The sequence below is a fragment of the Anoplopoma fimbria genome, chromosome 21, assembly GCF_027596085.1.
Source record: "Anoplopoma fimbria isolate UVic2021 breed Golden Eagle Sablefish chromosome 21, Afim_UVic_2022, whole genome shotgun sequence".
NCBI classification, from domain to species: domain Eukaryota; kingdom Metazoa; phylum Chordata; class Actinopteri; order Perciformes; family Anoplopomatidae; genus Anoplopoma; species Anoplopoma fimbria.
The window spans coordinates 9,727,050-9,799,138 of record NC_072469.1 but is presented as its reverse complement, the minus strand read 5'-3'; the positions used below and the strand labels follow the sequence as shown (position 1 = coordinate 9,799,138).

The 72,089-nt window shown below is 41.0% G+C and overlaps 4 protein-coding genes across 6 annotated transcripts in view; 2 read left to right on the top strand and 2 right to left on the bottom strand.

Annotated features, from left to right (window-relative positions):
• Positions 1-11,747: 11,747 nt before the first annotated feature.
• Positions 11,748-22,374, bottom strand: chchd7 (coiled-coil-helix-coiled-coil-helix domain containing 7). Of its 3 annotated transcripts, XR_008532294.1 has the most exons (5): positions 20,788-21,103; positions 17,674-17,733; positions 17,470-17,568; positions 13,748-13,997; positions 11,748-12,124 (listed from the first exon to the last, which is right to left on the bottom strand). XR_008532294.1 is itself a non-coding variant. In XM_054623039.1 (4 exons), the coding sequence occupies exons 2-4, from the start codon at positions 17,725-17,727 to the stop codon at positions 13,893-13,895; spliced, it is 258 nt and encodes an 85-aa protein (XP_054479014.1). In that variant the 5' UTR covers positions 17,728-17,733; positions 22,356-22,374; the 3' UTR covers positions 11,748-13,892. The 3 variants fall into 3 exon arrangements, 2 of the variants coding, with proteins under 2 accessions (XP_054479014.1, XP_054479013.1); XM_054623039.1 differs by lacking the exon at positions 20,788-21,103 and adding an exon at positions 22,356-22,374 and having other exon boundaries at positions 11,748-13,997; XM_054623038.1 differs by having other exon boundaries at positions 11,748-13,997.
• Positions 21,494-37,069, top strand: LOC129110815 (zinc finger protein PLAG1-like). Its single transcript, XM_054623037.1, is given in 4 exon segments — positions 21,494-21,565; positions 34,899-35,255; positions 35,459-36,091; positions 36,093-37,069. Coding segments are annotated over 3 exon segments (1,422 nt in total). The 5' UTR covers positions 21,494-21,565; positions 34,899-35,007; the 3' UTR covers positions 36,634-37,069.
• Positions 37,070-55,326: 18,257 nt separating this feature from the next.
• Positions 55,327-56,952, top strand: mos (v-mos Moloney murine sarcoma viral oncogene homolog). The gene has a single exon (XM_054623227.1). It carries the CDS (start codon positions 55,449-55,451, stop codon positions 56,463-56,465), a length of 1,017 nt encoding a protein of 338 aa, XP_054479202.1. The 5' UTR covers positions 55,327-55,448; the 3' UTR covers positions 56,466-56,952.
• Positions 56,953-61,094: 4,142 nt separating this feature from the next.
• Positions 61,095-72,089, bottom strand: part of steap2 (STEAP family member 2, metalloreductase) — a 13,650-nt gene continuing 2,655 nt past the window's right edge. Inside the window, exons 2-6 of the mRNA XM_054623183.1 lie at positions 71,894-72,089; positions 69,637-69,803; positions 63,188-63,715; positions 61,820-61,984; positions 61,095-61,388 (exon numbers count right to left, since the gene is read on the bottom strand). The exon at positions 71,894-72,089 is cut by the window's right edge and continues 241 nt beyond it. Of these exons, the coding sequence (XP_054479158.1) occupies positions 61,095-61,388; positions 61,820-61,984; positions 63,188-63,715; positions 69,637-69,803; positions 71,894-72,089 (1,350 nt within the window). The remainder of the gene's footprint in view (positions 61,389-61,819; positions 61,985-63,187; positions 63,716-69,636; positions 69,804-71,893) is intronic.

The following is a 72,089-nucleotide window of genomic DNA, read 5'->3' as shown; positions in this document are numbered from 1 at the left end:
ATCGTGATGTATCGTGGGTGAAATTTCTTGCAATATATCGATAATCGCAGAATCGCTGTATCGTGATATTATCGTTATCGTGGGTAAAATATCGTGATAGTATCGTATCGTGGGGTACCTAGTGATACCCAGCCCTAGAAAATACCCTACACAAAATGTTTAGATCCTATAAAAGCCTGCACTGTGGATGGCAGCCACTCTACTCTACTCTAATGAAAGGTTTGGCATCAGTCATATAGTGACTATAATATATATATACATATATATACATATATATATATACACACATATATATGACCATGTAACACCACATATCCATTTTATCAGCAGATTTCATATTCCATAGTCTAAATACTAATTGTTCTCCTACTTGTGATTAATATCAATCTAAAAATAAGTATCCATGTAGCTGTATAGACTGTCATATCCACCAATTTCAAGTATATAAAGCAACCCGTTATCTATATCTTTATATTAGTCGAATGTTTATGTTTAACCTTGTCCTTGTTTTGTTTTGTACAAGGTGTCTCTCTGTTTGTACATGGAGAGAAACAAATAAAAAGAAAAAAGTTAAATTCCTTGTATGTGTACACATTTGGCCATTAAATCTGATTGTGATTGCTGTTGTCATATTTGTCATAAATTCAGTAATTCAGGAGATAACTGATTTTGTGGTTTAGCATATGCTCCACATAAGTGGCCTTCTTCATCCTTATCCTTAGCAGTTCCATCTCGGGAAATTCAAAATGAGACAATGAAAAGAAAAAAGAGAGAAAAAGATCTAATTATAACTTTGCAATGATCAATTTTAGGTATGCAAAATTACAAGATCCTGCTCAATCAGTTAATCTTAATACCATCACCTGGACAAGGTTATATTCATTAAGTCATGATTAAGTCACATGCATTCGCTTGCATGTTTGACCGTAAAGTCTAGGTACTCCCCAAACATACGCAAAGCTAGCAATAGTTAGCTAACATAAATAAGGGCAAAGCTAACCTACATAGCAAAGCTTAGCTTTACCCCTAACATGACCACAACAACACGTCAAGTAGCCTACAGCACAGAAAACATATATAATCAATACTTACACTTTATTCTTGTAGAGATTCAGTTCTGTTTAGAGCCAAGTAAAAGCTACGTTTGTGGCCCTGAACTCAGCTGTCACTCAAAAACAAATAGAGAAGCTTCCCTGAGAGAAAACCCGCCCACGCCAGAAAGGAGTGACCCCCCTAACTCTACAGGTACACAAATTACTTTTACTCCTAATTTCACTGAGCTATGTGGTGCAAAAGTGAGAGCTTGCGAAACTTGGCATTTGTGAGCAAGAAAGCAGCATTTGAGGCCATGTCCACATTTCAAATGAAAACGGGGTTTTAAAACTAAAACGATCTCCGTCCACACATGCATTTCAGCATCGTTTTCGAAATGATTTCCGTCTTCCTCTAAAATCTTCCTCCATAAACTCAAACAGACACATTTCGTGGAAGTTTATAGAAGTTTTATTTTTCAAGCTTAGTTACAACGCTGCAGGTCTAACTCTATCTCTCCCACACAGACAGCAAACTTACTTTAAAATAAACAGTTATTAAACGAAGTTTACTAGTTTATGGCGCTCGCTAATCGCTCCAATAACAGCTGATTCCAGCTGAAGCCAAATAAATGCGAATCACCTCTGGGTTGCCATGCATCACCTATGTTCCCCTGGGTCCTAAGTCCCTATATGCAAAGCTTCTTGTTGTCAATCAAGCATACAAACAATTGTAACAAATACCACATTATCCAACTGGTAGTCGATCGGTATCAAGGCTGTTGTTGTTCTCTTCCGGAAAAGGGTCACGTGGTAAGGGGGTGACGAATCAGGGAATGAAACGTCGTAGCTGCTAAGAACCAATCAAGTAGCGAACGCCGGTGCCTACGTCATCAATTTCGGACTGCTCCGTTTTCCGTCGGACCAGGAGGGACAGCATTAAAGGTGAATGGAAAATTTACAGCTACTCTCAGTAAGATCTAACAAACACACAAGAGGCAAGTTTATGTTGTTGATGGGCTTACACCACCCTGGGTGGACTTGCCTCCCAAATGCAGACACACTTGTCTCAGCAGATTCATCTTCATACGCTGGAAGCCGGTGGCATATGCTTAAGCCTGGATACAAACAGACGGTCCACACTATCAGGAAAACGCGGCGTTTTCAAACTTATCCGTCCTTGGTAGCGTTTTCGAACTCCTTTGTTTTCGGTGCCCTAAAACGCCGTATAGTGTGGACGCTCTGTGCAAACTCAGCAAAAGATATTCGGATTAATTTGAAAACAGGTTAGTGTGGATGTGGCCTGAGACTCGTAGCTGGCAATTCAAGCACCTGTTGTTATTGACTTGTGTTTGTGGTTGAAAAATATCCAAGAAAATTAGTTTCTTTAGTCCTCAACTTCAAAAAAATTGTATACAGGTGTTTGAATGTGTTTTGCAACATATGCAGTAATTATAGCAAATGTGAGTGTGTGAATTTCTTCATTTGGGATTTGAAGAAAACCTGGCTGTGTCATGAAGAATATGTTAGCCTAAATGAATCAACTCCTCCAAGTTATATTAATACTCATATACCTCGAGGCACAGGCCGAGGAGGTGGAGTAGCAGCCATCTTTGACTCAAGCAATATGTGTTGCAAGGCCATAAACCCTAAACCTAAATTAAATGATAACTCATTTGAAAGCCTTGTTCTTAGTCTTTCAAACCCGACCTGGAAACCATTAAAGTCAACTCTATTTGTTATAGTGTACCGTGCACCATGGTGCGTATTCTGAATTCCTATCTGAATTTTCAGAGTTCTTATCAAGTGTAGTCCTCAAAAGAGAAAAAGTTATTAATGTAGGGGATTTTCATATTCATGTGGATGTCGATAATGATAGCCTTAGAACTGCGTTTATTTCATTATGAGTTTCGATTGGCTTCTGTCAGTGTGTACATAAACCGACTCACTGTTTTAACCATACCCTCGACCTTGTTCTGGTATATGGTATTGAAATAGAAAATGTAATTGTCTCTCAACAGAACTCTTTTTTATCAGACCATTATCTAATAACTTTTGAATTTTTACTACCAGAGTGTATGCCATTAGGCAAAAGTTTCTACACTAGATGTCTATCTGATAGTGCTGTAGCTAAATTTAAAGAAGCGATTTCGTCAGGGTTTAATTCATTACCACTGCTCAATATAACAGAGGACTTCTATGCTAACTTTAGTCCGTCTCAGATTGACCATCTTTTCGATAGTGCTGCAGGCTCACTGCGAATGACACTAGACTCTATAGCTCCTCTAAAAAAGAAGCTAATAAAAGAAAGGAGGTTTGCTCCATGGCATAACCCTCAAACCCGCGAATTAAAGCAAACATCGCGAAAACTTGAAAGGATATGGCGTTCCACCAATGTGGAAGAAGCGCGGTTAGTCTGGCGGGACAGTCTTAAAATATATAAGAAGGCACTCCGTAATGCTAGAGCAGCCTATTATTCAGCATTAATAGAGAAAACAACTCCCCTAAAAAACCCTTTAACAGGGAGAAAAAAGGAAGAAACCTATGGGAGAGCGACAGAGGAGGGATCCTTCTCCCAGGATGGACAGAATGCAATTGATGTCATGTGTACAGAATGAACAGCATAACAGAGATGCAACACATTCAATGTATATGACATAAATGATTCATATAATCACAGTAGTAAGCAGAGTAATGAAAGAAACATTAAGGATACTGATAAAAGCAGCAATGACTATAGCAGAATTAAAATAATGATATAGGGAATAGTATTAGTAATGTGACTAATAATAATAATCGAAACCTGCGAGGCAAGAGAGCAAAAGGGCTTCAGGGTGGAAGCAACGCTAATATGCGTAATGGTACAGATAATAGTAATAGTAATGTGACTAATAATATTAGTAGCAGTTGGTGTCAGCAGGGCCATAGCAGGAGGCACGACCACAGTCCAGGTACAGCCACAATTTATAGAAGCCTGCGAAGCGAGAAAGCACAAAGACTCCAGGGTAGAAGCAAAGTCAATAACCGTAATAGTACAGGGAATAATAATAGTAATGTGACTAATAATGATAGTGGTAGTAGCAGTGGGTGTCAGCAAGGCCTCAGCAGGTGGCACGATGACAGTCCAAATATAACCCCGATTCCTGGGAACCTGCGAGGCGAGAAAGCACAAGGACTCCGGGGAAGAAGCAAAATCAGTAATGTTCATAAATAGGAGATTAATACATAAAGAAGGAGGGAGAGAAGAGGAGAGAGGAGCTCAGTGTATCCTAGGTAGTCCCCCGGCTGTCTAGGCATATATCAGCATATCTAGGGGCTGGACCAGGGCGAACCTGAGCCAGCCCTAACTATAAGCGCGATCAAAAAGTAAGCTCTTAACCCTACTCTTAAAAGTGGTGAGTTTGTCTGCCCCCCGGACTGAAACTGGAACTTGGTTCCACAGAAGAGGAGCCTGATAACTGAAGACTCTGGCTCCCATCCTACTTGTATATACTCTAGGAACCACAAGTAACCCTGCATTGATGGAGTGCAGCTCTCTAGTTGGGTTATATGGAACTATAAGTTCCTTAAGATAAGACGGTGCCTGGCCAGTTAGAACTTTGTAAGTGAGTAGAAGAATTTAAAATTCTATTCTTGATTTAACAGGGAGCCAGTGCAGAGAAGCTAATACTGGAGTAATATGGAGTGCAGGGAGCACTCCTGAAGACCTTCTTTGACTCTGTGGTGGCATCAGCCATTTTTTATGCAGTGGTCTGCTGGAGCAGCAGCATCTTGACAACCGACAGGAAGAGACTTAACAAACTTGTCAAGAAGGTCAGCAGTGTGCTGGGGTGTCCACTGGATACGGTGGAAGTGGTGGGAGACAGGAGGATGATGGCCAAGCTATCATCCCTGATGGACAACACCTCCCACCCCATGCAGGACACCCTGGCAGCTCTGTGCAGCTCCTTCAGCCACCGACTGTTTCACCCCCGGTGTGTGAAGGAGAGGTACCGCAGGTCCTTCCTTCCTGCTGCTGTCAGGTTGCACAACCAGCTCTGCTCCCAGTAGACCACATGACACTAAAAACCTCTGCGATACAAATACACTGTGCAATACAATAGTTATAATAGTTTCTGTCTGTATATATAATATTTCAGTTACTGTGGATTCTTAACTGTTTTTTTACTGTTTTTTATTGCTCATTTGCTTATTTATAATACTTATTTTTGATCTTGTTTTTTTACTATGTCTCTTTGCACTATCCTCTATGCTGCTGTAATCCTGTACATTTTCCCACTGCAGGACTAATAAAGGATTATCTTATTTTATCTTATCTTATCTTATATGATCTCTTTTCTTCGTTTTTGTTAGAACACGTGTTGCAGCATTTTGGATCAACTGTAGAGATGATGAGTGATGACTATATTATCTGAATGACAGCACAAATTCTCTTTTCCCAACACATGGTCATAACCTTTGTTGTAGGTGATACATATTTGCTCCTCAGGGATGGATTAAATGGAGAAGGGAATTTTGTGTATATATGTAACAACGTATGTATACAGTATATGATCAATAAAGCTGATATTCATTCTTCATTTTGTTATACTTGGATGAAGAAAGAGGCATTACCCCAACTTCCTGAAGCGCTTACAGCGGTGTTGACTTGACTGCCCCAGAACAAACTGTTCTGTCTGACCTTTTTAGAGATGTTCATGCATCTGATCCAAAAACAGTGAAACCATAATCTAGAAGTGATCTAGTTAAAGCACTATAAATAATAGCGAGTCCATCGGTTCTGCTAACAGTGTCCATCTAGCATCCCATGGTATTCAAGACATCTTCTATTTTGCAAATATGCATTCTCCTATGTGAGCAGCACATCAAAACTATATTCCTTAAACTGAAGGTTTCCATTTCCACAATAAAAAAAAAAGTTTCAAACAAATATCTTCACTGGCTTTAAAATTTTCATTTGATCATTTAAATCCCCACATCAGAGCCCCATTTTCAACTTCATTGATAGTTTCCTAGACTATCTTTCCCATTGTTAAATATGCCTTTATCAAATTATACATATATAAAACATACACTGCCTTAAGTAGTTCCATTTTCAACTAAATATTTATCTTAAAATGACTTTCCAACACAAACCCAAATAAACCAACAAAATAAGAAATCTTTATCCAATAATACACTTTACCGCCAACACCCATATTATTTAAATGCATTAAAGGTCCTTCCTTCCACATCACGCTTTAAATAAAAAACAGCTTCAACACCTTTTTATTTGCTCGGGCTTTCAGACTCCAGGCATCTAAATGGTACTCTGCTCCTGATCTTGCATATAACATCAAAGCTATAGGCCTATAAATACCTTGACTGGTATGAATGACATTAGATAGCATATACAATCTTTCCAGACAGTTAACATTTATCTAGGGACTTTCTCTTCTCATGAAAGGTGCATGCATTTTTTTCATGTACATTAGGATATTGATTTAAAGTTTGCTGCTTTCTGATTTTACCTTCTTCTGTTAAATTATATGAGCAGTTGACTTAAACTTACATTTCTGCCTTCCCCATATTCCCAAAAGCAAGTCTCCCCTTTTATGTTAGTCTGGAAGATTAATTTATCCCTTTAATAAAATCTCTGAACTATTTATCATAGTTCAGGGATTGTATTGTTATAGGAAGTGTTTATTCCTGGGTTCTGATGTTTTGAATGTTAGAAGTGTCAGTGGGAGGGATGGATACTCAAAGAGAGTCCAAGATGCAGCCTCACTTTATTAAAATGGTGTATTTGAATGTGAATGGTTTAAACAATTGAATTAGGGTAAGTCATAGCAACGCAAAAAGGAAAACAAGCAGGTTAATTATCTGCAGGAAGCCCCACTGTCAGAGCATGAAGATGAAAAGTTACCATTCTATAGCGCACATAAAGGGGGTAGTAGGAGGGGGCAGCAATTTCAATATCAAATACAACTCAGTTTGAGACCATAAAAGAAATGTGACAAAGAATGAAAATACATTATTGTAAAGGGGAAAATGGAAGATGAAATGGTCATGGGCTAACTTGTATGCATCCAAGAGTGGTGATCAAAAAAATACGTTGTATACAACTAGTACAAAGAAAAGTAGTAGATACATCAGCTCAATATGTAAATACTACATTCACAGAATTGGGACTTTATAGACCTCTGCAGGGAACTGCAGAGGTCACTTGAGAGGGATTCCACTCACTACTCAGCCCCATTCAGTAGGGACAAGATTACATTCTTTTTTAATGAACACTGGATAGATTCAGAGCTGGAGAATGCAAGACAGGAGTAATCAGACCATAGTGCCCTGCACCTGAAGTTAAACTCCACTAGCAGGAAAAAAATACAACTTGGCAAATGAATAATAGTTTCTTAAGTGATCCAGGATTTGTAGAGGAGAACAAACAGGAAATAAACATATAGAGAGAAGAGAATGATAAAAGGGAAGTAGACTCCATTATTCTCTGTGAAGCTATAAGGCAGTTATGCTTGGAAAATGAATACCTCAAATGGAATATCTTTTTTTTAATTGGTCAGAATTTGTTAAATCAGAACTCAAAATGTTAAAACAGCAAAATATGACCCAGGTTTACTTCATCAAGTCAAAGAAGTGAAGAAAATGAATGAGGTACCAGCCAATAAAGTAAAGTAAAGTAGATTTATAAAACAAACATACTCCAAAGTAGGTCCCAAAGCAAAAAGATGGCTAGCCAGACAAATGAAGAAGATGCTGGGACTGCAATCCATAAAATCAGAGATCCTACAACCAACACATTAGGATTTCAAACAGCTAAAATAGATTATAAAGAGCTGTATTCACAACCAGCTCCAGACAATAAGAAACCTTTTTATTCATTAGACCCGACAGCAACAGGGGGGAAACTAAATTAGATCATAAACTCACTGCAAAAGAACATGAAGATGCCATTAATAAATAATAATCCAACAAGGTTCCAACACAGGATGGTTATCCATCAGATTGGTACAACAGTTTTAAAAAGGATCTAAGCCAACTCTTAGTAGTGTCATTGTATGAAGCCTTAAAAGAAGGCTCATTTTTCTCTCATGGAAAGAGGCCATACTAATAGTAAACCCCAGAGAAAGTAGAGAAAACTACAGACCAATATTGATACTGAATTGTGTCAAAAAGATATAAACAATCATAAAATCCAAGAGACTCAAGACATTCATAAAATAACTGATCAATAAGGACCAAACAGGTTTCATTAAAGGACTCCAAACACAAGACAACAGAAAATGGACAACACATATAATTGAAGAAGTACAAATAAATGGAGAGAGTGCAGTGTTACTCAGCTTAGACGCAAAAAAAATGTTAATACCTCTGCTTTAAAAACATTGGTTTTCATAAAGGATTATAAATGCATTAACACATTATCAAGGCCCGAGGGCAAGAACAGGAAGATATAGAGTAATCTTACTAAGTGGTTTAAGGTGGAAAGCTCTAGAAATACAACAAGATATTGAGGGGGTGAAGGTGGAAGGCACAGAGCATATTGGGCTTTTTGGGGATGAAAAACTAAACTAAACTAATGAACTTATTGTTAGAATCATATATATTACTTTTCATCTTACAAACTCAATGTGTCAAATACCTAGCACACCATTTCAAATGTAATCCAAATTCTCCAAAATATCTAGGAGTGATTTTTACAAATATCTTAACAATTGTATGAAACTAATAAAAGGGCTTTAAATCAGGAAATTCCAGAATATATGGAAATGTGGTCAGAATTGACATTTGACTTTAGATCCACAATATAAATCATTAAGATGAATGTGTTACTGAGAATTTTGTACTTGTTTCAATCTCTTCAAGTAGAAATTCCTCACTTAATTTGTTGAATGGGACAACAAGCACCATGGTTCATCTGGGCGGAAAGAAGCCAAGAATAAAACACTCAGGTTCCCAAAGACAAAGGTGGGGTAGCACTACCAAACCTCCAATAATATTATTACCTTTGGTGTTCTGGTGTGATTCAAGATGGAAAGATAGATGTACTGAACTAAGCACAGAGGATGTTGTGTCCAAAGTGTGGTTGCAAGCAGGGACATATTTAAGAAAGACAAGGAAATGCTTGACTTAATCACTAAATTCAATTTGGTAATCTGTGGTCAGGAAATACAACATAGAGAAGGAAGTTCTGAGATTGAAGGCTAATGACTCCAAATTTAAACCAGAGATTTGAAAACAGGTTTGACCAAGAGCCAAAAAGGGCTTTATGCACAATAATTGGCAGGGGCAAAATGAATTCCTTTCAAAAATGAAAGGGGGAGTTGGACTTGGAGAATAGGGCTGTAATCAACCAAAGAAATTCTTGGTCGACTGAAACCCTGAAATTTCGACTAAAAATCGACTAATGGGGGGGGAGGAGGGGAGGCATCACGTGCATCTGCGCAATATAATAGCCCATGATTACCGAAAATATATACTGATATCAGCACAAGAAGGCAATTAAACACAAAAGGCAATTCAGGGAAAATTATCTTTATTAAACACGACACCAATGGGCCTCATATCCTGAGCAATAAAATTGACAATTCCTTCTGTGATATCATGTTTGCGTTTGGATGATAGAGGAGGCTTAACATCCAGCGTGGTCTGGGTGTATCGGAGGGATCCTGCAGTTATAAAACGAATAAACGATTATTAGACTAAAATATTGAAATATGTTTAATATGATATTAATAGGCTATAATATTGAAATATTACCGTTTTTAGATGATACGCCATGTTTGTAGTCGAGCTGTGATATGCAAACTGTTGTTTGCAAATTTTACATTCGACTTTTTTCCCGCCATCTATTTTGGAAAAATTCTGCCACACTGCCGATGTCTTTGACATGGATGGTAGAGGAGGAGGACTCAAATGAAACTTAAATGAAACGCTCAAAATAAAAATAAATATTCAGCAATTAAACCACCGGACGTTGAATAACATGGACCTTCTTCAATCTACCTGTCTCTAGTGGGTTGAGCTAATCCAAAATAGTGAAAACAAGGGGGTGTTCTCTGAAGACAGGCTGTTTTCTGTGAAACAGGGCTCTGAAAACACCCCCATTAGCACTTGGTACTTTCCTCCTGATGACGACTTTATGAAATTAACACGGCAAAAAATCGACCAATCAGAATTTTGGTCGACCCAGAACGTATCGACCAATAAGTCGACCAGTCGACTAGGACTTTACAGCCCTATTGGAGAACCAAGATTTTCAGAGACATAAAACCAAATATTCCTCACAAACCAAACAGAGTGACTGGGACACTGAGTATTGCATACAAACATAATTTCAAGGACTAGTGATGAGCAGAGAAATCCCAACACTCTACATTCATGAAAAGTAGTATTGGTAATATGTAAAATACAGCAACCTAACACCAGCTCCAGAATAGAGAGGGAGAATTTTGTTGGAAAAACACAGTCATATTCGTTATTGCTCCCAAGACTAATAATCAGTCTTCATCTACACAACAGACATGCTGGAGATTGTATGGAGAAAAAAATCACTTTCATGTTTTCTGGGAATGTATTAAAATGAGAAACTACTGGAATGACATTTGGGAAGAGTTAAACACAATATTAGGTAATAAATTACGAAATATATTTATGGTGTTATATCTAGGCAATCTGTCAAGGGGAAATGTTCCATGTAATGGACAATATCTAGTTGAAGTTCTGTTAGTGGCAGCCAGGAGGGCATCCACCAGGAAATGGTGCAAAGAGAACCCTCCGACAGTGAGACACTGGCTGAACACTGTTGGGGAGATATTTGAAATGTTAAGACTCACACATGAACGTCAAACTCTGATAACAAGGGACACTGACCAGGTAGAGGTGTTTGACGAGTTGAGAGTAAGAATGAGTTACATCTACAATTAAAGTGTCATCTTTTACTGTACACTTATGTGAACACCTTATGGGACTCAATTTCTGCATTTGTGGTAATTTAGGGAAATCTCTTGTATCGTCAATGTTTGAGGTGAATGAATGTGGATACACTGCCATAACTTTGGAGATAAGCTTAGCTGCTGATCCTACTTAGTTTTGTACTAAAAGCTTTTCATCATCTTTGGCGCTTTTTGCGCTACATAACCTTGATTAGCAGCACTATGCTCCTCCACTCAGATACAGCATTTGAAAAGCTTCTGTCCTCCAGCACATTTGGCACACCTTGGTTCTGCTATAGGCACTGGTCTGCCACAGGCCTTATCCCTTGCCATTTAACACATCCTTATCGCTTGGGTACATATTCTCTGACAGGAAAGCTAAGCACCCGAGTGTTTTTTAAAAAAATAAATGTTATTAGACTGAAATGTGTTTAGGTCAAGTTTTGCCTATAGTTGCCTATTGGAAGTCGATTCTGGCTCCTTAGATTGCCGAACACTAGACTGTTGAGGGTCGCCCTTAGCCAATACCTTAAAACTAAACTTTGATATAGTACTTGAATACATTAAATTACTGTAGGTTATATTCCTACAAACTAAACAAATGCTTACCATCTGATCAGTTTTTCTAAACTGTATAATGTGAAGCACTTCCACAATGAACTGAAGCAGATAAAATTAGCTCCATCATCTCTACCAGCTAGCACATGAATAAAATGCTACTTTTATGTTCACTAACATAGACCACCCTAATAATGATATGAGATTCAAATGGTTTATTGCATGTTATAGTGAGAGGTAATGACTTCGGAAGCGAAAGCTGGTTGAGGTAGGAAGGGATGAGGGTCGTGGGATGAAGGGATGAGGGTTGTGGGATGTAGGGTAAGGGATGGTGTGTTTGGATGAAGGGATGTAGGGTAGGGGATGAAGGGATGAGGGTAGGGGATGAAGGGATGACGGTCGTGGGATGAAGAGAGAGGGTCGTGGGATGAAGGGATGAGGGTAAAAGAGAACGGGTGGTAAAGAGGGTCCTGGAATGATGAATGGAGGAGGGCGATGATTGACCGCTGACGTCCGATGGCTGGCGTGTACCGGGGGAGTGGAGACTCTTGAGTGGGGGCTGTCTCTTCTGAAGCTCTGGTTATGCAGAGTCCCCCGTGGTTCCTTTAATCAAGAGCGAGAGAAATGTAGAGGGAGAGAGAGAGAGAGGTAGAAAGAAATATAAAAAGAAAAGGGGTTTGGGTGGAGGGATGTTGAAAATGAGACAAAGAGGAAGTTGATGGGTTCATGCTTAAATACTTTGTGCGGAAGAAATAAAATATGTTCCCGAAGTCAGTTTATAAAACTTCATTTAAAGAGTAACTGTACACTGAAACATGTTTTTTTTAAGCTGTTAATTAAATAAGATGACTGTACTCTGATGAAACACATTAATGCTGGTGTTATGTTAATATTTCCTCCCATATCTATAAAAATCTGCATTTTATGGTTGAAAATGGCCCCAAACGCCATCTACTGCCATCAGCCCAAATCTTCAAGGCCAATTGTGAGATAGAGTCCACAGTCTGGGACTTATCTATGCCATTAAATAAAATAATATTAACGATCAGATGTTTATACACTAAGTGATACTTCCAAACAAACAGCAAATGGAATCATGGAAAAATCATGGAGAAATGGAAAAATATGAAGAATCTGATTATTGTTCACTCTGGCTTTGGATATCATTCACATCAAAATATATAATTTATAAGTAATGATATACGCAAAACAATATCTAATAATACATTTTGACGAAACTGGTTCGTTGTTTAAATCTGTTCAACTGGCCTGTCACAATGAAGAAGGTCGAAACACAAGCTTTCTCATAATAAGACGGAAAGCACTTTCTCTGAGCCCTGACATCTTAGAATGATACAGGACAGTATTCATGAACGAGAATTACCAACAAAAAAATAACAACAAATAAGGACAGAAACAGAATGAGATAAAACTAATCAAATCAGTGAAACGATCATGTAAATACAATACTTCTATTTTATTAAGGCTAGACAGATGGTAGATGTCCATCACACAGGTTTCTTTAGATGTCATAGATGAAGAACTCCTCCTCTCAGAGTACAGTTGTGAATATACAGTTGACCTCTTGGGTCTCCACTTGTTTAGGACCTTAACTATTCATGACGAAATCGACACAAACAGGATTGCAGTTGTACAGGTGTCACAAATTACACTACTCTTTAGATTGTTTTTGATATGGCTTGCCTGTTTTCATTAACTCTCCTGATATTTCAGGTCCTGCCACTTACACCATGAATTCATGCATTCCCCTCACCTGGTTTTCCATGACCGTCTCAACTGCAGGCCATTCTCGCATTAGTCCCTCACTATACCACTCTGCTTGCAGTGATAGAAGTGATCCCTGCCAGATAGTCCTGTGTGTTATTGCCAAGATCTCCAGCGTTATTCTAGTTTCTGTATCTGACCTGGCTGCTCCGACCCTGCCTACAACTACGTTTTGACTTTGGATTTTCTTGCCTGCCCCTTTTTGGATTTGTTTGCCTGAGTGACTGAGTGCCTGAATACAGAGTAAACTATACTATCCCCGTATCTCTGCCTCTTTGTCGTGCTTTTGGGTTGCAATTGCATGTACTAGTAACCTTTACAACAGGACTTTTTCCTTCAAACAAAAAGCTCTTAACTCATTTCATGTAGTGTCAGTCAATGTTCATAAACCTCAAGAAACAATAATATCCTTTTCTTTTCATTTTATTATAGACCACTTACAGATGGTCACATCCACACAACCTGAGTCTGACGACAGGTCAGGCCTTGAGTCACAGTGTAACCAGCCAAAGCATTGTAGTTGTATCACCAGTGAGTCGGCATGTAGTAAATGTCCCCCAGTGTCTCCGTGTTCCCCTGCTGACTCTCAGTATGGTTTGCCTCCGATAGCAGCGAGCATTTCCTGCCTCTCTGCAGCTGTCGGCATGTCGGGTTTCACACCGTCTCTTCTCCTCTGTAGCATTATGCTGTGCTGCAAAAAGGCAAACGCAAAATGCTTAGCCGCAAGCCGTTAAAACATATGACAAAACATGCATTTAATGTTGTGTCTGTGCATATTGAAGTTTGTGTGGTGCTGTGACCTATACATTAATGTGACAGCATTCAGGTCAGACTCAGAGAGTCGTGTTAACAGGGTTTCATGTTGCAGCTCTGCCCTCGCAGCTTGTGACTAGTTCTTATTCTTAACATGTAAAATAGGGTCACAACTATGTAACAATGTGCATGTGTGAAAGAGGTTTAAAAGTCAAGATATCTCAGCCTCTGTTGCTTCAGTTGTGATAATTCTTTTTAAAAGGGGGAGCGGGTGAGTGTGCCAAAAACCTTTTAGTGAATTCAGAAGGACAGCTAATACAGTGGGGCAAAAAAGTATTTAGTCAGCCACCAATTGTTACCAAAGTTCTCCCACTTAAAAAGATGAGAGACGCCTGTAATTTTCATCATAGGTACACTTCAACTATGAGAGACAGAATGGGGGAAAGAATCCAGGATTTTTAATGAATTAATTGGTAAATTCCTCGGTAAAATAAGTATTTGGTCACCTACAAACAAGCAAGATTTCTGGCTCTCACAGACCTGTAACTTCTTCTTTAAGAGGCTCCTCTGTCCTCCACTCGTTACCTGTATTAATGGCACCTGTTTGAACTTGTTATCAGTATAAAAGACACCTGTCCACAACCTCAAACAGTCACACTCCAAACTCCACTATGGCCAAGACCAAAGAGCTGTCAAAGGACACCAGAAACAAAATTGTAGACCTGCACCATGCTGCGAAGACTGAATCTGCAATAGGTAAGCAGCTTGGTGTGAAGAAATCAACTGTGGGAGCAATTATTAGAAAATGGAAGACATACAAGACCACTGATAATCTCCCTCGATCTGGGGCTCCACGCAAGATCTCACCCCGTGGGGCCAAAATGATCACAAGAACGGTGAACAAAAATCCCAGAACCACACGGGGGACCTAGTGAATGACCTGCAGAGAGCTGGGACCAAAGTAACAAAGGCTACCATCAGTAACACACTACGCCGCCAGGGACTCAAATCCTGCAGTGCCAGACGCCAGTACATGTCCAGGCCCGTCTGAAGTTTGCTAGAGAGCATTTGGATGATCCAGAAGAGGATTGGGAGAATGTCATATGGTCAGATGAAACCAAATTAGAACTTTTTGGTTAAAAACTCAACTCGTCGTGTTTGGAGGAGAAAGAATGCCGAGTTGCATCCAAAGAACACCATACCTACTGTGAAGCATGGGGGTGGAAACATCATGCTTTGGGGCTGTTTTTCTGCAAGGGGACCCGGACGACTGATCCGTGTAAAGGAAAGAATGAATGGGGCCATGTATCGTGAGATTTTGAGTGAAAACCTCCTTCCATCAGCAAGGGCATTGAAGATGAAACGTGGCTGGGTCTTTCAGCATGACAATGATCCCAAACACACCGCCCGGGCAACGAAGGAGTGGCTTCGTAAGAAGCATTTCAAGGTCCTGGAGTGGCCTAGCCAGTCTCCAGATCTCAACCCCATAGAAAATCTGTGGAGGGAGTTGAAAGTCCGTGTTGCCCAGCGACAGCCCCAAAACATCACTGCTCTAGAGGAGATCTGCATGGAGGAATGGGCCAAAATACCAGCAACAGTGTGTGAAAAGCTTGTGAAGACTTACAGAAAACGTTTGACCTCTGCCATTGCCAACAAAGGGTATATAACAAAGTATTGAGATGAACTTTTGTTATTGACCAAATACTTATTTTCCACCATAATTTGCAAATATATTCTTTAAAAATCAGACAATGTGATTTTCAGGAATTCTTTTTCTCATTTTGTCTCTCATAGTTTAGGTATACCTATGATGAAAATTACAGGCCTCTCTCATCTTTTTAAGTGGGAGAACTTGCACAATTGGTGGCTGACTAAATACTTTTTTGCCCCACTGTACATGACTCTTGTTTTTTTTATCAATTCAATTTCTAATTAACATTTGTGGACTTTCTTCTGTTCTCTCTCTATTTGCCCAGTTCTCTAAATGATGACAAACATGTGTTACTTCATGAGTCGCGGTGCTGTGAACAGCTGTCCCTCACTGTGGAGGCGCTCTGACCAACCAGCGGGTGTCACTGCTGCAGCGTCAAGGACACAACCTGTGCTGTCTTCCCATTCATAAACAGGGGTCTCATTTATACAACAGTGCATAAGATCCACGTTAAATGTTTGTGTACATTTAAAGGATGAAATGCACGTACGGCAAAAAATATTCAGATTCATAAAACCTTGTGTACGCCTGCCAGTGAGCTATTTCTTTTTTAAATAAAAGAAATTGAGTTTTGTGTGAGTGATTATGGAGAGCTGTCAATGGCTTTATTTCCAGTTGTTGATAATTCACACAATGTGCAGGTGGTGAAGATTTGCAAGGGGAGGTAACTGGAGAAGGCAGCATGTGTGACTCTCCTCTGTTTTCCAGTGAGCTATGATACTTGAGACAGAAATAAATTATAAATTATTTTTACAATCAACACTTGAAATGATAAAAAGGCAATGGTAAGGTAGTACAACATATTAACCATACTTTGTTCGTGTTTACTTCTTTACTTAAGATTTCATTACATTTATTTTCTTTTTACAAAATGTACCAAAACACTGGGGCCACAATGCGTCCTTCACGGTTGACAGGATTTGCTGTTCCAATCAGCAATGGTGTTTTCTGAAGTTTGGCAGGAAATTCTGTTCTCAACACTTGATGAAAATTTCAGATTGTACTTGGTGATGTATGCACAGTATTAGAAGATTATTAAAACTATTGACGCTTTGTTCTGCAGTTGTTTAATACTAGTTGACGTAATCTTACAGCTGATGATAATTTCATCAGCAGCTCTACAGCTGACCACGCTCTGAGGAAAGCAGACAGCGCCGATGATATTGAGTAAAATTAGATTTGACGTTTGAGTAGTTTAATATATTTTACAATTAAAAGGTGTGTATGGAATATTTATAGCTCACTATAAGTGCAACTTACAATGCTGGTTTGAGTGTTTATGATAAAGAGGATCTATAAGTCCAAAGTAACGTGTGATATGAAGTGAAATGAAATGTGTGAGAGGCATCATTATACGTATATAACCCTCAACATTTGCGTCTCCAGTTTCCCCGTCTCCAAAATGTTTGTGAGCATGGGTCAGAGTTACGTACAGGTTCACACATTCTCCCGTAACTTTTGTTTTTATAGATCACAACTTTTGCGTGTGCAGTGGCTTACACCTTTCTCAGGGCCCGTTTTGTTTGTAAAAAAAGGTTATAAAATAGACCCCTGGTGAGCAAGGTCAAGCCAGAGATATGGCTCCTGGGAATCAAAGCCTGGGTATGGAGATGACCATGCATCCAACTCTTATCTTTTTATTAACTCTTGATTTTTCATTTTTCTTAGTTTTTCTCTTTGACACTGGAGACATACTCACCCAGTATTTCCTACAGTTCTTATATCTCTGGAAATAAGATGAGCACATGCTTGAGTCATAGTTGTTGGCACCCAAACACTTCTGAGAGCCATCACTTTCCTGAAAGAGAAGAAGTTCCAACAACAGAATGAGACACTTAGATACACTGTCACTTCGCTGCAGCAGGCAGATGTTTGACACAATGTGAAGGGCCGGTGAGCTTACTTCGATGCATGGGTTGCTGTCCTGATTCCGAACTTTCCGTGTACTTTTATCCATTCGGACCTGTGTAAAGATACAAATATAAACAGGTTCAGTTTTTTTTCACAGGGTCTTGGTTTACCTCTTCTGTGCGAGTCAGTCATTACACGAAACTGTGATGACTGACTTCAACATACAGTGGAATTATACTTTAAAAATTATGATTTCTACAGCTCAGTTCATTTTATATTTAATAAAATCAGCAGATATGTTGTTACGAAGTCAACTTTCAAATAGGTGAACCCACTGCGACTGTCTAAATAATGTATAAAGGATAAGTTCAAAATATTGGCTAGTGTGTGTTTCTCCAAGGTGAGGATTTGTTTTACTTATTTTAAAGACGTCACATTGGACTCTGGGGAACTATGATGGACATTTTCTTTGAATATGTAAGAGTGAAAAGTGCAGCTAGCCTATTGTTGAGAAAACCTAGATTGTTCAATGAAAAAGACTTTGCTTAGCATTAAAAAGGAAAAGGGCACCCTGGCGGCCTTTAGGTTTAAGGTGCTGGCCAGGAGCTGCGTCATCCAAAGTTCAAACCTGGCTGTTGTTGCTTCTCATCCCACATGTCTGGCCTTATTTCCTGTCATCTTAATCACTGTTTAATTATCTGTTCATTTATTAATATCCTCCCTTATTTTATTTAAAGCTTCAACAAGGAACTTTAATAAGAGCACTGACCACAGTGCAAGGACACTTAAGTTGAAATGCAAGGAATTCTTGTTACTTGTGCAAATGATTAGCCTTTTTGAGGGGCTTAAGGTGCTCAAACGGTTGTGAAACTTTGCACATGCATCACACGTGGCAAATTCTTTTTATTTCAGGGGTCTCGGGGTTGAGTGTGGCAAAATGTCTCAAGAGTGCCCCCTACAAAAATGCACATTTGCCCCTCGTTGAGATTACACCTACATGAATTAAATTTGGTAGGCAGATGTAACATATGGAGACGTACCCAGAGATAGACCCAAAACCCGGGGCCAGAAAGCACCTTCGGCGTACATTGATCAATTTGCTTCAAAGTTGCATCTGGGTCTGTGCACGGTGGGCTGGTCGCAGACGTCCTTTTGGTGAACCTGCCTGATTTAGCCAGAATCCAACTCGGTGGCATCAATGACATGTTTTAGGAATAACTATATAGAAACTTTCTCTCTGGTGGTCACGTTTACTTATTAAGATACATAGAGGCATCAAAATAACATTAAGACTGTTTCAAAACCAGTTAAAAGTTCCCCATAGTAACTTTAAATAAAATACCAAATATAATGGCAAATCCTTGTCTCAAGGACTAGTCACCAATACCTTTTTTTTCCCTATTTACTGATTCATAAACAGTTTCAATCCTAGTTCACTTGAGAGCTAGCTGCAACTCTGACCAGCTGGCACAATAGTTCCACCGTTGTCTTCTGACAACACCTCAAATTGCTGATTTTACAACCAGACTTCTCCTTGAGTGAGACTCTTTCCATAATGTCAGAAACATATTTTTAACAATCAAAGTCTGAAATGAGGGTGCCAGCTTGCCCAGATAGGATTACATTGGAGCCGCTGCTGCCCCATTGGTCACTTAGACACCATTACATGGAAAAATAGAGTACAGGTTAAAAAATACCAACGTTAACCTTTAATAATAATAATAATAATTAAGCCTTTATTAGTCCCACAATGGGGAAATTATGTCTCTGCATTTAACCCATCCCGGAGGAGCAGTGGGCTGCAATGAAGCGCCCGGGGAGCAACTTGGGGTTAGGTGTCTTGCTCAGGGACACCTCGGCATGTTGCCGGTAGAGGGGTTTGAACCACCAACCTTGTGGTTACGGGACAAGCACTCTACCTTAGGAGTTGTGAACAAGATATGAACTGAGCGGGAAGTTTAACAATTGATAAATACACATACAGTAAATATAACACCAATTTTAAAAACTTCATGCAACATATATGCTTAAAAGAATCTTTATGTATTCATGTATCTTTCGTTTACCAGTACTCTTTTGTTAGATCAAACATATCTTTGGTTTTGATGGAGTGCAGTTTCTAGTCACTTGTCAGTCAACATAAACGTTGATGAAGGCTATCTGTGATAAGCTAATATAGGTCAATAACTTTGACCAAGCGGCTATATCAGTCATGGTCTAAGTCATTATTCCAGTCTAGTAAAAGGAACTATTTCCCCAGACCCAGATCATTTTCAGAAACCTGTGCACATATTGCATGTTTGAGGCCACTTGATCAGTAAAAAAAAGGATCATTTTGACTTTACAGACCTTAAAAGGTTTAAGAGGACATTTAAATAAGGTGGCTCTTATCTGTAATCTTTTCCATTATACCTGGCCAAATGAGACCGATGTATGAAGAGAAAACATATCAAAATCGATTCACACTTGCAAAAAAGCACATGGAGTCAAAACCAAATATTATGAAACATCATATTCATAAGTCCGCCTGAAAGTTATAGCCCAGCTGCTCCACAAAGCCACAGTCAAATTGAACTACTGTTTTACCTTCAGTTTATTTAACACCTTTGCTATTACCAACCAAATTGTGTTTTAGGGGACTAGAAGTATAAGTATCAGCTTTAATGATCATGAACATGTATATACATACATATATACACATGATATTTCCCTGCATTTAACCCATCCCTGAGGAGCAGTGGGCTGCTAAGGATTGCCTGGGGACCAACTTGGGGTTAAGTGTCTTGCTCAAGGACACCTCGGCATGTGGGCTATGAAAGTGAAGTAAAAATAAAAAATGAAAAAGATTATTTTTATAATTAATATCGAAATCATTTCAGCTCAGTGTGTAACATGTTGGCCGAATTGAAAAATGTCTCTTCCTTTAGTAGAAAAATATCTTTAATCGTTTCGACCAGTGGTGTATATTTACCAATGAACAGGTCTTACTGAACGGCCCGTTTCCTCAACGGAGACTGGTGTCCTCCACTATATGTAACGTTGCTGCGCTGCAACACACTGACCTTCACTTGTGTTACCAAATGGCTAACGGGGAAACTTTGTAGCAGCTTTTCATTTAGATGGAACAACAAACGTGACGGCGAATGAAGATGCAGTTGAAACCTACCTTTAACAAATAGGCTACCAGCTTTTATCCAGCAGCGGTGTAATGACTTGTGCACGCGACTAATATCCACACACCAGTGAGGATTGTCCAGTTTTTGAAGAGACCAAAACAAATGCTAATGACGGCTATTCAAAAATCGTGTTGTCAGTTATGACCCATTGGTTTATTAGCAAGAGTCTTACTTCAAGTGATATTAAACAACAATACTCTAGCATACATGTGGCTAACTAATGAAGCTACATAGTATATAACCTCTCAACCATGCTCGAGACAACTCCACTCTCGTTGTTACAACAGCGCACCAGGAAAATCACCAACGCCGTCACCGACGAGTGATGGCAACATCAGCCAATAGGAACCTCTGAAAACTCACGACGTAGACTGACAATAGAGAGAGCCAATAGAAGTACTTGACCAACAATTTTGTCTTCATATCGTTTTCAAATTGTAAAAAAACATATTTAAACAATTGACCGTACAACTCGCAAGTCAAATAACTAAGTTGTGCTAAACAGGACTGGAAGTGACATTGAAGTGGAAGTGGCAGCGCCTTATACGAATCAAAACACCCAAGTAGGCGGGACTTGAAATGGGCGTGGCTAAATCATAGTGCGGTTGCATCGCAGCGCATACACAATGGCTGCTCGAAAGAGAGGAAAGCAAACAATTTTCAGGCCCGCCGCGTCTAGCAAAAAATATGAGAAAAAAATTATTAAAAATTCGGAAAATAGTTGAAAGTCGAGAAAAACCCAACAGAAAGGATGTTAAAGCGACCGGGGTAAGTTTGGTGTAAATTAAGTCAACGGTTACTCAGTTCTTGAATTAAAATATCGGGGTTATTTAAATTATGAGAGAGGGGTGAGCTGGGGAAAAAGTTTGTGTTAATCAGTACCCAGTTTGGGATCATAGAGAAAACAAGGGAAGGCACACGTTTAGATTTTAAATAATAATGCATTATGTCACTGGTGATATTAGTGTCACCGAACGTGTCCACGAACTTTAAAGAGTACAGGAACCAGTAGAATAGGAAAGTTGAGTAAAGTTAACAGAGATCCTCACAGTGTGTGTGTGTATGTATGTGTGTGTGTGTATATATATATATATATATATATATATATATATATATATATATATATATATATATATAATATAATTATATACATAGTAGCCTATATATATAATATATATATAATAACAACAATAACGGCAGTGCGATGAGCACCGACCGGAACAGGCGCACTTGAATTCACCAATAATGACAATTCCCATGCTATTTGCATTCACATTTAATTTTGCCCCACACAAACACTTGATCATACGCAGTGCCAACATATCCTTATCGATTCAATCATCTCCTCTCCAAAAAACCGTGTACTACCGTGTAGCGGCTATAGTGACATGTTGTCATGCCTCTCTTCAGACTATGCTGTACCTCTTTTTCACCCACTGCATGTATTGATCACGGTGTCATACGGATGATAGGTCGGCTAAGACCCGCTATAAGCCTTCAATACAACAAACGGCTAGATTGCTTGTCAATAAAGTAGCAAAATGGAGGGAGAACTTACCGCAAACTAATTATGCAATGCTTGAGATTTGGTTGTGAAGCCTGTATCTTTTTAAGACCAAAAGTCAACTTGTGCTAAGTTTGACTGCTGTGGCAGGTTGCAATGTGCACATTAGTAATTTCAATTTACAAGACCTGGTCCTTTAGCTGCTGTTGCAAATCCAGCGTCGGGAGCCTGTCATGTTAAACACAATCTGGTGGCTCTGAACGCTGTAACAGTTGTGTGATCAGAAGCTTCTTCCATGGCAGATTTGTTGTTTAGTTGAAGCAGCCAGTGTATTGGTGGCAGTGGTTTGAAAGCTGATATTGAAACAGTTCCTGAGAGTGAGTGTGTTGACAGTGTTGGCACAAGTATCTAGGACCTGTCCTATTCCTTAAACCTTAAACAAGACCTGAACTCTACTTCTGATATGGAATTAGTCTGCCATTGTTCTGTTAATGCCACCGCATTATTTTCACTCTGGTCTTGTATAGACAGAATTGTTACTGATATCAGTGTGGCTGCCGATTGCTGTTTGTATTCATCAATACATTAGAGGCCTGATGTATAATGTTAATGTTAATAAAAAGGCAGTGAGAGAGGGATGTCAGATGTTTGCTGTTGGCTTTACCTGAGACATTAAATGCTGCTTTAAGTTTAGGCTAAAATGCAAATTCTCTATCTTTCATGTTGATAGAATGATGGAGGGAATAATGTTGACATGAAAAAACTGTGTGCATTTATCTAACTCACTGTTCATCAACTGTCCAGGAAATGAAACGTTTATTCCTTTAAATGCTTGTGAGCTTGCTGAGTTTCTTAAATATTGAACATTCTTAACAGGACTTTATTATGGAAAAATGAGTAATTCCATATGTGCGTTAACATTTAAAGAATTTAAATGTTTTGATTATGACACATTGTTGTTATGATGGCAATATTATTGATTAGTGCTTTTTAAAAGCCTTCATTACTTCTCCTACTGCCAGGGTTCTTTTCATTGAATGCTCTGTATCTGAAGCAGTTGTTCTTCTTTGCCTGAGATCAGTAGTCTATAGCAGCCGTGATGAGCTGCTGTGAACTTGTGTTTTGAGCCGGGAAAAAAAAGTTTGTTAACATGTGCTTGCAGCTAAACAGCAACTCTCCAATAGCATGCTCATATCAAGCTCAAGGCATTTCAGTCTTGATATTAAGTATATTTTTGCAGCATTCAGTAGACTTTTACTTAGTTTGAAAAATGTTTAAGATATGTTTCGATTATGTCATCTATCCATGTGTTTAGTATGCATAGTTTCATCTATATGTTTTTTTAATTTTAAAAGTTTGGTTAAGGCAAGAACTTTTATGTTTGAAATATACCCTTCAATGTAATAAGCTTGTTTGTATTCCTTTGTCTTTATATGAATCCCAGATATCAGTTAACAGGGGTCTCTAGACTGAACCCAGGCTCAATGGGACAGATTATCCTGTCCGTAGCGAGCGCTGGTTAACTGTGGAGGAAAAGGCATTCTATGTAAGGGGGGTATGTGGAAGACGTTTGGGCTATGGAGGTATTACAGATTTTGAATGAACCACCTCTGGCAGCCATTTCTAAAATATTCCTATTGTGGCAGCTGTAGGATGGAGCGATCCATGTTCCAGTGATTTGCTCACTCACTTCAGTCTGTCATGGAGGCTTCCATGTGATCACCTTGAAAAGGCATGTCTGACCTATGTGGCTGCAGGGACCCTGAACTGGGATAGAAGATCACTTCTACGTGCTAATCATTACAATTAAATACAAACTGTGTAGAGTGTCACTTGACATAGCTGTAACTAAAATACACCTGCATTTTATATGTTGTAGACAATTTACTTAAAATAGGAACACATTTATGTGGTATTAGTTGTAATATCTGTAGTCTAACCATACCTAACACCTCTGTGTTATTAGTGCATATACCTGCATGTGCCTGTATAACTTGTATGTATATTAAATGTACAGTAAATATCTATAATAATTCCATTGCTGCACTTTACCATACGAGTACATAACATCATTATACAGGATGAACTATACTTTAACGACACATTGTATTACTGATATAGTATATTATTTGCATATATTTGGGATGGCTCTAGTTGTAGTTCAAGTTGTGATTACAACTTTTGTGGGAGAAGAGGCAGAGTTAGAAGGGAGTTCCGTGCGGGAGGTGATGGTGCATTGCTCCTCTAACAAACCCACTGGAGATCTGGTGTGTCTTCAGCATGACATCTTTATTTGGTTATTTGGTGGTCCGAGCAGTTACGCTATTTTTTTCATACATGTTCAGCAACTAAAGAATAATGTTTACGAACATAAATCAAGACTCATTCTAAGATTATTGAAAAAGATTTTTACCAGGATGTGTAACACACCTGAGTTGACTGTGGCTCAGGTGGTATGGGGTCCACTGATCCCAGGTCTGGTGATTCAGGACCACAGCTACTTACATGGCAACTGGCTGAGTTAGAAGGGAGAGTTAGAAGGGAGTTCCGTGCGGGAGGTGATGGTGCATTGCTCCTCTAACAAACCCACTGGAGATCTGGTGTGTCTTCAGCATGACATCTTTATTTGGTTATTTGGTGGTCTGAGCAGTTACGCTATTTTTTTCATACATGTTCAGCAACTAAAGAATAATGTTTACGAACATAAATCAAGACTCATTCTAAGATTATTGAAAAAGATTTTTACCAGGATGTGTAACACACCTGAGTCGACTGTGGCTCAGGTGGTATGGGGTCCACTGATCCCAGGTCTGGTGATTCAGGACCACAGCTACTTACATGGCAACTGGCTGAGTTAGAAGGGAGAGTTAGAAGGGAGTTCCGTGCGGGAGGTGATGGTGCATTGCTCCTCTAACAAACCCACTGGAGATCTGGTGTGTCTTCAGCATGACATCTTTATTTGGTTATTTGGTGGTCTGAGCAGTTACGCTATTTTTTTCATACATGTTCAGCAACTAAAGAATAATGTTTATGAACATAAATCAAGACTCATTCTAAGATTATTGAAAAAGATTTTTACCAGGATGTGTAACACACCTGAGTCGACTGTGGCTCAAGTGGTATGGGGTCCACTGATCCCAGGTCTGGTGATTCATGACCACAGCTACTTACATGGCAACTGGCTGAGTGATTGTGTGAGTGTGATTGTGTGCTAATGGGTGAATGGGTAGAAAATTTGTATAAATGCACGATGTACATCTGCTTTCAGACTGTATGGCCGTATTGCTTTATACAGAGAAAAAAGTATGTGATTTACTCTACACTGACATGAATGGGGTTGACAGTATAACATGATAATTATACAGAACAATTATACAGCATCACAAACTACAGCCTCAAAAACATACAGTTCAATTCAATTCAATTCAGTTTATTTTGTATAGCCCAGAATCACAAATTACAAATTTGCCTCAACTACAGCCTCAAAAACATACAGTTGAATCTACAACCCTGGAAAACAGTTAAATCAAAATCTAAACCTTATAACCTTCATGAAGGGAGGCTGTATCGGGGGACTGTTGTATCACATGTACCTAATAAACTGGCAACTGAGCATCCAGCGTCGGTATTCTTTTGTCACCTGTCTAACATAAACTATTCTCTGTAGTTTGGAGTTTGGTACACTCCTACAGTTCCATTGAGGTCCAAGGTTGTAGTGATATAAGCTGCTATTAAGCATTCATCGATACCCACTGCCTGCTGCTATTTAACATTAATAACATTCCACCAGATTCACTGGAAGACTATTTAGTATATGCAGTATAGAGTCTTGACTTTAGGTTTGTCTCTTTGTTAAGTTTGGCATGTACTAGTTACATTACATTTATTAAGCTGATGCTTTTATTCAAATTAACTTCCATAAGTGTGCGTACATCAACTTCATCAAATATGCTGAATTACTTCAAGTGATACCCTTAAAAAGTGGTGCAGTCTGAGCAGATGAGTTTTCAGTCTGCAACAAAAATGTGTTTCTGTGTTCTGTAGAGTAAAGGACAGCAAGCAGTTGTGTGATTTTGTTGAGCCGTAGCCAGTCTCATCTCATATTGGGAGAGTAGCAAGCCGACTGGCAGTAGCAGAGCATGGCGGAAGGGTTGGGGTGTATGGTTTGACCATGTCCTGGATGTAGGATGTGTCTGAGACATTCTCAGCACGGTAGGCCAGTACAAGTGGTTCGAATCATACTCAAACAACCACGGGAAGCTAGAGTGTGGTGGAGCGGTGTAGTGTGGCAGAACTTGGGTAGGTTGAAGACCTAGAGAGAAAAGAGGAGGGGCCCCAGAACTATTGATGCCAAACCATGTGGTCAGTTAAACAGCGTAAAAATGATTACAAACAAAAGACAAAAATAATAGAAAAGCTAATATGAGTGGCCTGTCAGATTAGGGAGAGGAGAGCTGGTCCACCTTATAGGTCAGCCCACCTTAAGTGCCCTGTAGAAGCTAGAGTTGTTGCTGACTTCAGGGCTAACTGTCTTCACTTTAAGAAAGTGAAGACAGTTAGCTACGTCTATGTCTTACAGACGGGTCTCCTCGCGGGTCTTGTGGAGTTGTAGCATTTATTCACCGAGCAATAAACTGTAGACACACTACACTGCTACTATCACAGCTGTAATGTTACTGATAACTTCATACTCTCCATCACACGCTTTCTCTCTCTTTATACTCACCATCACACTCTCTCTCACCTCACACCTTAACTAATTGATGTAGTAGAGATTAGTAGTGGCTGCATGTGTATTCTGTCCCTTGTGCGTGTTCCATGTATGCACAAACTGACAGATAGCTAACAGCAGGATTCAAATAAAGTAAAGTTTAGGTGTTTTACTGAGTTATTTTTGTCTTCTTATCCTTTTTTGTAAAACTGAAACAGATACAAAGTTACAATGCTTTGGTTACAAATTGTTCTCAAAATACAGCACACATGAATTTTCATTGATTACAAATAGCCTCCATGCACATATTATGACAAGAAGCTACATTTAGTTTGGCTTTGCATTTCTTAACCTAAGCAAATTAAGTTATTACAAAGTAGTTTGTTTTTTAATACAAACATATGAATTCCAGATCATTTATATGCACATTTGCACAAAACACAGAAAAAGTAACAAAACTTACTAGCAAAGGCTCTCCAAGGCACAAACGCACAGAGGAGCTTTCTCTCTGACCGCATGGAGAAATACCCACACTCTACAGTCTTTTCCTGGTTGACCTCTAACCCATGAGTCACATGATCTGAACTGACCACCGAGGAAACACTTAACATTTATCGCTGCTTAAAAACAAACTGCCACAAGGTGGTGCCAAAGACTATTACTTTGAAGGCCACAGAATGTGTGCCATGACACTCCCTGCCTGGTATTAATTAGATACCACTATGTAATTAACTGATATTATAAAGAAAGTCCACAAGAAAAGACTTCAAAGTATCAGTCCTTGATTGACATAAGAAGAACTGTTTCCGAAACAGGTCCGAGGAAAGTCTTGATTGTCCCAGGTCTCGCGACCCGAAGCTCGACCTTTCTGACTCTTCCATCACTGCTAGCCAATGCTTTGGTCATAAGGGCCATGGGCCATTCGTTGCGCTTGGCTTGAGCGTCTTTAAGAAGGACCACATCACCTTCCTTCAGGTTCTGTCGTTCCTCTTGCCATTTGCTTCGGCTCTGAAGCGTCGCCAGATATTCACACTTCCATCTGCTCCAGAAGATGTTGGCAAGATGCTGCACCTGCCTCCATTGTTGTCTGTGGAGGTCGGAGTCCTTGAAGTCGCCTGGAGGGGGAAAGAGAGTGTGGACCTTTTCAGTGAGAAGCATGGCTGGCGTCAACAAAAAAGGTGACTCTGGGTCTATTGAAATAGGAGTAAGAGGCCTTGAATTTCTGTGACCTCTGCCATCAGGGTAGATAGCACATCATGTGTCAAGCGAGAGGGGCTGGTCTGTTGCAACATTGAATCTAATATGCGTCTGGAGACACCTGTTATCCGCTCCCAGGCTCCTCCCATGTGGGATGCATGAGGCAGATTGAAGACCCATGAACAGCCCTCTTCACCAAGGTACTTCCTCACTCTGGGTTCACAGGAATCTGTTAGCAAGATTTCCAGCTCTTTACAGGCCCCTATGAAGTTGGTCCTGCAGTCCGAGCGAATCTGCTTGGCAGGTCCTCGCAGAGCAAAAAAACCTTCTCAAGGCATTTATGAAGGTGGATGAATCCATGCAGTCAATCAGCTCGATGTGTATGGCACGAGTGCTCATACGGGTGAAGAGAATGGCCCATCTCTTGCTTTGTGCCTGCCCTCCTCGCGTATGTCTTGCGATGTCTAGGGGCCAAACACGTCCAGCCCAACGTAGGTGAACGGTGGTTCAGTGCTCAGGCGATCGTTGGGTAAGTCCGCCATTTTCTGCTCAGTTACCTTCCCACGAAGCTTGTTGCATATCACGCACTTGTGAAGGATGCTGTTGATACACTTCCTAACACCAACAATCCAATATCCCACAGTGCGAACAGCGGCTTCAGTGAACACACGACCCTGGTGCTTGACTCGATCATGGTAGTGCTCCACAAGCAGTTTTGCGGCATGGCTGCAACCTGGAACAATCACAGGGAACTTCTCTTTGAAGTCCAGAGTAGCATGCTTAAGCCGGCCTCCTATCCTGAGAAGGCCTCCTTGTCCAGAGAAGGGTTCAGTTTTTTCAGAGCACTGTTCCTTGGAATGTCTATTCCATTGGCGATGCTGGTGAGCTCTTCTTCGTAAGCTTCTCTCTGCACACTCTTGATTATGACTGCTTCTGCTTGCAACAGTTCCTCCACGGTGCAGTGTGCAGTGGTGCCACGATCTGCAGGTTCTGTCCTGATCGTCTGAACCCTTATAAGACTGGATGATGTGTCTGAGAGTAGCTGTGGCTCTCACTACTGACCTCCATGAAGAAAATTGCTCGAAGCATTGGGATCTTAGATAGGAGCTCTCAGTAGATAGAGTGGTGGCGAGAGAACGAACTTCCACATCAATGTCTGGATTGATGAGTTCGAACCTCTCCTCTTCCAGAGATTGGTTGCTTTTCAGTTTGTGACAGGAAAGCAGGTCCTGTGAGCCAAGTGGTGGTGCCCAACAGAGCTGCTGGTACGGAGCAAGCGCTGTTGTCTGCAGGGTTATGCCTCGTAGAGACATAATGCCATTGTGCTGGGCTTGAGACCTTCCTGATACGCTGCACTCCGTTGCTGACATATACGTAGAACCGTCTTGTCTGGTTATAGATATATCCCAGGACAACTCTGCTATCCGTGTAGAACTCCACGGCATCTGGGGTTAAGTCCAGTTCACTTGTGGCCATCTCCGCTATCTCTGCAGCTAGAACAGCAGCTCCCAGTTCCAATCTAGGAATAGTATGAGCAGCTTGTGGAGCTAGCTTCGCCTTACCAAGGACAAATCCAGTGTGGCATCCTCCTTCTTTATCAATGACACGGAGATATGCTACTGCTGCAATCGCCTTGACAGAAGCCTCTGAAAAAATGTGAAGTTCCTTTCTCTGGGCTGTAGAGAGGGTGGTGGCAGCATATGGTCTGGGAATCTCCAGCTGCTTGAGATCATGCAGTGATTTTCTCCAGGTGTGCAATTCTTCTTCCTTATCTTCTGGAAGGGGAGAATCCCAGTCAAGAGCCTCACTTGATAATTCTCGTAGCAGGAACTTTCCCTGGATGGTGATGGACTGTTCCCAAACACGTGCACCCTCATGCGGTATTCGATAATCTCTTTATTGTTGTCATTGTCCTTGAACCAAAGAAAACGAAGGAAATCTCTGCTGTCCTCTCTCTCAATGAAACTGTTGAACATCTGCTCGATGTCTGCAATCACAGCCACTAGTTCCCGTCTGAAATGTAGCAGAACCCCAAGTAGACTTTTGTTCAAGTCTGGACCAGAAAGGAGAACATCGTTCTGAGAGATGTCTTGTTTTTGCACGCTGGAGTCGAAGACAACTCTGATCTGACTTCTGTGGATGGTACTCCCTGAAGATAGGTAAATACCAACCCTCCTGGCCTTCTCGCAGGGGAGGGGCTACCTCGGCATGGTCACGATCAAAGATGTTCTTCATGAAGGTGACGAAGTGAGTCTTCATCTCAGGCTTCTTCTCTGGTGTGCGTAGAAGAGATGTTAGGCACTTTAATGCCTAGTCTCTATTGTTGGGAAGCCACTGGCGTGGCGTTCTAAATGGAGGTGGTGCCACCCAACTGTTGCTGTCATCCATGAACATCTCTCTATCCATGATTTCCAAAAAGAGTCTGTCTTCGATAGATAGTCGTACTTTGTCATCATTCTCTGACATTTTGAAGATGGTGCTTCCTATGGCACAGCCGTCGAAGATGAGGGTGTCGCATGCTAGAGAAACTCCAGGCGGAGGCTTGACGCTGAATTTCTCCTTGACACAGAACCGGTTGGGACACAGAGGAAGAACGAAAGGACGTCCATTATCAAGTACATGGGTGCGATAAGTACTTACGGCTGCAGTCTTGTGCACTGATCCTAGGCAGACATCTCCTACAACGACCCAGCCCAGGTCGAGTCTCTGTGCATAGGGGGTGTTGTTGGGTCCATTCCATTGCTCCCTCACTTTGTGGACCTGAAGGCTGTCACGACCCAGGAGGAGAAGAATCTGGGCTTCCGGATCAAGCAGAGGAATAGGATGAGCAATAGGCCTCAAGTGAGCATGCCACCGCGCTGCCTCAGGAGTTGGTATGTTGGCCCTGTCATCTGGCATATTGTTACATTTACATATTCGATCAGAGATGGCAGTTTCACCTTGGCACTCCATCTAAGGACTCCACGATGAACCTGTGGCCCTTCTCCCTGTGGTCTCTGTCACGCCTGCACAGGTGCGTAGGGATTATGCAGTGTTTTCTCCCCTGACGTTCAACAGGTCGAAGAACTCAGTTCTGACAAGTGATCGGTTGCTCTGGTCATCTAGGATTACATAGAGCTTGATTGCGTTCTCTGGGCGGCCCTCTGAGTAAACCTTAGCCAGGCAGATCTTGGAGCAGGACCTTGCACTTCTACCATCTCCACAGACTTCAGTACACTTCGAAGTGACAGCTGGTTGAAGTGCTTCAGCTTCTCCCTCCCCGCCATGCTCAGTTGAGATTACAGGGGGTGGTCCTGGATGAAAGGCTTCAATGTGTATGTCACTCTCACATTCCTTATATTTGATGGCTGCCTTGCAGTTCCTAGCCAGATGAGTGGTTGTAGCACAGCATCTGAAGCATATGCCATTTTCTTTTAAGAAAGTCTTACGCTCCTCTAGAGGCTTGCACCTGAACCCCCTGCAGCGCTGGAGAGGGTGGGGCTTCTTATCCAAATCAATACTTGAACTGCTTGCCTGACTCTCAGCATCTGGCAGGACTGCTGTCTTGTGGGTGTAGACTGAGCTTTTCCCTTGCCTCTTGGCTGGCAGCTCCAGTTTCGGCAAACTTTGGTTTCCTGATGAAAGAGCAAAGCTTGGATCATAGCATGTCCTTGCCTCTCTGCAGATGAAGTCACAGAAGAACGAGAATGGAGGAAAGGCAACATGATGTACAGCTTTGTACTGGGAACCTTCCTGCGGTGGCTGCTGCCATCGTTGTAGACATTTTGAACAGAGATACCCCCTCGCTCGCTTCCTGCAGCACGCCCACTTGATGCTCCAACTCGAGTTTGGAGGAGGAGAGTTGGGGTTCTTGGGCTGCAGAGGATGAGGAGGGTACCTTGCAACATCATTCATGTTGGTGTCTTTGTTGAGCGGTGGCTGTGGTGTAGTCTTAATAGGTGAGGAAGTGAATGGCAGTGATTGGGAGTTGTGATGAATCACTGGCGTTGACCTCTGAGGCTACTGTGATGTATCATCATTGTCAAGCTTTTCGTAAGGAGCTCTAACATATCGAGCTGTAGAGCGATGCTGCCTCAATGGTGTTTCAGGTCTGAATTCATGGATGATGGGCTCTAGAGGTGGTTGATATGGCTCAACCCCTACTGGAGTGGTCAACTCTAGCTGGGACTGACACACAGATGTAGTCGCAAGTGCGTTCAGAGACCCCTCTTACATCTGAGTTCTTCTCTCCACACTCACTCGCTGCTGCTTCCAGTGCTTTCGTCTCAGTGATGGCTGCAGCTACCTCACTTTCATGCTTTAGAGCTGCTAGAGTCACTTCCATACGAACCTCTGTCACTTTCAATTGAGCCTTTTCAATCATAACTTCAGATTCCTTCTTGAGGAATTCAGCCCTGGCTCAGGCGGCCTCCATTTTGGCGCGAGCCTTTGCAGCTGCTATGCTAGCCGTTGAGCTTTTTGAGCCACTTGTTGAAAAAGAGGCTATGGATCTCGTCTCCAATGCTTGGCTTTGCTCCGTTGCTCTTAAGCGTTTTCTCTGCCATCATGTATTGCTGATGCCGTCTAAGCGTATGAAGCGTGATGATGAGCAAGGAATGCTTGAGATGAAGCTTGCTTTCGTAGTGCCCGCTGTGAGGTTACTATTTTACTATTCTGTCCCTGGTGTATGTTCAATGTACGCACAAACTGACAGATAGCTAACAGCAGGATTCAAATAAAGTCGAACACAGGAGTAAAGTTTAGGTGTTTTACTGAGTTATTTTTGTCTTCTTATCCTTTTTTGTAAAACTGAAACAGATACAAAGTTACAATGCTTTGGTTACAAATTGTTCTCAAAATACAGCACACATGAATATTCATTGATTACAAATAGCCTCCATGCACATATTATGACAAGAAGCTACATTTAGTTTGGCTTTGCATTTCTTAACCTAAGCAAATTAAGTTATTACAAAGTAGTTTGTTTTTTAATACAAACATATGAATTCATGCATATATTTAGCATAGCAGAGAGACACTTCTGAAACGCTGTGGGACTATCAGCTCCTAAAGCCGAGTCACAGCCGCAGCTGCTCCTGGTGGAATCCAGGGGTGGTGGTGCTCTTGAAGATGTGTTTTTAGATTGAAGATGTTGCCTCCAGATACTGCCACTTTCATCAGACAAAGTTCACAGGTTGCCTCATTATCAGGCCCTCTGTTAGCATTTGGGTTGAAATCTGAAATATTACCAAAAAGGCCCTTTTGCTTTTTTTCTATGACACCAAATCTGCTAGGATCTTCTTGTGGGTTAACTCACTTAACTTTTGTCACATGATAAGATAAATCTGACACCTGCTATTCTGTGCTGCGACCCTGCTGCAGCTGAACAGACGGAACAAACAATAGAATTGTAACGTGCGTCCTCAGTAGTGTACCAAATTATTTAAAGTTTCAATTAATGATTGTGTTGGCAGAAAGAGCCGTGTTAAGCCCAATGGCAACAAGTCTTAAAATTGCATCTAAGTCAAAATAATGAGCTTGGGGCTCTACCATCACAATTTACCAGAAGTTTATCTGTCGAATTTTAGTTCACAACTGAGGTCCATCAGCCTCCAGACAAACTAATATTTACTCTGGCTGCAACAAACATTAAACACATAAAGATATTTGTTGCCTACTGGCTTACATACAGTATAGGCCTACATCATGAAGGCAGCTAGAGATGGATGATTTGGGAGCAGATTTTAGTTTGTTTCAATTTAAGAGATTTTTAATCCCAAACAAGAGTCTGACGATAGAGTTTCCTGACATCACAAACCTGGCTCTATTTTAACTGGGGTCCATCGCCATAGTAACCTAACCTGCGTGGCCTAACTGCTGACTGATCAGATCACTTGAAACATGGAGTCATCATTCCTACAGGACTCTGACAGGGACAAAAGTGCTGACTTACAATAAAGGGACAAGTAATAAACAGCAGTTGATATGTGTCTTGGTCAGAAGAATAATTTTGTTTGTTCCAGACTTTCCATGTGTTCACTCTGTGTTGAAATCCGAGCTTCTAACAAATGGACAGATAGTTTTCCTCACTAGTGATATACAGTCGTAACGTGAGGAGATTTTTTATAATAATTAGAAATAAAACAAACATCCGTTGTTGTTTTTTGAATAAAAATGAATAAAGTTGTACTATTAATTAGCTCCCAGTTTATTAGAAATATATCATCCCGGTCAGATAAACTACGGACATGAACAACGTTTCTTCTCCTCTCCTCTCTGTTTGGCAGCAGAAACCATCTGAACAGACAGACCGAAGGACTTTTAACTTTTTAAGTGTTGCATATATTCAAAATAGTTTTTTTAAAGTGAAAAAAGGTAAACATAATAATTCCCACTTAGTACTTTTAATATTATTAATAATAATTATATATTATTATTATTATTATTTCTGGAGTTTTACAACTTGTTATTCTTTTCAATATGTTTGCTTACATTGTATATATTTCACCTTATTGAATATCCCTTTTTGCCCAAATTTCCCCACTGGTATAATTTGAGCTCATGTTATACTGGGATCCCAACCGATTGTTCTTATTATATTGCTTGTATTAAAGAACTCCTCTTGGTCACATGACTAAGTCAACTGAAACCAGCTTTATGTTACTAGTTATCCATTCAGATGATCTTTTCTCTCTTTCTCTCTTTCTAAGGCCCCTGACTCCGGACGGTGTTGAGCGCATAAAACTGGATAGAATAATTGCATCAGTACTAGTTGGGCACTGCGCCCCAGTCCATGTAGCTGGTCAGCCTTAGAGTGCAATGGCCACAGGAACCCAGGGCCACCGTGACCACGTCCTGGAGAGAACCAAGCTTGCGGCACCCACAGGGAGGCGCAGGAGAGCAGAGGGAAAGCCGAAGAAGAATTTCCCTTGCCAGGAGTGTCAGAAAGCTTTCAACAGTCTGGAGAAGTTGAAGGTGCACTCGTACTCTCACACAGGAGAAAGACCCTACCGCTGCTCCCACCACGACTGCACCAAGGCATTCGTCTCCAAATACAAGCTGCTACGGTACAGACAAGCAGCAGTACATAGCAGACTGCAGCATGTTGCTTTTCTCTTTACATCTTTGCTAACATAGTGCTTAGTAGTAATCAGAATATGTTGATGAATAATAGTTTCAGGTCTTGTGTGTCATTTTAATGTAAAGCATGCCTACTTAAAACGTGATTGCAGAAATTCTGAGTCCTCATAGAATGTGTCTGTGTTCCAAGGCATATGGCAACTCACTCGCCAGAAAAAAACCACAAGTGTTCATACTGTGAGAAAATGTTCCACCGCAAGGATCACTTAAAGAATCACCTACACACTCACGACCCCTACAAGGAGGCATTCACCTGTCAGGAGTGTGGAAAGAGCTACAACACCAAGCTGGGCTTCAAACGCCACCTTGCCCTCCATGCCGCCAACAGTGGAGACCTCACCTGCCAAGTGTGCCTGCAGCCGTTCCCCAGCACTGGGGTTCTCTTGGAACACCTCAAAACACACGCTGGCAAGTCCTCTGGTGGGACCAAAGAGAAAAAGCATCGCTGCGAGCACTGTGAGCGCCGATTTTACACCCGTAAAGATGTGCGACGCCACATGGTGGTGCACACCGGACGCAAGGATTTCCTCTGTCAGTACTGTGCCCAGCGCTTCGGTAGGAAGGACCACCTGACACGTCACGTGAAGAAGAGCCACGCTCGGGAGCTGCTGAGGGTAAAAACTGAGCCAGCTGATTCGCTGGAGCCCGCTGTCTATGACTTGGCGTCTGGGGGCATCAAGGGCGAGGTCCCGGTAATGCTGTCACCGAGGCCGCACCAGCTCCACATGTACACAGGCCCCGTCCTGGACTCGGAGCCCTTCCCCCCCCCCACACCCTTTTTCTTTTAAGTACCCACTGGGTTCCAACTTTACCTCATACACCGTTTCCTCACAGGAGCGGGAGCAGAATCTAAAGGGAGAACTGGAGACCTACCTGATGGAGTTGCAGAGCAGCATGCCCTCCTCATCCTCTGCAGCCCAAGAACCCCAACTCTCCTCCTCCAAACTCGAGTTGGAGCATCAAGTGGACGTGCTGGAGGAAGCGAGCGAGGGGGTATCTCTGTCCAAAATGTCTACAACGATGGCAGCAGCCACCGCAGGCGACTCTCTGGCATCTTCCTCTTCTCTGATGGACTTTTCACAGCTTTTCAACTTCCTGCCACTCAACGGGCCCCCGTACAACCAGGCGGTGGGCAGCGGAGGGCAGGGCGTTGCCTACCCACCCAACGAAGAGCCCACACCTCTCGTCCAGCTTCCCCTCCAGCCTCAAGAAGGCCCAGAGACGGCAGAGAGTCTCCCTTCCTCCTTCATATCCAACCTGAGCACACACACCACTCTGCCCCGCTTCCACCAAGCTTTTCAGTGATCCAGTATGTACTGCGCCTCGCACACATGCACTCTAACACACATACTGACACACATGTCGAGCTACAAACTTCCCAGCAGACACCGAAACAAGATGCAAGTAATACATGTTTGAGGATATTAGCAGTTCTGTCCATTTATGACAACATGAGCAGATATAAACACATGCCGCAAACACATGATAATCAACAGCGAGAGCAGCACGCGCACGCACGCGCGCGCACACACACACACACACACACACACACACACAGCGTTTTAATTGCTACTGTTGGGATGTCTTCTTTTCACCTAATGAGCTTTTTATTGACGAGTTGGCAAATCCTCACCACCTCTATTGCCTAATGACGTGTTCACTAAATAACAGAAAAATGATCCTCTTGTGCTGTGTGGATATGCAAATACAATACCCAATTTCTCAGTTTCTTGCTGTCTGCAAGTTTTGTAACCTAGCATCAGCTGTTCTGCTCACCAAGAGAATTTTCTTTTTCAAAGAAATGCAGGCTAAATATTTTTTCTAAACACCTTTAAATGAGTACAAGCCGTAGAATTTCCAGTTGAGGTGCAGCACTGCAAACGCGCCACATAAACATTAAAGGAGCAAAACTGTTTTTACGCAATAATGTGAACGTGGCTTAACTGTGACAGTAAGAGCTGTGTCACTTTAAACATGAATTAGTCTTTTGTGAGTTGGATAATTTCCTTTTAGTTGAATACTAATAGTAATTAGCTTGCAGTAACATGTTCTTTTTTTTACTTAACCCCCCATGCTTTGAATAAATTGTCCTAAGGAAGCAGATTTTGCGATAGATGTATATTGTTGTTGGTACAGCACTTTGAACTTTGTGATGTCGTGTGTTATCGCAGTTGACCTTTGTTTTATCTCTTTCTTATTTGTGGTAAGGACCAAACAGTAGTTGGGGGATGTTTTCGCCCAATTACATCTATTTCAAACATTATGTAATAGAAATGACAGCATAGCAGATTTGGATGAATTTTATTTGAAATGTGTCAGGCAGCTATTGCTTTTCAGTCAAATGGAAATCAATTTACTTGTGTCTGGTGATCCATTACAGTGATCATGTCTGCTTGTATTTTTGTCAGTAACATCACTGTAATGTATGCACTTGCATTACACAGTACAATGAGCAGCACATCTAAAGTTCCCTCTGCTGGATTACACATGTGAAGTTTCTGCAAGTTAATTTTAATAGTAGTTAGATTGCAGGAAACCAACAGCTTCAAGGAATATGGGAAAACTCAATTGAAATTCGTCAAACATGGTTTTAAGGATTTTTGAAAGTGGAAGTAGTAAATAGGCTAAATCATGCAAAAACATTGAACTGTTTTTTTTTTTTTATCAATCCATAAAGCAGATGTTCATTCACATTAATATAGACAAGGTATAGAGTGGGAACTACTGAGCAACAGTATGACAGTGAAATATTTCATTAGTTGGTCAAGTTTGATCTTCATTTTCGGGACTTTTTCATGAGAGTTTGTACTTCTTTGGAGTTTGTTAGTTTTCCCCTGACACCAAACCAAAGACTGCCCAACTCACACTGCAACATTACTGTAGACTGTTTAGTGTTTTCAACATCGAGACTGAATTGACACTAAGAGCTATAATCTCTAATTTCCCCCTAAACACCCTCTCAGCCACAGACACACAGCATCCCCACCAACAAGGCATCTGGATTAACTGGCACCAGTTTCACACTGACAACTGAGATTACGCACAAACACAACGAGACATCACTGTTGAGCCTTACCAAGCCAGCTCGCTCAAATGATCCCTGTCAGACTCCCAGCGGAGTTCTCTTGACTTCAGGTTATTTTTATCATCAAACTTCTTAGAGTAGATTACAATGTTTGTGACTGAAACAAAAGTTGTTGATTGAATGCAGAAAGCTGATTTTGATAACAAATGGAAGTTATTACTTTAGAAGTGTTTATGTGGTACCTAGTACAATTGTATTTCATGTATAAAAGGTCGTTGCAATGGTGATATACCATAAAAATGCAAATTGTGATCTTCAAAACTGATTTGGACGGGTAGGAGGATTGTAACTTGTTTGAAAAGAATCTCCATAGTTACATTAATATTTTACTGAACCATCCCCATGACTTTGAAAAAAAAAAAAACACTCCACCCGGTATTTTACAAGAATATAGCATAAACAATCTCAGATGATGTATTCCAATTCAATTTACAATTTAAATTACATTTACTATTTAAAGGAAACATATTGTTTTACAATGCATACCACCACTATGTGCATTCAAAGGGAAAATAGCCCTTGTCTGATTAATGGCAAATATAACAAAAGGTGCTCTGTTTACGAAATATTTCAGCCACTCTCTGTCTTTGAACCAAGATGCAGAGATTGGTAAAATACATCCAAATATATTTATTAGATTCAAAACACACAAATTGTAAGTGTATCAAATTAAACTATAAAATATAGCAAACACCCAATCTTTCAGAATAAACTTTCAAATAAAATTCAAATATTCAAAGGGAGCATGAAGTAAATTCATAAACCTCTACTCTTTATACATGTAGCCCTATCTGGTCTATTTCTTCACCAGCACACAGACTCAACTGATAGGACAGAAACAACTTTGCAACAATATCAAATTGTTAGGATAAATGATACAGTCCCGGACTCGCATCCCATTTTAGCTACGTACATGGGAGGTTATCTGGACAGTGTGCATTTGTTTGCTGGCACATAGCCCATGTAACATTAAAACAAATATGAGCAGACATTATTACTCTAAAAAGTGAAATGATTTCTGTGCTTAATGGAGAATACTTTAAGATAAATTTGCTTAAAATATTTCTAGTGTTTTAGCTATCAAAATGTTACAACAATTGGATTCAAAACATGCAGACATGCTGTCTTTATGCTCTTTGACTTTGTTTTGTGACCAAAATTTTCTAAGCATGCAGACTTACTTGAGCTCTTCTGTCTTACCTCCTCCCTTGTTGTCTCAGTCTCTGCACTTCCTCTCCTCCTCTCTCACACATTACTCTCTTACTCCCCTTGCTATGTATCCTCTTCGACTGCTAGTAGCTAAATGCAAGAAAGATATTTTCTAGCATGCATTTCCAAATGATACATTGGTTGTTGTTTAAATAAACTGATTAGTTTGGTAACTATAAAACATACAACAACCCCAGTTAAATAGACAACCATTATGTCACAGCTGACATAATGTCTACCTCTGAATGACGCTGCTGCCCATCACATGCATACATTAAACAAGTTACACCTCCTCGTGGCATTCTAAAGTCTTGTTATACCACAATGCTGAAATGGCTTTTCTCTTTTTGCCTTATAAAATCAGCTAACGAAAGTTTATGAAAGCTAGTGTTAGCTTTGAGAACAACGCGCTATATGGTTAAATTGGTTTACCATTTCAACAAAGATGTGAAAATGGTAAAAGGGACAAATGCCTACCTCGAAAATAACAGGTTTTTTTTGCTATACTTGATAGAAATATACCAAGCAACATGTTTCACTCACCTTGTGCTCAATTCTCATATGTCAGGAACATACCTGGGCAAACTGCGCTACTGCCAGTATGTCAGTTTGCATATTTTTGATCATCACGCAGACAGTTTCGCAGAAAATATTCTCAGTATTTGTAAAATACAAAATTACAGAACACTAACATATTTTGATATAAAATGCAAAACAATTTCTGTCCAATCCATCAAGTAGAAATTCCTTATTACATTTTTTTTTACATTTAAATACATTTATCTAAAAATAATACCCAACCCTGAATAGAAGTATAACATATGCCTATTCAGTTTTTTCTCATGCAATCTGTAACTTCTCAATAGAATATGAAGTAAATGTAACATGTTGTGAAACTGCCAAATGTTGCTGCTATTTGGTCAGAAGAATGGGATGTTAAACAGATATTCAGAATCTTCATAGTATTTTATGATTCAACCTGTGAGGTGTTACCTTACTATGTTCTTAAACTCCTTCTGAACCACATTCAGAAATTGCCTATATATTGCAAGCTTTACTGAGTTTCAAAATACTTTAGATTTATAATAAGTTCAGTAGTTTGATGGTGAAAATAAATGTCCTGGCTTCCTCTGGCATGGCTCCACATTATTTAAACAGGCCCTATTATGCTATTTTCCGTGTGCATATTTTTATCTCAAGTTACAGTTACAACATGTTTACATGCGTTAATGCTCATAATCCGCTTTGTTTTTCTCATCCTGGCTGTCCTACAGCACCTCTTCTCACCTCTCTCTGAAATGCTCCGTTGTAGCACTTGCTCCTCCCTCCAGAAAGTAAAGTCTGCCCTGATTGGTCAGCCAGCCCGCTCTGTTGTGATTGGTCAACGTTTCACATTTCAAAACAAGTCTTCCACCGGAATTCCAGCTCCGTCTCTCTCTTTTGTTGTTTGAGGGCCAAACTAGCCAGAGAGTTTTATGTCACTTCTGTAACATTATGACCTCAAAAAGTTACGGAAGTGAAGGAGAGAATTCAATGAAGCCGTTTCAGGCAGCTCAGGAGCAGTGATTCTGAGGGGCAGGGTAACTCCTTTTAGGCGTGGACTTCAGGTTTTACTCTATACGGACCTTTTACATGTACAAAAATATATATAACAAATTAAAGAAGAGGGAAAAAGTGGAAAAGCATAATAGGGCCACTTTAATGTTTAAAGCGGAATGTTAGTTCATTGGGTTTGACTAAAAACATGTCGAAGCTGGCAGCAATATAACATGGTATTGTGTGCTCTGAATTCTAAGGGTCATCTGTGTTCTAATATCCATCAAAAGTGCTCCCCTCCTGTAGCATATTTTATATTTTTCAATGCTTATTTACATTACAGTCAAATATTTGGTGCTCACTTGGTCTTTTAATATCAAAGAGGCAATATTTAAGCTAACGGAACCCAGTTTTTCAGGAGTGTAAATGCATTGATGCCATACAACCATAGGTGTTATAGTGAAAATACCTTATATGAGTGAAAGTTATCCTCTAATCAAAGAGTCTGCTATCTATGGAGTGCTGCGGGATTCTAGTTTTAGGGTCGTTCACCTTCTTCATGCTTGAACTGAAATGTTGAAACACTTCAAATGCAGCTGAATGTGTTGGGAGAAAGTTGCAACTGATTTGGGAATAGTAGAATGTTTACACACCCCAAGGCTCACTGACAAATCACATCAATATGTTTTCCCAGCTCCCCCTATAGTGCTGGATCTACCCAGATCTTCTCAGTCTGAGAAGCCTCAATACAATGGAGGTGAAAGGTCCTCAAAGCTCTGAACAATTCAGCAAGTATCTTCAGACTTAGATTAGGAATTGTGTCCATGTTGGATGATTTCCCATCTTACATTTCCTTCAAGTGTCTATGCAGGAAGTAGTGTGGCCTGTATGAGACGAGTTGGGTGGGCATGTAGCTTGTCTGACAGGATACAGGAACTCGAGTTCTATCACAGACCAGCAATTACAAGAGGCCTTTTATTTACAGTGACCATGTTCTAACCTTTACCAGCCTTGCACAGAGAAGATTTTTTTTTTTTTAATTAGCATTATATGTATAAAAAAAAAAAAAAAAAAAAAAAAAAAAGAAAAGAAAATAATAATTGGATGTGTTCTTGGGTTTTACAGAATCGAACAATATCAGCAGTCTTGTCAGCCATAGGATTGGGAAAATGACATGAAAAAAACCCCAACAGTAACATATCGGATAACCTTGTAACCATTTTTATTTACAAAACTGTCAAAGTTATCAGTGACAGCTACTGGCACTGTGTCCTGTGGACTAATCCATTGATATGAGAAACACCTGCTGCTGTTGAATGTGTCAAATGGTTTAAAAGTTTTGACTGCTCCAAAAAGCAAATCTATTTACCTCCATTGTACTGGTGTAGTCATACACATGAAACCAAAACTATCTTCATACACTCAAAAAAATTGAAATACAATCAATCTTTTTTGAAGGACACAATGTTTGGGTGCAAAAACATCTGTGATTCTGATCATATCATTTTTTTTCCTTCTTTTTTCTTCTTCTTCCAACCCAACCATCAAGAGGAGTGCTTTTCAGCATTTTCTAGGCTTTTTTTCTTCATTGAGAGCTTCAGTTGTATGTAGCAAGGATCCTCCAAGCATGGCATTAACTGCTAACCAAACAGCTCACGAGCAGTGAAGAGACTCTATGAGCTAGACAGTCAATGTCTCAATCAGTCCGCACAGACCATTCAACATGAAGTCATGCACACCAGTTGTCAGGATAAACCCAATCATATTCAAATCTTACATTGTAAGCAGATGTTATGCCTTATTTTCTTGCAATACATATAAAAGATCAGCTATTTGCTGTGATTCAAATGTGGAAAATATGAAAAAATTGCAGAAATAATGGCTGTATTTGAACATCTCGTATTTTTCTACATGTTCCACAAGTCCATGACAGAAACATCCACTAACATTTCACACAGTTCAAGCATTTCCTCAGATATGTTCTGGAATGATTCATAAGACATCTAGAGTTTTTGAATGGCCATTAAAAACATGTAGTGATTGGACTGAGTAAACATACACCTTCACATTTGGGTTATCCTCCTTTGTGACCTCAGCACCCCCACTAAGGGTTGAATTCCCTATGCAAACCTAAGTGGAAAAGCCAAAACGTTCACATTTTTTTCACCCTAGGCAAACTTCTCACTCTGCGCTGAAGGTTAACTTCTGTGAGATGAACATAAAAATACATTTAAAGATGCAATCTGTTGCTGGAAAAGATATTTCATTTATCTTTTTACACATTTTTCCACTAGGGTTTGTGTATTGATTCCAAATCACGATCAAACATACAGGATACTGAGGACACAAACCGGGCTGTCTTGGGGTGAGTTGTCCTATTCCAACAGCTATGAGTTATGAGTTTTTGACAGTAGTCCACATAACGTATTGCTAGCAATCACTAGCCAGCTAAGTAGGGCTGGGTATCAAGTGGAATGTTTGTGTAGCACTGAAATATCAAAATCAAAGGTGTGATCAGATCCACAACCTTGTTGGCTTCTTCTGAGTCCCAGTAGTTCCTAATTTAAATCCCTATTTTAATTGAAAAGCTGAGGGCAAACATACACCTATTCTAGTTGCTGGATTGAAGGCATACATTGAAGTAACAAATCAATGGGAAAGAAGCACACTCAACTCCATTTCGGCCAATTCTAGACCGTATTTTACTTTTACAAAGTCCTTGTTCAGCTGCTTATATTTGGCTTTTGAAATTCATCATGTGAAGTGAACTTGTGATCAAGTGAACAAACTAATTTTGAATGGCAGCACAAAATAGTGAAAACTATTATTCCCTTGTTTGATGTAGTGTTTTGGTTAGACTATCAAAACCCTGGTATCATACTGACACATATTGAAAAATGTCAATCAATACCCAGCCCTACGGTGATTAAAGAAAGATGACATATTTCATCAGTAGAACAGATATCATTTTGGACCCTTACCGTTTTATACTTTCAAGAGACATTGAACTGCACACTATGTGAAATAAATGTGAACTTAACAGTCTGCACCTTCACCTTTTCTCTTCCACCACAGCAGTTATCAGATAGTAATCTTAGTTACATAAAATGTTTGATACATATATAACCCAATAGTATTATCATTTACCTCACATAGTCATATTTTGTGCTCTGAAATTCAAAAATAGAAGTGTTAAGTTCCCCGTTTCCCTTGATGAGACATGAATGGACACAATGTTGTTCTGGGTTATGTGAAATGTAGAGTTGAATGTGTGATGTTTCAAAGCATTTATAGAAGTTTGCTATTTGTATCTTGTGAAGGTTTTGTAATTTTACAGGAGATGATAGCAAGCTGCTTTTTTTGTTATAGCACTTTTTGTAAATTGAATGCCTTATTTCCTCCAATACTTTTTGTTTAAAACCTTTATTACAAATGTATAGATGATATATTTAGCTCTTTTAGAGAACAATAACATGTAAATACAACTTAAAATGTTTTATTTTTACAGGTACAATTTTGACAGTGTTTTTCCTATCAAAGTGTCATTTTTGCTTTACTTGCACAAGTGTTCTGTGTATCTCATTGAGGGTTCTTTTAACAAACTATGTACCTTAAACACAGATTTTTGTTGGCAGAGGGCCTTCTTTGACTATTCAAGCGTTGGTTAAGGTGAGAGCACAAGCGATAATGAAGCTTGGATGGACGGTTCAATAGTTTAATTACATCATCCTTTAATGGGTTGTTAAAACAACAAACAAGATATACTGTATGTTCACTAACTCCTAGGGGGATTTTGTTCTTTTCTATTGTCGTTTGACCTCAGTGGGACATTATGAAAAAATATTACTTGATTTCTAAGTGGTTTCTTCCTGAAAGCTGTTAGATGACAACAAATTTCAGCTAACTGATAAATCAACGTGATGTGTAACTCAAATGGACTGTATCACACGATCCAGGCATTTGATGTGGAGAGAATAAAAGCAATAAACTGCGGATCACAGTTGAGAAAAAATCTCTACACATTGGAGAAAGTAGATCTACATTTCAGCTTAATATTTTTAAAACTAATCTAAACTGTCCTGGGAAAAAAGTAAAAGCAGAAAGTCTCCCACAGCCTTGTGGTGACCAGGAGATGCTTTTCAGTGAGAGGCACAGACCTTCAGCAATTCATGTCAATTATTTTTATAAGCTTCAGTGGTACCAGTGAACTTTATTGAATGTGTATGTAAGAAACACTGCAATACTGCAATTTATATTTTGGTATTGGATCAAGCTGCTAACATACTTCTAAAGCTCCTTAAGGTGCAACAGACCTCTTTTCTAGTTCTTAAATGTATCGTTTGTACAAACAAAGTATCCAATTTAGCCGTACAGTTGGTGTGTGTGCCTGGTTGTACTATATAGCTACATATATTTTATTGTACTGTGATTGTAGTCTTTTTACAGACTTGCCTGTAATATCACATGCCCCCCTCATCCCCTCCCCACCTGTGTGTTGTGATATTGGGACACTGAGTCATGGTGGAAGATTGCTCTGAGTGAAGTCACTCTGCAGTGATGAAGACGTCGGTGCTGACGCTGACAAAGACGACTCCACGTGACGCCATTCAAATGAGCTGAGGAAGTTCAGAAACGAACTGCATTCCAGCCATGTTGGTTTTGTTATACGTTGCATTTCATTAATGCCATCCTGTGACAATGATGGACTCATTGCTAACTCTCAATATGTTTCTTCAAATCTATTTTACAAACTACTGTTGTATTTTTATAAATATAGGCAAAGTTATTCACATAAACATATATGTATATATATAAGTAAATATATATGTATATGTTTACAGGTTGTAAAATAAAAATCAATGCTGCAGCATTTATCTGTTGTTTTTAAAAAATTGACATCATCCAAAGAGGCAGATTATTTATTGTCTGGCAGAATAACCTGATTTGATTTACATACCTTGCTGCTATGAGAGAAAATAACTGCAGTCGTCAACTCCAGTGTTTTTACACAATGTAATGAAAGTTCAATAAATGTAAGAGAAGGATCCAATTGCAGGTCTGTTTTGTCATTCCTAAAAATGTGTCATTCACTACGATTTTTTGTATTATTGTGTAAATTGGTGGTTCTTTCCTCTTGTCACATAAGCCCACATCGAGTCACTTTAATTACTCTGAGACCCAGATATTGAGAACCTTTAAAGTAACATTTGTCAAAGAGAGGAGTCTACAGCATTTTGGCTGGGTATCAAACAGATAATCAGCAGCTTTGATAACCGTTTTACAGCATAAATATGGCAATAACAACTGTTGGACAAGTAAAAACCTTTCAAGTGAAAAGATCTAAGTTACTCTGTGAAACATGGACACAGTACGGTCCTCAGTAGCTGCTGATACTTTAGTTACTGAGCATTATTATAAGATCAATAATTCCACCTTCAGTTATGATAACATGAAACATGATAAAGTCTATTCCGCACAAGTTGCAGCCTCATTATAGTAGGTGTCACTGTTCTGACGTAACTAAACAGTTGCTAAAGTACCCACTATACGATTACTTTTAAAAAGAAAATAAGGCTTGAATAATGTACATTTTCTTTTGTTTCATACTGTCGATATTTCTACAATATTCTCTCTCTAAAATCAGCAGAGGAGATTTATTGACCTATGGAGGAATTATTGACATGTGGAGGGACTTCTATCCAGCAGGCCGAGATAATGCCCATTTTTCTAATCCACCATATGTATACATTGATAATTCAAACCATGAACCCCTCTATCTTACTATCAATTTGAACTAAACAATCCAGAAACACTTAAGCTTAATTCAAGTATACTTGATGGCCCGCCAATCAAAGAAGCACTAGAGGAGGAAATTAAAGTCAATTTGGAACATATGGGCTCTTATTATAAGGGAGGTGGAGCTGCCCATGCTATGGGATGCATTAAAGGTGAGGGTAAATATTATTGTACATATAGCTAGTGTTAAAAAAAGGAAGACAGCTAGACAAAACAACAGCTAGACAATGACTCACAGTCACTTTTTTTTTACATTTATTCCATCTACCAGCAGGCAAGAATCCCAAAACAATAGGTAGGTAGTTCCCCTGGCACGTTAACACTTGTGTTAATTAGGGTCTATAATTGGGTACCTAAAAACTTAAAAATGTCCCCCTCGTGGAGAGAGGCAATCATCTCCCTTATTACCAGAAGGCCAAAAACTGTCATGTAGATTATCAAATGTTCAAATACATGATTGCAAGATCAAAGCTGGCGTTTTTTGCAGATGACATTTGATATATTAACAACATAGAATATGGTTCAATGTCTGGCTATACTTTTAATTTATCAAAGACGCAAGTCATGACTTTTAATTACGACCCCCCTAGAAATATTGTCGAAAAATTCAGTGATGGGATGCTGATTCAATAAAGTACTTTGGTGTATAACCAAAAGATTCAATAGCCAACCAAGCAGGAGGGGAAATATAATGTACAGTATGAGATCTGAGCCAATACTGTGTAGTGTTGTTAATAACTACGCTAAAATAAAAATATTGCTTACGTAAAAAAATTGCAGGGCACCACTTCTGAATAGAAGAAACAAATAAAAATACGATCAATAATAGTGAAGAAAAGTTTCAGACTGATCCCTACTCTACCCGGTCAATCTAATTTATTATTCAGAGCTTCTATATCTCCTACACCAACTCTGGATCATAGTAACGTTGATAGTTCCTACTTTGTGCCGTGGGGTCCAGATGCCTTTTGCGGGTACCTGCAGTAGCTTCAGCGGTCCTGGTAGTTTCAGCTCTGCCGTCGGACTTTCCGGTCCGGCGGAGGTGAAGAGTGTGAAGTTGAGGGTTCACAGACCGCTGGCTCCGGGGTCCTCACTCAGTCAGCAGGCAAAAGTCTCTGAATTCTTTGTGTCTTGCTTCAAGACGGGCGTTGGATCCGGTTCAGTGTTTGGAGAGGGATATAGCTCTGAATAGTTTGATAACTCAGGCTACTTGTTGATATACTCAAACTAATCTCGTTTTGTCACTATTAACGATAATAGTTAAAGTTGATATCTCACGAGGTCAACAGATGTACACTAAAATAAAATAAGGGTTAGGGTTAGGGTTAGACCCCCCCCCCACACACACACACACACACACACACTCTTTAGACCTTCCTCTCAAGGCTGTGGCTGCTACGATTGACGCCTTTACGGCCGAAGATGTATCTTTACTGTCAGAGGATGTGGGGGTCCCTGAGAAAGGTTATTGGGATACCCTTAAGGAGGTGATAAGTGAGAAAAGAGGGGGAGAAGAATGTCTCGGGGGAACAAATGAAGGAGCCTCCATTTCTTAGTTATGTCAGGCGTGTCCAGCCTTGCTACAAGCTGTCAAATTGTAAGGTTAGTAGCCCAGTGATAAAACTAAAGTTTTGCAAGGCCATTCCTTCAAGAGTCTTTTTTGACGTCCTAACGAAGTCTCCGTCTTCTCTCCAAAAAAGTTTGATGGAGGAAAATAGATATACAATAAAATAGATAGGACAACTTTAGGATAGGATCATAGCAGCTAGATGTAGTGGGAGCAATTTCCAGACCTCCAAGTTTTGTTGCATACGTGCTCAACAAGCTGTTATATCCAGATAAAAAACAGAGTCATTCTAGTGTGGCAAGTGCTGCAGATAAGTTTAAAATGTACACATTAAGGTCGTCTGCATAAAAAGAAACCCTCTGTTCAGTGTCATTCCTGGTTGTCACAGAAAATCGGGGGTTAGCAGAAAGCACAATGTTGCAGGGCTCAATCACAATGGCAACTAGCAGTAGGGCAACTTGTCTGGTGGACCTATGGAGTTAAAAAGTATTGTGACTGAGTATTATTAGTTATAACTGAGGCTTCTATAAATAACATTTACTAACCGTTTGATATTGAAAAAGGATGTCCATTTCTAATGAAACCTGTTTGATCAGGGGAGATGATAGATCAAAGTATTGAAACAAGGTGGAAAGCTGAGAGTTTGGATATTATTTCAAATTTACATTCTGCAAGACGAAATGAGGCACAGGACTGAGAGTCCTTGTTCTTTTTAGTATAAAGGAGATTAAGGCTGGTGTGAGGGGCCAGGCAAATTAAATAGATTCAGATGACTAATTAAACATGTCAATTAAAGTTGGTGCTAATTAATGTAAAAAGTTCCTATAGTATATATCTGGATTTCAGTACCCCCCTTACAGAGATCTGGAGAGGGAGAGGTGGCATAAATTGTGTCCAGCTCCATTTGCTCTGAGATAGATTCCATGAAGTCATCATTTGACAGTAAACGGTGGGTATATGGTTGAATGTCATGGAGCCCCGAAATAATAAAATACTGTAAAACGTATATTCATCGTAACTGGGGCATGGTCAGATACAACTGTTGCATTAAATAAAATTGACTTTACAGATGGAAGAATTCTATTATTTACCAGAAAACAATATAGATGAATAAAAGGGTGATGGATGTTTGATTTATGCAATATGATAGCTACACCTCTAGATTAACCCTGATATGAAGACTGATAGTATGGCAAATCCAACTACTTTTTAATCCGGTCTGGTTAGAAAAACATTTTCTGGGCACCAAGTGTTGAAAATGGTGTATTACTTTGCTGTGCTTAACATGATTATCAAGGTATCTACAATTCTGGCTACAAAACTTGAGCCCACTTCCATAATCAGGCATAATAATAGACATACTAGTGAACGACAGTATCTAATGGGTGTATTTAATGTTAAACCAGACCAAACTGACACATGATAGACCAAACTGACACAAAATAGAACAACCCTTTGTGGTAAAAAAAAAAAAAACCCACATAACCCCCTCCCACCTTGCTAGAAGTATCCCGCAAGTGAGACATGCCGTCGAAACCTTATAGAACATGTTTAACTCTCCATCATAGCCATGACTATGATGTTCAACTACTACAATCTACAGATATCCAAGAGAGACTTGTAACAATGCCACATAATTGTAAACATGCACAGAATTATAAAATGTTTCCTTGTTGGGAAAATCAGCCATTAGTATGCAGTGCAGCAATGACTTACTGGGAAATGTAGTCTAAGTCAAAGTAAACAAACAAATGTAGGCAGGGTTAGCCAGCTTTGCTAGCTCACCTATGTCTCTTCACAAATCAGTTGGAGTGACTGCTTTCTTGAGTTTGTTGGGTAAATTATTCCCTGTACTATTACGCTTATTGGCTTTGCTTCTACCATAAAGTCCTTTTGCTTTCTCGCCTCGCAGGTTTCCATGAATCGTTGTGGTACCTGGACCGTGGTCGTGCATCCTGCTGTGACCCGGCTGACACCCACTGCTACTTCGATTATTATTATTATTATTAGTCACATTACTACTACTATTCCCTATATCATTATACTATTGTCATTGCTGCTTTTATTATAAGTAGTCTTCATTTTTTCCTTCGTTACTCTGCTTACTACTTTTCAATTCAATTCAATTCAGTTTATTTTGTATAGCCCAGAATCACAAATTACAAATTTGCCTCAGAGGGCTTTACAATCTGTGCACATGCGACATCCTCTGTCCTTCCCTCACATCGGCACAGGAAAAACTCCCCTAAAAAACCCCTTTAACAGGACTACTGTGATCATATGAATCATTTAATGTGTTGTAACTCTGTTATGTTGTTCATTCTGTACACATGACATATATTGCATTTCTGTCCATCCTGGGAGAAGGATCCCTCCTCTATCGCTCTCCCATAGGTTTCTACCTTTTTTCTCCCTGTTAAAGGGTTTTTTTAGTTGTTTTTTTCCTGTGCCGATGTGAGGGTTCCGGGACAGAGGATGTAGAAAATGAACTGAATTTAATTGAATTGAATCAGCCCAAACTTTACGCCCGGACATGCTTGGAGTTGTTGCTAAACCTCCCCAGAAGCAGTCCACTTCTTAGCGACAGTGGACATGGGAGGAGAGGAGAGAGTTCCCCTGCATGACGTAGAATCTCATTGCAAGTGAAAATAGTGTTCTCTTACAACAAATGGTCGGGGTGTACATCCCTCTTTGGGCTTATCTCACAGCGTACAATGGGCTTGATCCATCAAGGGCTTTTTATCCAAGCGAAGAATTTCTTATAGTAGTGTATACTCGGTAGGACTGGCCTTTCCAACCCCCCTGGTGGAACCACTAACCAGATATTATTTCTTCTTGATCTCCCCTCCAGGTGCTTGCATTGGTCATCCAGATGTTAAACTTGAGTCGTTAGCTTGCTAACTATAGCCTCCAACTCTGTTATCTGACCACTGTCATCTGCTGATCCAGCTGCTAGCTCAAGCTCAAGCTCTAGCATAGTTTGTCCATGTTGTTTGACCTTTTCTTCTAATGGTTCTATCGACTCTTAGTTATTTACGAACATTTCATATTTCATATTTGATTTGGTGTCTATCGGCACAAAGACTAGCTTGGTATTGACTGCTCGGCAGGTAGATACTTTCTTAACAACTGCAAGCAAACTTGAGAAAATGAATGAAAACAATGAAGTGGATTATATACTTGAGCACTGGTTTGAAACATATCGCCAGTGTTTGAAGAGAATGCCCAGGCCTTATGCTGAATGTCTTGTGGACAATGCTGTAAAACTGGGTTAAACTGGATGGGTAAATGTCGCTGCACAAATTGACAGCGCATTACACCATTACAGACAGGAAAGCAGGTATGTGCTCAGTTGGATCATAACATGAACCAGACTGTGTGTAAAATGTGAAACAGCACTGCAGGGCTACGACGAGTCGGCGGTGTACCTGAATCGAAGACTAAAAAGGCCGTCAGTGGTGTTAAGCTGAAGGTCTTTGCTGTTTGCTGCAGGATAATTTCTTCTGAGTTTCAAGCTCTAGGGCTGATATGTCTTTTTTTGAAGCAAAGCTTTGAATTAAGTTTTGAGACAATCACAGAGAGGGAGAGAGAGGGAGAGAGAGAGAGAAGTTGGACTATTGCAAAAAAATATATATTTGACGTTAACGTTATGCATGATTTTGAGCTATTTAGGTCAGCCGTAGATTTATGATGATCTTATATTGCATCTTTAATGAAGGCTTGTAGTTTTGTCACTGCCACTACAAGACCTGGCCACTCCGCCGTGGTTGGCTCCAAAACGGCACTGCAAATGTACATGACTTGAATATTACCATTCTTCCTAGTTGTCTTGTGTTATAAATTGTTCTGTTTGGGTTCAGCAATTGCTTCCTGCACAATATTATTATCATTTTTATTTAAATGTTATATCTAATCAATATATTGTAGAGGAAGAGCAAAGAAAAAGTTATTTCGGATAAAAGAGATGGCCTGCTTGATGATGAATCTAATGGAAATCGATTTGAACTGTGATGTTTTTTGTTTGTTTGTCTTTACTTGCTTGTTTTTTTTTTTTTCCTGTAAGCATTTGACTTTGTTGTGATGTATATTTGGCAAAATAGGCATGAGGTAAAGTATTTACCAAGTTATTAAACTAGGTTACTAAACTGGGTTACAGCCGGGAAACATTGATCAACCAGAGAAGACTGGGCTTGTCAGAATGGCGGTCTCTTCCCTTTTTTCTCTGTGCAAGGTTTTATGGAGAGTTTTTTCCTTATCCTGTGCAAGGGTCCAAGGACAGAGGATATTGTATGTTGTACATGTACACTGCATCCTGCCATCTTGCCACTCTACCACTGTCACTGTATGTCGAAAAGACGGCAGTTGAGTCCAAAAGTGAGTAACTGAAATACTAAAAAAACAGAAACGGGCAAAATGACAAACGAATCAGGATCAGGTAAATAGCACATCTGCAAGACGGATGCAAACAGGAAACCTATCAGATGAACCGACAACCAACACAGAAAGTCTTGGACAAAGTGGCCAGAGAGCTTAAGAATTAGGGTGACCTCCGGAGGGTGGCCAGTGGGACGACTAAGCTGACGGAGCTGCTCCAGAGGACGGGCAGGAGGACGACCAGAAGGCTGTAGTACATCTGGTTATAGACCACAGAGGCAGGACCTCTCTGGTGAATGACCAAGATGCTGGACCAAAGAGCAGGGGCCCTTATGAAGACCAAGGACAAGGGCGCCGCCCCTCTTGAGGCTGGTGTAGAAAATTGGCTTGTACAAAAGTTTTAGCTTCAGAAAGGGGCAGGCTGCTGGACTCTGGCTGCTGGAACTCTGGCTGCTGGATTACTGGACCAGACTCTGAAAACAGGCACTTTGTGGCAACTGAGTGTCTGTAGACGGGAGCTCAGGCAATTGGGTCTGCAGCCCAGCGAGAAAAGGAACAGCGGGTTGCTGCGACCCTCAGCGGGAATAGGTGTTGGCCGGACCGCCAACAGGTCACTTGAAGCGGGAGTCGGCTGGACTGCTGGCAGGACACACGGAACGGGAGTCTGTCAAGTAGCCGGGAGGACACGTGGGTGAGATGTCGTCTCAACCCCCGACACATGAACTGAAGAGACGTTGGCAGGGGAACCCAACACAGGAATTGGAGAAACGTCTGACCATACGACAGAAGAGGCCCTGCACACATGGCGCTTATACAATCATAAGTTTCCAATCAGTGCGTGTCCACCACAGGTGATATGTTTTAAAGAGTATCCACGTCAGCTGCACCTGTTGGTGGAGGGATAGTCTCCACACAATAGAGAATAGCTTTTGAATACTCCCACATTACTTGTTACTTGGAGCAATTTATTGATGCCTTCAGATCTGCACATTGGATTTGTGGAAAAATATATAGAATATATATAAGTCTTATCATTTAATTACAATAGGATATTTTGCAAGGTTTACAATGTTACTTACGACCATATATCCGTATTCTGCATACCCGGGCAGTAATCGCCTGAAGGTTCTATGTTTTGGAACTCATGGCAGCGCTGTCTCCTAAAATGTATGTTCCCATACAACAAAACTGCATTGTGAATTAAGTTTTAAGGGAAACCTTTTTTGTCGTAGATGACATTTGCCTATGACGCATCACAAATAACTTTCAAATGAGTTGCGGTGGTGGATGGGTCAAGAAACACAGGGCTTTCACCCAGGAGCCTGCTGTTTGTGTCCTGTGTGACCAAGTTTTTTTGTTGCCTAAACATAACCAGTAGTTTTTTTGCATTTTTGTTTTGTAATGTTTCAATTTCATAGTGATTTTTATACAAACCTAACGAAGTGTGTTTTTTAAATTTGTTTTGTTTCAATTAACAATGCTAACCATGTGTTTAAAACTCTTTAAAACTATGGTCGTTATCCGAAGAAAATCCATTTCCCTTGAAACATAATTGAGAGGGCAGTTTAGCTGTATGAGAACATAATTATGTATAACACAGGGCTGTATGCGAATTGCCGCTGTTCACAGTTGTTGTTACTTCTCTCCTACCATGTATCTTTTCAGTAGCAGAGGTTTGCGAACATATGAGGTGAACTAATCTAGAAGGCTAACTAATTATCCTTCCTGCTCTCACTGTGATCTGCTGCCTTAACATTCATGCTTCTCTCACTTTATCATGATGTGTATCTGCTTGGAAACTTCTGAATTTATAAACAACTGGACACTAGTTCAGGTTGTCATCATTCACTCCTAGACAGAGATGCTGCAGATGATCTCAAAACACTATTTCGACATTCTGTGGATCGGACAAGGAGGTCATCATGACCGTAAGGGAACAGAACAAAAGAGTCATAGAGTTTACCATAAACAGACTGACGGATGACGCAGCCCGTTATGGGCTCTCTTGTGTTATCCTCACCATCTTACACTGAAGTGGTGTTTAGAATGTGATCATCTGTTCCTGCATGCTGGAAAGGTCTCAGTGAAAAAAATGTAAAAGGACAAACTCAAGCTCTGAGCTGTGTAACAGCTCCCTCCCCCAAGCTTTCATGCTGAATCCACTCAGTCAAATTTGTCAGTGTGCACTTCTAAACATGGACACTGTACAAAAGTGTCCCACTGTCTAGCTGCTAATTATGAAGCCCAGGGCATGCATACATGCAGTAGTTACTTTTTGACACATATTAATATTATCGTGCTTTAATACCACAGGATGCAAACAGTGTCTCATTTTACCCCACACCCAATTGCAGAGCGCGTAAACTGAGTTGAACCGTCGGGGTGAACCCGTTGAACCCAAATAGAAAGCAATACATACTCCTCAACACTAAGTGGCGGTGTGACTAGCTGGCAGCTTTTTTGTGTTTCAATGCTGAAAAGCTTTGAGGCGACAGTACTGCTGATCAGTCAGCCGCAGACTTCAAGCTGCACAGAGAGACTCAGCTCTGCACGATGCCTTCCCCTATCCCCGTGACTCGCCTGCTGCCCAAAGATATCTACCCCTGCCTGGACATCGGGACCTGTAGCAGTCCGCTAACCAAATACTCCCTCGGTACCACTTTACAAGTCCCTGTTCAGCGGCTCCACGGCAGGGTTGCAACTCGGCTCTGGTCCACTGTGATCCACTGGAAGGAGCTGCGCTCCCTGCAGCCGGTGGGCTCCGGAGGGTTCGGCTCCGTCTATAAGGCAGAGTACCTCGGGGAGACCGTTGCGCTGAAGAAAGTGAAGAAGTGCACAAAGAACAAGCTGGCGTCCCGGCAGAGCTTCTGGGCCGAGCTGAACGCCGCACACCTGCGCCACAGAAACATCGTGCGCGTCATCGCGGCGACCACCTGCGTCCCGTCTGATTTTGGAGACGAAAGCAGCATTGGAACAATACTGATGGAGTTTGTGGGGAACATAAATCTGCAGCAGATCATTTACGGGTGTGCAGAGCCGCTAGGAGAGGACAGGTGGCTCAGGTACTCCACGGACATTGTACGCGGCTTGCGGTTCCTTCACTCCCACAGCGTTGTGCATCTGGACATAAAACCAGCAAACTTATTGGTGTCCAGTGAAGACGTCTGCAAAATTGCGGATTTCGGCTGTTCTCTGAAACTGGACCGTGGCTGTGAAGTGTGCGCCATCAGCCCCCATCTGAGCCACGTCGGCGGCACTTACACGCACAGAGCCCCGGAGTTGCTGAAGGGCGAGGGGTTGTCTCCCAAAGCGGATATCTTTTCTTTCGGGATCACCTTGTGGCAGCTGATCACCAGAGAGCAGCCCTACACTGGCGACAGGCAGCACGTGCTCTACGCGGTTGTGGCGCACAGCCTGCGTCCGTCTGTTCAGGACCATCCGGTGTTTCGGTCGGAGCAGGGGCGGCTGTGTAGGACTGTGCTGAGCCGGTGCTGGAGCGCAGAGGGCCGCTGCAGACCCAGTGCCGAGGAGCTGCTGCCTCACCTGGAGCAGCTGCGCACCAATACGTGACTTAGTTTTCCAACTGGTGCACAGATGTGCTGACAGCTGTGGCTTTCATTAAATGGACACGTTTTAGGAACATTTTAGAAGGTTCTGCCCATTTTCTCATGGTCACCTTGATGCCCAATGAGGTTTAGAAAAGCCAACCATTTGGTGCTCTCGTTTATCAGCGCAATAATAATGTGCCTTAAGAAATAAAAATGCTATATAAGGGAGTACTGTTTCAGCAGGGCACACTGTTTAACCCACAAAAAGCACTTGTAATGAAAACAAACCAATGTTTAAAGTGAATTTAGTCCTGCAATGTTAACACATCATTGTCGTTTAGTTCGACAACTCAAACTATTCATATTAAGTTACTGTGAGTTTGTTTTAGCAAGTTTTTAAAAAAAATATGGAATCAAAATTTGAGGTGAACTGAGTTTTATTTGCTATGATGAGATTGTATTGTGAGATTTAAGTGTGATAGGTTTCATTAAAACTATTTTTATACTATGTATTGTGCGTCTCAGCTCTTCCTTACATCATGCTTACAGGTCACCAGTTTGTCTGAGGGCTCATATGTATAGACACACACATTTACAGCCATTCATTTGAGAGATTCTGGTTAATCAGAGCTGCTCTCAGACTGTTGAAGAAACCATCACAGGTATGTGAGGAACATAAGACGTCTTTAAGATAGGCTCTACCTTCCTTAGATCATGATGACAGGACGTAAACAATCAAATGAACACTGTTCCAAGAAGCCCTTTATTTGGATCAGCTTTGCAGAGAAAAACTCAGAGCTCTGTCTAATGTAGACAGGGGACTTTAGGTTTCACTTCACTTATCCAGATAACTCAGCTTCTTGTAAAAGGCAAGATCGTCACACTTGTTTTATTGTTAGGTTTTTTTTTTTTGTCGTTTTTTTTCCACAAAACACAACAGTCAACCTAAAAGTTTAATATCTCGATAAAAGGTTTACGGTAAGTTTTTATATTTAGAAGAAGCCTAATCATTGTTTTAAATTCTTGACAGTGAGAATATACACAAACCTAAGAAGGAATGTGTTTTTGTAAAATGTTTGGAAGAATCAAATGTACGTTTTGAACATAACAGTTTTTCAATCAGATATTTGCTAAAGCTTTGCTTTGTTAAAAAAGTGTACGCCCTCCCTTTGACTTAGTGTTGAAACACAGCCCCCTGCTGGTCACTGACTAGAGACACCTCTGAAGATCTGAAATATTTGGGTTAAGAAACCTGTCTTAACTTTAATGATTGTTAATGCATGGCCATGAAAGCTGACCATGCATTAACAAGTGTGTATGAATCTGTTTACTGCTGTGATGCAGCCATGACCCGTCTCCTTCCGGAGCCCTGCTATTGGCTAATTTAGTGCTCAAGGGAGGGACTTATGGGTATACTTTAATCAAAGTTCCGTTAAACCTATGTATACAAATTCATAACTACTTTTTATTAAGTTGTTTTGACTAATTAGTCAAAGTTTAGGACCATTCTTAAATGGACAAAAGCACTTTTCTAGTCTTCAGACCACTCAAAGTGCTTTAACGCTACATGTCATCATTCACAACCATTCATACACTGATGACAGGGGCTACTATGCAAGGTGCCACCTGCCCATAAGGACTCTAACTAACATGCCTACACATAGTCTGTGTCTTTCCCAAGGACACATCGACACTGCCAGAGCCGGGGATCAAGCCGCCGATCCTCTGCTCTCCCCTGAGCCACAGTTGTCAATAGTCATAAGACTATTTGTTAACAGTTGTAAACGTAGTGGCTCAGGTACACATTTAAGACAGGATGTATGGCTAGGGAAAGAACAAATATTACAATCAATTGATAGACTCTCATGAATGTTATCTTAGAGCTGCACTACCCCTTTAAATATCAAATCAACCTTTCCTTTATCTTTCATGCAACTGCTTTGCAAAATATGTTCAATAGACACACACACATGCACACACATCAGATGAGTGGACAGCAGATTACAGGTTACCTGCAGACTTGAATAATGTTTTACATGGTACAGATCTACACAGAAGATTGAAGTGCTGCATAGCGGTTGGAAGGACAAGTCAACTCAACTCTAACAACTAAGTGTTAGGAATGAAAAAAAATTGATTCCTCATTTGGTTGTATAATAGAATATTTTTTATTTAAATATTTCTCTTGTTTTCATGAGCAGCAGTGATTGAAGACAAGTGCAAACACTTAAACGATCACTGTCGGACATGACAGAATAGTACTATGAATAATAGTTAACACCAATGAATACTATTCTGGACAACTAGCTCACTGCTGTTTGTTAGAAAACCAGACTACAATCACATCTTACCGGGGGGGTATTTGAAAAAAAGTCTGTGATAATCAAAAAATAAATAAGAACAAAAACACAAGATGAATTAATGACAAAATAATAATAATAATGGAATAATAACAATAATACATAATATTGATAATAGCTGTAATAATAATAACCTTATCACAATAATCATAATCATCATAATATAAAATTGTCAGAAATAGTGACAAAAATGTATTTAAATAATTTCAGTAATGTAATATCATCAATAGTAATATTATTAGCCATCAAGGGATCAAAGGCTCCGCACTCCTCATCTGGTGATAAGGACAAAGAGCAGTGCCGAGCAGCAGAAAGGGAGGCTAAAGCAGACATAAGGGATATTACACAGGTGCAGCTTATTCATGCATTGAGAGAAACAGGTCAAATCTCCGTAAAGACAGCAGGATTCACTGGGAAAACACAAGTAATACCCTATACACAGCCGGCCCCAATGCTAATTGCAGGTAAAACCATAGTTGCACCTCTGCTCTATTCAGCTGATACTCCTACCAAACTGCTGGGAAGAGACATTTTGTGTCGCCTGAAAGCAAAAATGATGTGCACACAAAATGGCCTCTATGTAGATTTTCCTGAAGATCCACCACTCAGAACGATACGGTACAACAAGAAGTTGGCAATCACAAACAACTCCTCAATGTTGGGAGGAATTGCTAACTATGAAACAATACTACCTGGTCAGTAAATACTTGTTTATAGGCTCATGAGGAGCAGCTGCAGCAGTAACCCTCCCATCTGAGCTACGAATTGGTTTTAAATCAATGACTCCACCCCTCACATCACACTCCTAGCGGCAAAGGACATACACCACATGAACTAGGCCCAATGGTTAAAGCAGCCCTGCAAACACAAGAGTGGCTACCATCTGATAATACATTTATTCACATATCAGCAGGAAAACAGTACATTAGGATGTCACCAAGAGCATTTGACGAAGGGCTTGCAGGAAAGGTTCTAGTACGCGAAAGACCACATGCATTAATGCCCCTACTCCCAGAACAGGAGAGTTTGCTAACATAAATACCACAGGAACTTTGGTCAAAACATAAGACATATGTAGGAAAGATAAAATCAGCACACCCAATGCAAATAAAGCTTAAGCCAGGGGCTAGGTTGCCATACATAAGACATTACCCACTATCACATCTTGCTGTGGAAGGCATCAGGCCTGTAATTCAGGGTGTTAGTTAAAACTAAAAGTCCCTGTAACACTCCAATCTTTCCACTCAAAAAGCCACACTCTGATGATCATCGTCTGGTTCATGATCTGAGAGCTGTCGTTGAGGCCGAGACACCCACTGCTCACCAATATTCCTCCTGATGGACGATGGTACACAGTTATTGATCTATGCTCAGCCTTTTTCAGTGTGCCACCACATCCAGACTCACAACATCTCTTTGCATTTACGTATGAGGGCCAGCATTACAAATACACCCGCCTTCCGCAGGGTTACATTGAAAGTCAATCAATTTTCAACAGAGTCCTGGCTCAGGGCTTGCAAACATGGACGTTCCAAGTACTCTAATTCAGTACGTTGATGACATTTTGGTCTGCAGTCCTACAAAAAAGCAGTGTGAAAAGGACTCCATTGCTATACTTACAGCTCTAGCCAAAGAAGGGCATAAAGTCAGTTAAGACAAATTTAAATTCTGTCAGACAGAGATTGAGTATCTTTGGAGGAAATTAAACATGATGTAGAAAGATGTAGAAAAAAAATTGGGCTATAAATCTGAGCAAAAGAAGCCCTGATGTCAGAACTCTGGATCCTCCACATTCCTATAATGTAATTCAGTGGTGAGTTTTCATGAGACCATCCCTGCCTGTAAACATGCACAACTTTTTAAAGCTTCCTGCAATACATCTGTATTCACCATCCTACTTGACATCACTAATTCATCATAAGGGTTATTTTCCCGGACTTGACAAATTCAGAGCCTCAGAAGACATTGTGCAACTGTTTTAACAGGCTGAGCTCGTGAAATCAGTGGAGTTCCCCTTTAAAATAACCAACACTGAGTATTTTAGCGTAATGTCTGCCAGAACACTAGGACAGAAATAAAGTATTGGTCGAATAATACTATATTTTACAATTAAGATGGACAAACATAACATAGTAGTCATACAAGGTCAGTAGTTATAGGGAATAGTAATAGTTAATGAGTACACAAGTCACATTAACTGTTACCGTAACAAAGTAAGAATAATAGAATCATTGCTTCAATAAGACAGCTGACTATGACAATATATGTGACTATCCAAGTAAAGGAGCAGATCACATGATGGTGACTCTCTCAGGGGAGACGTGGGCAGCAGAGCCCACTGGTTCCAGGCGCTGGCAGCGGTAGTGACTGCTGTCTAGGCCCCGGCGGATCTGGTGGAGCTTGCGGGCCACACAGGGGAGCAGCATCAGCACCTTCCCCAGTATGACACACACTGGCAGGGCCAGGGCCACCACGAAGCTGGGGGGCAGGTAAAAATGGTAGGCTTCCTCCTCAAAGGCTCGCTTCCAGCCGAACAGCAGGCCGTGGAAGGTAGCGATGAGCAGAGCGATGTAGCCCAGTGTGGACTGCAGCAAAGACAGGAAGACTCATCATGGTACAAACATACAGCAACGAGAAGAGAGCCAGCGGGCCATGTCAGACACACAACTCTAGTTACATTGTAACTTTCCCATGTGACACCATTACTCCAAGAACCAACATCCAACATACCCTATTTACTCTATTTAAGCTATTCCTGCTGCTTACTTAGCCTTACTGTTTATATCAAGGGCTTTAAACTGTGAGTTGCAGTGGCTGTGACACACAGCTTATGGAGGCAATGAAGATACTTTAAAACCCCTAGCACCCAATTGCTGCAACTTTCATCAAATTGCATTTGAAGTTGTAACTCAGCTAAATCTTAAAATATAGATATGATACACATCTTTTTAGATTCAATAAGAGTAACACTTCTTTAGTGAATCAGTTTCAAAAACCATTGTTTCTATGTTTGTACCTGTATGAAGCTGAACTCCCTCCAGTTGAGTGTGCTGTGGACAGAGGGGATGGAGGTGATGGCCAGGAGCGACAGCAGCCCAAGACTCATGATCCCAAAGGAAACGTACATCTCCACCCTCCACACCTCCTCCTCATTCCACGCATTCTCCACATTAGCATGGACCTGTCGACACAGAGAATGGTCAAGACCAACACATTCACATTTGTAAAACAGGTAGTGTGTAAAGAATTTGATTATGTATAAGTCATGTGTACAGTTTTGGAGTATTTGCGTTTCCATATCCTTGGAGGTATTCATTAATGGAAATATATCAACTGTATTCCATCATTGTGATTTGATTTTTCTGGTAATATTTGCCAAAAGCCTGTTGAAAGCAGGGTAAGTGTGTAAGCTATAATCAGATCTTTGTTTTTTTTTTGTCTCAATAAGGACATGGTAAGTGATCGCAGACAGAAACACTCTTCACATTGCTGCCACAAACACTCAGTGACATGCTGTTTTCAGATTTGAAAAAAAGTTCAATTTCACTGCCTACATTAAAATGTGTTCATAAATGAATCCATGCTGAACCTCATGTACATCAAATGTTTTCTCTTTCTGAGAGTGGGATGAAAAGATGGATATTAATCTCAAGTCTGTGTGTTTAGTACAGAGTTGACACCGTAAGAGGAGATCGTTTTGCACAAGACTGGACTGGAAACTGCTATCCTGGCTCTGTCCAAAGTTATACAAGACTAGGTGGTAACCTAGTATATGGCTGGACCTGTGAATGGTAAATGTGCTAAATTGTGCCATATTGAAAAACAGAGATAGTCAGTGTGTCTATAATGTGAATTCCTGGATATTAAATGTCCATCAGCAATATTCAGTAGTGGTCCCAGTAATATTTGTTCAGTGAAGTAGCATCTCACATGACATTAAGCTATGTTTCAGTCAAATAAATATAGGCTGCTTCAATTTAATAAAGCCGACAATATAATCATGTTATGTTCTATAATTAATGACTTATTAATTATTACAACCTCACTCAACCAATAATTTAACTTCATCCCTCACTCAACCAATAATTTCACTTCATCACTCACTCAACCAACGGTGTAACTTCATCTTTTACTCTGATCAATTATGTAACTTCATCACTCACTCACAGGAGCTAAGCTTTTGCTAAGCTAAAGGCTAAATACTCTGACTTAAAGCATGACAGCGACAGATATATTCATGCTGATCTTCTCCTTTCACTGGTATCATTGGAGCAAATAATCATATTTCTTAAAATGTTGAGCTATTCCTTTAATTTTGGTGAAAAATGCCAGCTTGGTGTGTGAGGACTGTGGACATTATGTTAGAGCCTTGCCCCCCACTGACCTGCTGGTAGGCAGTGTTGAGCAGCAGGTACCTCTCAGACCTCCTCATGGGCAGACAGAGGCTGTAGACAACATGAACAGCAGCCAGGAAGAAGCTGAGGAGACCCAGCTGTTTCCGGCTCTGCAGCCAGCCCTCCAGCCAGTGTGGGAAATGCCTGTATTTGGTACCATAGTAGAGCTGGTGGGCGGCTGCCAGCTGGCCTGCCAGGTACACCAGGGCCAAGAGAGTGATGGCAACAGTGGGCAGTGTGCGGTTCACCATCTCTATGGGGATCTTGTAGAAGTCACTCTGCTTGTATTTCACATATGGGTGGATGATATCTTGTATAAAAGAGTAAGCAAAAAAGAAGATGGAGAGGGCTACGGAAGCAAGGACGGGGCCCTTCCAGCCAGAAAACAACTGTATTGGAATGTTCTCAATATACCGCGAGGAAGACAGGGTGCCCATATCCACTGGCAGGAAATTGAGCTGGCGGGCTAATTCCATAATCTGCTGTCGAGCCTCCACCGAGTCACTGCAGATGAACACCTACACAGAGCCAGCATCACAAACAGGAATATTGGTTAGACATACAGAGAAGACAACCAGGAAAGATGGAACAGAGAGGTGAGGACATCTGTGGCAGGAAATTGTCCCCAGTGAATGCACTTTTTACTCCTGTTTGAGTGACGGTTGCAAAAAACGTAAGTCTTGCTCTTTTAGGAAATTATGATCTATTTTTAACAACACAACTATATATATGTGAGCTGTTTATAAAGATTCAGGTCTACAGTCAAATCAATAACAAGTTGTTTGTTATGCCTTGCATGGGATTTGTTGACAATAAGATAGATAGATAGATTGTGGTCGGAAGGCGATCGGTGCCTGTCGTGGCGGCAATCCAAGAACCCGCTGGTGGACACCAGCGGTGAAGGAGGCCGTCAAGCTGAAGAAGGAGGCCTTTCGGGCTTGGTTGGCCGAGGGGTCTCCTGAATCAGTAGGCAGGTACCGGTTGGCCAGAAGGGCTGCAGCTGCGGCGGTTGCTGAGGCAAAAACCCGGGTGTGGGAGGAGTTCGGCGAGGCCATGGAGAAGGACTTTCGAATGGCCTCAAGGAAGTTCTGGCAAACTGTGAGACGACTCAGAAAGGGGAAACAGGGCTTTTCCCAGGCTGTGCTCAGCAGGGGGGGAGAACTGCAGACCCGGACTGGGGATATTGTCGAGCGGTGGAAAGAACACTTTGAGGAACTCCTGAACCTGTCTGAAGACTCAGGGGAAGACTCATCCATATGCCTGGCGGAGGTCGTTGAGGTAGTTAAAAACTCTTCAGCGGCAAAGCGCCAGGAGTGGATGAGATTCGACCGGAGATGCTAAAGGCTCTGGACATTGTTGGGCTGTCTTGGTTGACACGTCTCTTCACTGTCGCGTGGAAGTCGGGTACAGTGCCTGTGGAGTGGCAGACCGGGGTGGTGGTTCGGAGAGTGTGCTCCAATTATAGGGGTATCACACTGCTCAGCCTCCCCGGGAAAGTTTACTCCAGGGTGCTGGAAAGGAGGCTCCGTCCGATTGTCGAACCTCAGATTCAGGAGGAGCAATGCGGATTCCGTCCTGGACGTGGAACAGCGGACCAACTCTTTACCCTTGCAGGTCTGTTGGAGGGTGCATGGGAGTTTGCTCATCCAGTCTACATGTGTTTTGTGGACTTGGAGAAGGCCTTCGACCGTGTCCCTCGGGGAGTCCTGTGGGGGTACTGCGGGAATATGGGGTACCTGGTTCGTTACTACGAGCCATTCGGTCCTTGTATGACCAAAGTGAGAGCTGTGTCCGGATACTCGGCACAAAGTCAAGCCTGTTCCCAGTGCGTGTTGGCCTCCGCCAGGGCTGCCCATTGTCACCAATCCTGTTTGTGATTTTCATGGACAGGATTTCAAGGCGCAGCCGGGGGAGGAGAGTTTCCGGTTTGGGGACCTCAGAATCGCATCCCTGCTTTTTGCAGATGATGTGGTTCTGTTGGCTTCTTCAGAACGTGACCTTCAGCACGCACTGGGGCGGTTCACAGCCGAGTGTGAAGCGGTCGGGATGAGAGTCAGTACCTCCAAGTCTGAGGCCATGGTTCTCTTCCGGAAAACGGTGGATTGCACCCTCTGGGTTGGGAGTGAGTCACTGCCCCAAGCGAGGGAGTTCAAGTATCTCGGGATCTTATTCACGAGTGAGGGTAAAATGGAGCGGGAGATGGACAGGCGGTTTGGTGCAGCGTCAGCAGTGATGCGGGCGTTGTACCGGACCGTTTTGGTGAAGAAGGAGCTGAGCCGAAAGGCAAAGCTCTCGATTTACCAGTCCATCTACGTTCCAACCCTCACCTATGGTCATGAGCTTTGGGTAGTGACCGAAAGAATGAGATCGCGAATACAAGCGGCCGAAATGAGCTTCCTTCGTAGGGTGGCTGGGCTCAGCCTTAGAGATAGGGTGAGGAGCTCAGACATCCGGAGGGAGCTCGGAGTAGAGCCGCTGCTCCTTCGCGTCGAAAGGGGCCAGCTGAGGTGGCTCGGGCATCTGATCAGGATGCCTCCTGGACGCCTCCCTTTAGAGGTTTTCCAGGCACGTCCAACTGGTAAGAGGCCCCGGGGTAGACCCAGAACACGCTGGAGAGATTATATATCTCGTCTGGCCTGGGAACGCCTCGGGGTTCCCCAGGAGGAGCTGGAAAGTGTTGCTGGGGAGAAGGACGTCTGGAGGACCCTCCTTAGCTTGCTGCCCCCGCGACCCGGCCCCGGATAAGCGGAAGGAGATGGATGGATGGATAAGATAGATATAGATTAATTCATATAAAAGCCTTGCAGCAGTTCCATACGTGCTCTCCCTGTATATGTAAAAAGTCTGTCAAAATATCGTATTTCCTTCATTCAGTCTTAATTCTCTTGATACTAGTGGTTCAGTTATAATCTTATTGTTTAGTTTCAGCTACTATAAATGTAGGTCATGTCATCTCTAGAGGATATCTGAAAACAAGTTGGTTTGTATTTGCTTGTTACAGAGCTAACCATTAAACTAAGTAAAGGTGATGTTCCCTTCTTGAACTGTTTCATTTGAATAGATTTAAGGTAAAACAGCAGGGAAATGAGCAGGGGAAATCCTTCTTACCAGTTCCTTGCCCTCTTGGATTGATCTGACTGTGCAGACGACCTTCCTGTTGCCAGGCTGTAATGGCTTACGGTCGATATAAATCCTCTATGCTGTTTATCCAGTATATAGACATCTTTACCTGTACACACTGTACATAATAATCTAGTCCATGTATCTCTTACTATCTATTTAGTATTTATTTCTTTGTACTATTTGTATTGTTTACAACATAATGAACACATGACTTGGATATAAATGTAAAAACTTAACAAAACAGTCCTGTCTATTCTTTACCTTTATCTGCCCAGCTTTGTTGTCCTTGCCCCTTACTGTTATTTCTATTTCTGTATTAAAACATTGAGATAGACTTGGCCAATAAAGCTGATTCTGATTCTCTGTTGCTGCAATTCTCAGACAGTGACTCCCTAGAGGTTGTAGACCCCCAGGTTGAGAACCACTGATCTAAAGGAAAGAGGGGACTTTGAAGTTGGCCTACCATGTTCATTAACCTGTTCTAACCTGTTCATTACACCATTAAATACATTGTTTTCTTTTTCCTTGCTGAGCCATGAAATTAATATTCTCCTGCTGCAATAATCCTGATAGCAGGAGTTCTCCATGAAACCCATGCATTTAATTTTAGTTTTAAGGAGCTTTTTTATTGCAGGACTGAAAGTGTGCCCTGCTGTTTTATAATCCAAACCATTGATAAGGAAGCTGACTGGCTGGAGGATTATTTCATGATTTTTCAACAGCCAGGAGCTCTATTGTTGTGACTTTCCTGTATTGAAATTGATTTGCTCTCGAAGGCTTTTTGTTATAATCGGTGCCTAAATCATACCAGTATGAATGTGTCAGAGAGCAAGCAAGGCAATTGCACAGTACTGTCATTGTCTCCATCACATACAGAATGTTGGCTGCTATTTCTCCCATCACAGAAGACATGGAGCCGAACAAATCATGATGTTCTAGCCTTGGAATTAACGACTGATCCACTTCTTTCCAAAGAATACTGACTTGATCAACTTCTACTGAAACTAAATGCTTTAAGCAGAGGGGTGTAGTTATTATTTTACCACTTAATAATGCACTCACAATGCCTTCCGTTTATTTCTAACATGACAGCTGCACATTCTGGAGCTCTTCAACTCAAACTTTATATTACATTGTCATATACATACAGCATCTCGCTCAAGGACACTTAGTCAGTAGGAGCCTGGGATCAAACCGGCGACCTTGTGGTTAAAGGACATCTTAAAGAGGGTTTCTTTTATAGCCAGCATGGCCAATGGCCAGAGAACACTACAAACATCAGACTGAAATTCAGTCAGAGCAAGAACAATCGTGAAAAGCCCGGCATACAGTGTCCTTGTTCCCCTGTCAAAGCAATGCAACGCGTTGCAGAGAGTTTTCCCTCCTGTAATTGCATGGCTTTGTTCGATGACATAATTAATGCACATCTCAACAAGTTTTCATTATACAGTGCATCCAGAAAGTATTCACAGCGCTTCACTTTTTCCTCATTTTGTTATGTTGCAGCCTTATTCCAAAATGGATTAAATTCATTTTTTCCTCAAAATTCTACACACAATACCCCATAATGACAAAGTGAAAAAAGTTTGTTTAAAATGTTTTCTATTAAAAATAAAGAACGAAAATATAACACGTACATAAGTATTCACAGCCTTTGCTCAATACTTTGTTGAAGCATCTTTGGCAGCAATTACAGCCTCAAGTCTTTTAGAGTATGATGCTACAAGCTTGGCACAACTATTTTTGGGCAGTTTCTCCCATTCTTCTTTGCAGGACCTCTCAAGCTCCATCAGGTTGGATGGGGAGCGTCGGTGTACACCCTTTTTCAGAACTCTCCAGAGATGTTCAATCGGGTTCAAGTTTGGGCTCTGGCTGGGCCACTCAAGGACATTCACAGAGTTGTCCCTTAGCCACTCCTTTGTTATCTTGGCTGTGTGCTTAGGGTCGTTGTCCTGTTGGAAGATGAACCTTCACCCCAGTCTGAGGTCCAGAGCGCTCTGGAGCAGGTTTTCATCAAGGATGTCTCTGTACATTGCTGCAGTCATCTTTCCCTCGATCCTGACTAGTCTCCCAGTTCCTGCCGCTGAAAAACATCCCCACAGCATGATGCTGCCACCATGCTTCACTGTAGGGATGGTATTGGCCAGGTGATGAGCGGTGCCTGGTTTCCTCCAGACATGACGCTTGGCATTCAGGCCAAAGAGTTCAATCTTTGTTTCATCAGACCAGATAATTTTGTTTCTCATGGTCTGAGAGTCCTTCAGGTGCCTTTTGGCAAACTCCAGGCGGGCTGTCATGTGCCTTTCACTGAGGAGTGGCTTCCGTCTGGCCACTCTACCATACAGGCCTGATTGATGGAGTGCTGCAGAGTTGGTTGTCCTTCTGGAAGGTTCTCCTCTCTTCACAGAGCAACGCTGGAGCTCTGTCAGAGTGACCATCGGGTTCTTGGTCACCTCCCTGACTAAGGCCCTTCTCCCCCGATCGCTCAGTTTGGCCGGGCGGACAACTCTAGGAAGAGTCCTGGTGGTTCCAAGCTTCTTCCATTTACGGATGATGGAGGCCACTGTGCTCAGTGGGACCTTCAATGCTGCAGAAATTTTTCTGTACCCTTCCCCAGATCTGTGCCTCGATACAATCCTGTCTCGGAGGTCTACAGACAATTCCTTGGACTTCATGGCTTGGTTTGTGCTCTGACATGCACTGTCAACTGTGGGACCTTATATAGACAGGTATGTGCCTTTCCAAATCATGTCCAATCAACTGAATTTAGCACAGGTGGACTCCAATCAAGTTGTAGAAACATCTCAAGGATGATCAGTGGAAACAGGATGCACCTGAACTCAATTTTGAGTGTCATGGCAAGGGCTGTGAATACTTATGTACATGTGATTTTTTGCAAAAACCTTTCACGTTATCATTATGGGGTATTGTGTGTAGAATTTTTGAGGAAAAAAATGAATTTAATCCATTTTGGAATAAGGCTGTAACATAACAAAATGTGGAAAAAGTGAAGCGCTGTGAATACTTTCCGGATGCACTGTAACTTGTTCCTTCAGCTTAAAATCTTTCACATCAAACAACAGGGACCATCTTTGAACAGAGACATCCTTCAATATACAACCAGCTGTTCTCATGTGACTGATGGCCCATACTTTTGTGACTTGATGATAGCAAACCGTCTCAGTGACAACTGAACAAACAACTCCATGTGTTTAGGAGATAAAGTGAAAAACCATTGAAATCTCCAGAAGAAGGTTGTAAGTGGAACTTGATTAGTTAGTATTTTATTTCAAAGAGGAGAACATGATTGATGTACCTGTGTGCTGGCGTCTTTGGGGCAGCTCTGCTGCATTGCCCAGGCTGAGATGACGTTGAAGCCTTTGACCGCGATGGAGTCTGGCAGCAGTGAAGCAAGATACTCAGCGTTAGACTCTGGATACTGGTTCACCCTCCTGTTGTTACTCACATCCACCAGGATCTTGCCTGCAGGACAACAAGACAAACTTGTGATTTCTTTAGTTTTCTTGGGTGGGGGGTTACCCAGCAACAACAGCCATGTATATATTGGGGAAGAGGATCAGATGATTGATCACAGAATATTTTGTTATTTCTAGTTTTTTTCATTTGTTGTGGCAAAGACATGCCAGCAGAATGGCCCCCTCATTTTATAAAGAGCAACGGCCAATGACAAAACTCCAACTCGACCCACCAATGGTGTATCTTCAGCACTCTCTCAGTGACTTTAATATGTACTAAACTGGGGCTGTCAGTTGGACATTATGCCTTTCTGCACTATTTGGGATTGTATGAGTCAACTATGTGAAATATACTAAACAGTAGACCCTCCTTGGTGTTGCCTCCGACTTAAACTACTGTTTTTGTTGGCAGGATGTAGTATGATGCAGATGCTTGAAATTATAGTGCATCATTGCATATGTATGAGGTGCTTAAGTGCAGTCACTCATTATCATTCTTTCATTATTATTATTATTTTGCATCTTATTGTGGATCTAGACTGAAGTTCAAAACCTATAATGTCGACAATACTTTGTAATGTAGGTCTAAGTATTGTGTACTTCTGTTATATTATAGTAGTTTTACAGAAACCATAATATTTTATAGCATTTAGGATAGGTTCCAAATTTTATTTTTTAAGTTTATCTTAATAAGATACTCACCTTAGTCACACACAATCATTCCCTCTGCCTATACTGCCCATGAAGAGATCAATATAGACTTTAAGAGATGGGGAGGAACAATCTCTTTCTGTGTGAAAGTTCGGCTGAGGCTAAAATGAGACTTCAACGGTACGAGGTAGACAAATTGTCCAGAGTAAGTCTTTTTGTGTCACTATCTCTCCACTTCAGCTCAGCAACAAAACATAAAGGAGCAACTTTGGGGGTTTTTTAAAAAGTGTAGCTTTAGAAGATCCTCAGTAATTTGTCTGCCTCAGGCTGCTGATGATCTTCAACTGAATTTTAGACTGTAGATGTAATGCATAAATCATACTGCTAAGAGATTATTGGACAGGAGGAGAGGTTAAGGAGGCCAAAACTTTCAATATGGTATGTGGGTATTAAGATAGACTTCCAAAAAACCTTTCCTTAAATATAGAGCAAACTCATTATAGTGTAGTCTATTTTTCAGTGTTATCAAGTGGTTTAACAGCGTATTAGACTATATTGTGTCATCCTTTTAAAAGACTCCATATTTGGACTTTAAAACATAAACCTACATACTTTCCATCAGTCAGCCATTGCTTTACTGTTTTGTGTATGTGAAATCTACAACAGGTCTAGTAGCCTACAGCACAGACAACATATTTGGTCAAAACTTACACTTTATTAATCTTGTTGGGATACAGTAAATTAGCTGCTCAATGTCCGTCTTGCTGTTTAGAGTCAAGTTAAAGCTACGTTTTGGGCCCTGCGCTCAGCTGTCACTCAAAAACTCAGTAGCAAATGGAGACGCTTCCCTGAGAGAAAACCCGCCCACAGCAGAAAGGATTGATCTACAGGTACACAAATTACTTTTACTCCTAATTTCACTGAGCTATGTGGTGTATAAGTGAGAGCTCGCAAAACGTATCATTTGCGAGAGAAAAAGCCACAACTTCACAGTTTTTGTGCAAAATGTGTTTTGCAATATATTCACTGCAGTAACTCAAGCAAAAATGTGAGCGTGTGAGTTTCTTAAATGGTGGTTTGTAGAAAAGGATTTATGTACCTGCAATGACATTTTTTTGAAGGTAGAAATGTTTTGTTGTGTTTGTGGAGAATACAAATCTAGTATGCAACTCCTAAAACATTTTTCTCTGTAACTTCACATTTACTGATACACATGTGTGACTATTTTCTAGAACTACAAATTCCACTCTCAAAGAAGCTCAGGTGTTTTGCTCTAATAATACCTCCATATTTGTGCAATATAAAAATCTACATGAAGACCTTAAAATGTGTAGTGGACATGAGCTCTGATTTTCCTATAATGTTGTGTGGCGATGCATTTGAGTCATCACTTGACTGGTGTAAAAGTGAAGATAAAATGTTCTCAGTGTGACGTGTGTTATCTACCCTCCAGTAGATGCTTAAGGTCCCACAGGACCGAGTAGTGCTCACGGCGGATTGCCAGGAACACAATGCTGGCCTTCCCAACAGCATCTTCATGCTGTGTCACATCCACCACGTGAGGAAATGACTGAGCCGCGAGTTTGGGATGCCGGCTGCCCACCACCACACGGAAGCCACAGCGCAGCAGGCGGATGGTCAG

Coding starts and splice junctions, on each gene's coding strand:
- chchd7 (XM_054623039.1), bottom strand. CDS start 17,727: ATGGATAAAAGTACACGGAAAGTTCGGAATCAGGACAGCAACCCATGC. Junction 17,569..17,673: donor ACAGCAACCCATGCATCGAA/GTAAGCTCACCG, acceptor CTTCTCTTTCAG/GAAAGTGATGGCTCTCAGAA. Junction 13,998..17,469: donor AGAACTGTAGGAAATACTGG/GTGAGTATGTCT, acceptor GCCTTTTTGCAG/CACAGCATAATGCTACAGAG.
- mos (XM_054623227.1), top strand. CDS start 55,449: ATGCCTTCCCCTATCCCCGTGACTCGCCTGCTGCCCAAAGATATCTAC.